Source organism: Lactuca serriola, chromosome 1 (assembly GCF_051521515.1).
Source record: "Lactuca serriola cultivar US96UC23 chromosome 1, Lser_US96UC23_V15, whole genome shotgun sequence".
In the NCBI taxonomy this organism is placed as follows: Eukaryota; Viridiplantae; Streptophyta; class Magnoliopsida; order Asterales; family Asteraceae; genus Lactuca; species Lactuca serriola.
This window is the reverse complement of record NC_136408.1, coordinates 121,311,350-121,383,438: the sequence shown is the minus strand read 5'-3', so window position 1 is coordinate 121,383,438 and position 72,089 is coordinate 121,311,350. Positions and strand designations below refer to the sequence as shown.

General features: G+C 37.3%; 1 pseudogene; it reads right to left on the bottom strand.

Annotated features, from left to right (window-relative positions):
- Positions 1 to 53,784: 53,784 nt before the first annotated feature.
- Positions 53,785 to 56,360, bottom strand: LOC145060947 (uncharacterized; annotated as a pseudogene).
- Positions 56,361 to 72,089: the final 15,729 nt, after the last annotated feature.

Sequence of the window (72,089 nt, the reverse complement as noted above, 5' to 3'; positions counted from 1 at the left end):
ATACGTCCATGTTCATACGTACCAGTTACATTACTAGTAAGCTACCATAGGGGTAGTTTAGGAAGATACTATTACTAGAACCATGAAACATACAATGAGTCAGTTCATACATGAGTCAATACATACTATGATGAGAATCAAACATGAAACAGAGTGAGGAGAAACAAACAATAGACACTATGACGAGAAACAAACATACAGACTAGACAGAGAAAGAACGCACGATACAACTAGCACACATATACATTACATATACATTAACACAGTTATGTGAGCCATTAAACAGGGCATGGCACTACCTGCCATGACTGTTTTTGTTTCAGAATCTCCTTCATTGGGGAGCGTATGAGTTTGTGTATAGATCTATACTGGATTGACTATCCTACACCTTGCTGCTCGCTACAGTGGGACTTGCAAGTCTACGGGTGCGAAACGTCATTTTTACGACATCTTACATTGTCATTTTACTATTGAGTCGGTAGCAAGATACAGGCCGATCACATGTTACCTTAAAAATTACAATTACTTAAGGTACTTAGTACAACAATAGTTACTTAGTACAACACTACAGTACTATAATATTTCCCCATTGTATTCACTTCGTGATCATGCACACGATGCACGGTGATGTAGAAACTGTATTTTTGGTTAATGATAGTCAGATTTGGGAAAATACACACTCTTACAAGAGACACACACATGGATACTAGATGCCTTGGTAGAAGGATACAGTTAGTAGGAAACATAGGGTTTTCTAGGATGTTTGTTTACATACAAATACTTACAGTTCATTCGTACAAATACTTATATTTCAAATACATACAAGTACTTACATACAAAATAAGACACTAAAATGCTTATGATCTCACCAGCTTTAAAACTGATACTCTCTTTCAAAATAACTTGTATCCTCAGGTCAATAGTAGAAAGGTGCATATGCAAGGATTTGAGAAGATGGAGTTCGATCAAGACTCATCTTTCATTTTGATTTATACATTAGTGTCTATTAGACATATCATAACACACTTGTATTAAAATTATATTATCAATGCAATGGATGATGTTGTTGCTTGTTTACTACTTTTCATTGTTGTGATACAGTACATGACGTCCTCCATCCCAGAATGTTTCCTCCGTGCAATGGTTTTGGGGTGTGACAGATTGGTATCAGAGCATTGTTTATAGTGAATTGAGTATATCAACCCATAAAAGATATACTAACTATAAATAAATTGGGATTAAAATACTCTGACCAAGAGTTTATAGTTTAAATAATAAAATATTTAATTAAGTATACGTGCCTGCATTCATACTAAAATTAGTGACACTAGGACAATACAAAAGAATTACGATTGTTGGGCAACACAGGTGGACTTAGAGACATATAGTCAAAACTGGGAAGATATAGCCTGATCAACTATATTATCCGAAGGTTGACTAACAAGTGCCTAAGTGTAGTTGTGTGGTTGCAACATGTCTAAAATCTTACCAACAATACCACAATGAGAACAGTAGAACATAACATTAAACTTAAAATACTATAGGGGTATTTGGTGTTACTATATGTACTTTATACTTGAGAACTAAAATGGGATCTTCATTACTAAGTTGATAGTTGCTAAGTGGATACACTAAGGCTATATGTAACTAGGATGTTATAGACTGAGAATCTGTGAAAATTTTGCTTTACCCCTATTCTTTGTGAATTTGGAGTTAAGGTCAATTATTCGAAGGCTTATCCTGTTGTGATTACATATAACTGGTATGCACTTCACAAATAGTGATGTAACTAATGAAGATGTTCTAAATAATTATCTAGATAGTTCGTCTAATAATTATTTTCTTACCCCAATTCTCGCATAGATAACATGGCTGGACTCCATCCCCACGGCAACCAGTATCTACCGAATGAAGTCATTGCTGGATGGTTTGGAGAAGAACCAGAGAATGATCATCCGATCCCTTAGAATGATCAGCATGGTGAGGACCTTTCGGATGATGCTAACTCCGAACCTGAGGTTGAGAACCTACCCCAGGCAGCTCCCTTTCCAGATCCTGACCCTCGTCCGGCTTTTCATGGCCCGACGCCTCCATAGGTGGAATGCTTGGAAACATGGAGCCAAGGACAAGATCATCCCATGCCATTTAATGGTGACCAAAGCTTTTATGACCTGAGCAATGGGGGATCAGCAGACAGAATCTTGCCAATCTTGGTCCGTAGAGTGGCCCGAAATGAGATTCAAGGCAGAACAGCCCTACATTAGATCACAGAAGTTGTCGCCAATGCGAGAATGCATACCCTCCGCACCATTCGTCTAGAAGATGCTCGTGAGAGATCTGAAAGAGACCATGAAGTCCTGCTTCAAGCACTGACTGAATCACGAGCCGAAGTCATAGAACTCCGTGTATGCCAGAGAGTGTACGAAAGGCGCCTACTTGATGTGGAACGTCAACTGGCTGAACTGAGAGTTCACCAGAGGGATGACCGTCGCCAGTAATAGATGTTTTACTTTATTTCCTTGTTAAAAGGAATTGTTTTTCTGTCTATGCCCGATGTGGCATTTTATATGAAACTATCTTGTACTGTAAGTACTTTTGGTTAGGTCCTTATGCTGTCAAGAACTATCTTCTCTGGATATGATGTAAGACCTACTACAAGGTCATTTTCCCAAACTTTTACATCATGAATATCAAAGATATTGACAGTTGGCTAACTCCGGTGTCATTCTTTATTCAAGAACTCTTATCATACTTTCATAGGGGTCTATCTGAAACATGCCTTAGTCAAATTATTGGACTATAGCAATTTAGCTCCGGAGACATTTCCGAGTCTCTTTTAGTGGTTGGACCATGTTATTCACCAACCAACGATACCTCGGCTTGAACGACAAGCGTCTTGAGACCATTTCATGAACTCACTTCCACTCATTGCTAGGACTGCATCATGGGGATGTAGGTCAAACCTTCGCGAACATACTTCCAATCCGTACTAGAAGTGCATCATAGGGATGTAGGTCAACCTTTCGAGAACATATTCTTACTCTTTACTTGAACAATCGAAGTACATCGAGAGTCAACCTAAATCGCTCACAAAATCCTTATCTTTCGTATTACAGAATCATGTCGTCATCCGGAAACAGTCAATCGAACAATGAAACCTCCGCTTTTCTTATGGACGCCGCTACTTTTCAAACCGCAGTTACAGCTGCTGTGATGGCTTCCGTGACAGTTGTCCTTGCACATCGAAGCGAAATCAATGCTGATAAAGGGGTTGAAAATCCCGATCGTAGTATCAACCCAGAAAGTCATCAAGCAGTAACAGTCGTAGGCTCGCAAAGCCGAAAAGCAGAGAACAAGAAACGGAAGCGCCAAGCCCAGAAAGAACGCAAGAGATCCCAAAAACTTGCCATGCAACAATAACAAGTGGAAACCCCTGCCATCCCCATACCGAGCAGGCCATACGATGGAAAACTCCCGAAGTGTGATAAGTGTAGTTTCCATCATCATGGGGCTTGCCATGTGATGCAATGTCGCAATTGCCTAAACAAAGGGCACCATGCTCGTAACTGTGGAGCACCCGTACGGCCCATCACTCAAGTCCCTGTCATCGGGACCAACCCTACACACAGAAGTAGTGATAAAGCCGAACGCTTTAGGAAGAAATTTCCAAGGTGGAGTAATGAGGAAGGCACTCGTGTCCACATAACACTGGCTAAACACCTCACTTCCACCACCAATGTTGGTGCTATGCAGATATGTCACCAATGCGGTGAAATTGGACACCTCAAGAAGGATTGCCCGATAGCGAAGAACTCGAGTACTGATGGGTAGATTCTCAGGATCACAACTGCAGGAGAAACTACTCCGGACCCACGTTAATGTAATTAAGGCGTTTCATTGTAACAGACTTATAAACCGTTTTAATTTAGTGTAACTCGAGTGTTACCTTTTGAGGGAGCCCGTCAGTTAAGGGACCCCTATACTGCGTATACTTGTCTTTTGTAGTATACCTTGTTCGCAGCAATAGGATTATAGTAAGTCTAAAGTACTGTAACTCGGTTGATGGTTGCACGATTATGTTTTGTCTGTAACGCCCTTATGATCAAATCTAATGTCTTTATTCCCAAGTGAGTCTGATATTGTCATTCAGCTAGATTCAATTCGATCCACACAATACCAATTCCGTGCGTACATCTCTTTATCATTGAACGTCTTTTTAGCGAAACCGTCATTTCAGAACACCGAAGTACTCATACCTGGAGTACCCCATAGTCCTTTTCTCTTCCGAAGATATCCCCGAAGTACCACTCGTGCAGTACGTCAAGTTCAATCCAAGGATTCATACAGTTGATCTATCACTGAGGAATGTATACATAAGGGTAATATATAATCAAGGTTCTACAGGTTTAGAATTGATGATTCCACTTTAACTTCTTTGTCCTCGATGGGATGTGAGCTTAAAGAAGAATCAGTTATTCGACTACCTTTTTAATCTTAATTATATACGACTCGTATACACAAGATTGTGATTGTGAAACCATGTATGAATTCTTATATGAACTTCAGGACGGAGAATAGCCCAAGCTTATGAGTAATCGCATCGTCATGTGAACAAACTTAGAACTCAGTACGACTTTTGTGAACAGATCGCCCTTCAGTCTAAACACCTATGGAGATAACAGCCCGGACAACTTAGAGAACTACACAGAAATAGAATTAGAAGACTAGGCTTCTCACCCTAGAGAACTCTGATCTTATTCTTCCAGCGATCGACGGATTGCATCGTATGTTCCTCGGCTATCGAGGACTCCGTCCAGATTTTTCCATTAGAAATCGTTGTCTCTGCCCCGCATAGATGAATTGGTGGAGCAAACGCAAGGAAAGAATTACTTTCAGAAATGGACCTGAGATCCGAATATCACCAGTTTAAGTGTGAGGGAAGGATGTCCGGAAGACTACCTTCCGAACTCGATGCGGACACTTCGAGTCCGTAGTGATACCCTTCGTATAGGACCAATATGCCTGAAGCATTCACGAGTTTAATGAATAGAGTTCGTCTTTCTTACTTGGATCAGTTCGTCATTCTCCATGTAACGACTTACTTATCTACCCTCGTAGTAAGAAGGAATCCATGGAAAAATTACTCTCAGAGGAACTTTCACGAAGTTCTCTAAGCACGAGTTTTGAAATTGAAGAGTCAAATTTCTAGGACACACTATTAATGATGTGGGAAATTTTGAGTACTCTTCCAATATGTCAAAACCGTTGAAGATTTTTCGAGACCAGAGACGCCGACAGACATTCGCCAAATTCTAGGTCTTACAGGCCTACTGTCATAGTTCATCCATAACTCCTCGCAAATCACAGAAAGCCGTACGACTTTGACCCAGCAGGGGGTGGCCCTTGACTGGGAAGTTAAACAAGAAAAAGAAACCTTGGAGATTCCAAGTGAAAGACCAAGTTGTTTAGGAAAACTCACTATTAGGAATGGCCTAATGCGCTTCACTTCACGTGGAAAGCTAAATCCAAGTTAGTCAGGACCCCCGAGATTCTTACCAGAATCGGTCCTATACCTCACAGACTAAACCTACTCCGCGAACTCAGTAACGTACATTTTACTCTTCGCGTCTCGATCTTGAAACCGTACCTTTCCATTAGGACTCTCGTAAGCCCACTCGACGAGATCGAGATTAACGAGATCCTCGCCTTCGTACTAGAACCGTAGTGACCCTCGACCGAGTGGTCAAGCGGATGAAGCAGCGCCGCCTCCCTATAAGTGAAGGTTCTTTGGGATACCAACCGAGGACCCGATTTCACTTAGGAGCGCGAGAACTAATCAATTAAGAAGTTTCCCACCTCTCGAATCGATCATTTATACCTACTTCCTTACCTAGATTCTAATTTCGGGACGAAATTCCCTTTAACAGGGGGATGATGTGACAACCCGAAAATTTCTATCTTACATTCTTCATTTCTTATCAAATTTAAACTTGTTTTTACTATTTTCTAGCACTGTTTGGAGTCAAATAGAGTGTTTAAAGCCTAGTATAAGCAGGGTAGGAGTCGTGGGATAAGTATTGTGGGTGTATCGCCTTGAAATTGAGCCAATCACACCAACACAAGCTGTGTGAGGCCGCACACAAGGGTGTGCGGCCACACACCCATCCCAACCGCACACTCCCCTATATATTCAAGACTTAGACATTTTTGAACACATTCTATACTTCTTCAAGGCTAAGACCCGAAATCCTCTCAAGTATCATCCAAATCTCCTAGAGGATCTTCATAAAAGGTAGCATCTTTAACCAAGAACACCAAGAACACCAAGAACACCATGTTTTCAGGCAGCATACGCCTTCTGGCAGCACACCTGGCCGCACACACGTGCTGGCAGCACACCTGGCCGCACATATGGCCGCACACACACATATAGTGTGTATTTTGGCCACACACCTTTTTGTATAGCCTTATAACCCTTTATACAATCATATATGGATGTAACACTTCAATATAAGTGTTTACTAGTCCCTAAGGTGGTCCCAATTCGTTAATTAGTTATTCATAACACTAATTATATTCATATATGTGCCAATATATGCTAAATAGGATTCGTGTGTGTACTCAAGTCACCACTTGATACTTAGCAACTGATCCAACATTTTCATCACGACCACTCACTACAGGTGAGTTCATACCCCCTTAATCTATCTTTTAAATGTTTTTAAATGCTTTTATGGGGGGGGGATGCAAGTTGAATCATGCTAGTTATTACATCAATCACATGTGATTAATAACTAGCATAAAAATGTATTTACTACACTTTGAGCTGTTTTACCAAACAGATTATTTCAAATAGCTTTCCAAAACGTTTTTACTTGTTTAAAACTCTTTATCAAACTGTCTTACTTACTGAATGTTTCTTGGCAAAACTCTGTTAAAATAGTGTTTCAAAACAAAGGTTTTCCTTATACTTATATATGTTCTTATATACTGCTTTCAAACCATCTAACAAACTGACATCAAGTCATCTTTCTTAGTAGTTTAAACTCTTTAAAGATATTACAAAACTTACTTTATGCTTTTATATTATAAATTGCATGCCTATATATGTATAGTTATATAAGAAATGTTTAAAGGACTTAGGAAGGCTATCCGCTTTATTTCCTTTTCCTTGATTTGGATGTGGTCTGGTGAGTATCAGGTATCCGTCCGAAGGTCGTTTAAATATTAGTTATGTATCATGTGTACATATATAGTCATAAAGGTTCTCCTGATTCATTCAGTACCCTTGGGTAGCAAGGGTATACGTCCATGTTCATACGTACCAGTTACATTACTAGTAAGCTACCATAGGGGTAGTTTAGGAAGATACTATTACTAGAACCATGAAACATACAATGAGTCAGTTCATACATGAGTCAATACATACTATGATGAGAATCAAACATGAAACAGAGTGAGGAGAAACAAACAATAGACACTATGACGAGAAACAAACATACAGGCTAGACAAAGAAAGAACGCACGATACAGCTAGCACACATATACATTACATATACATTAACACAGTTATGTGAGCCATTAAACAGGGCATGGCACTACCTACCATGACTGTTTTTGTTTCAGAATCTCCTTCATTGGGGAGCGTATGAGTTTGTGTATAGATCTATACTGGATTGACTATCCTACACCTTGCTGCTCGCTACAGTGGGACTTGCAAGTCTACGGGTGCCAAACGTCATTTTTACGACATCTTACATTGTCGTTTTACTATTGAGTCGGTAGCAAGATACAGGACGATCACATGTTACCTTAAAAATTACAATTGCTTAAGGTACTTAGTACAACAGTAGTTACTTAGTACAACACTACAGTACTATAATATTTCCCCATTGTATTCACTTTGTGATCATGCACACGATGCACGGTGATGTAGAAACTGTATTTTTGGTTAATGATAGTCAGATTTGGGAAAATACACACTCTTACAAGAGACACACACATGGATACTAGATGCCTTGGTAGAAGGATACAGTTAGTAGGAAACATAGGGTTTTCTAGGATGTTCGTTTACATACAAATACTTACAGTTCATTCGTACAAATACTTACATTTCAAATACATACAAGTACTTACATACAAAATAAGACACTAAAATGCTTATGATCTCACCTGCTTTGAAGCTGATACTCTCTTTCAAAATAACTTGTATCCTCAGGTCAACAGTAGAAAGGTGCAGATGCAAGGATTAGAGAAGATGGAGTTCGATCAAGACTCATCTTTCATTTTGATTTATACATTAGTGTCTATTAGACATATCAGAACACACTTGTATTAAAATTGTATTATCAATGCAATGGATGATGTTGTTGCTTGTTTACTACTTTTTATTGTTGTGATACAGTACATGACGTCCTCCGCCCCAGAACGTTTCCGCCGTTCAATGGTTTTGGGGTGTGATAGAATGTGAATCACCCCATCAATCAACTTTTTACTAGTAAAACATCTGAATCTAAGCTTAAAACTCATAGTGTTCTTAGTTATCTTCATGTGTTCTTCATCCTTTGAAAGAGTGCGGCCGCACACCTTCATATGGTGGCCGCACACCTTCATATGGTGGCCACACATCTTCATATGACCTAAGAACACCTCAAAAATCAACATTTTGGACACAAACTAGGAGTGTACGGCCGCACACCCCCACTGTACGGCCGCACACTCATGTGTGCAACCGCACACACACATTTATTGTACATTTTGACCATATACTCCCTTGTGTAGTCATATACCACTCATATACAACCTTATATGGTTGTAATACTTCATAATAAGTGTTTACTAGTCCCTAAAAAGGTCCCACTACAATAAATAGTTATTACAAACACTAATTTCACCCATATATATATATATATATGTCATTATATGGTTAATAGGATCCGTTGGTGCTCAAGTTCGCAATTAACACTCAACCTCCTAAACTGATCCTACCATCGCATCACTCACTACAGGTGATTTCATACCCCTTAATCAACCTTTTAAATGTTTTTATACGTTTTATGGGGGGATACAAGTTGAACCAAACAAGCTATAGTACTAATCATATGTGATATATAACTTGTTATCAAAAAGGATTTTCTATATTTTCAAATTACCATACCAATAAAGTTGTTTTAAATGTTTATTAAACTTATTTCATGTTTAAATGTTCTAAAAACTATTTTCTAATGCTTTCAAAATGGTTTTCATTTTTAAATCATATCTACAGCAATATATTTATATAAGTAATGATTGAAGGACTTAGAACTAATAGCTCGCCTTATTTCTTGTTCTTGTCTGATTATGGACTTAGGGTATTCTGCTATCTGTCCGACTGTCATTGAATTCTTAGTTATATATCATATATATTTGTGTTGGATGTAAAAGTATTCGCTTCACTTCAACACCTTTGTGTATCAAAGACATTCAACTAACATCTATATTTAACTATAATAGGTATAGTTAAAGGTTTCAACTCATTACTATTGCTCTATGATACTCACTATGGTCAGTACAGTTACGAGTCTATACGTACTAAACATTATACGAAGAGAACACTAAACACTATACTAAGAGAGCACTAAACACTATATGAAGAGAACACTAAACACTGGACAAAGAGAACACTATATACTACATGAAGAGAATACTATATACTATATGAGAGAATATACTAAAATAGAATGTGAAGCACTAGTTCTCGATATGACACATCGCTATATGATCGTCGTGTAATCAGGGCCTCCTGGAGGGAGAGCGAACACTATGTGTATAGATCTATACGGGACGGACACTCCCACATCCCGACTGCTAGCTACATTCCAATCCGACTAGGCCCAGGGATGACAAAACATCACTACGCTACATGTGACCTGGAGGGTCAACTGTTATACTACTGTCACTCAGCATGGTTACATACAAATTCACATTCAAACCTTAATTAACATATTAAGAATTAAAGGAAAAACAGACTTCCGAGGGTGTGTACACATTTAATACTATCTAGGAAAACTCTTACATTTTTAAAGAATCAAACTTACAAATACCCGAGTCTTGGTGAAGGACTACTATTGCTGGAAAATATAGGATTTTCTAGGGTTCACACTATTTTCAAAAACTTGATAACAATTGTTGTATTACTTGGTTTTAAACACTTTTTATACAAGAAATGACACTAAATACTTATGAACTCACCAGGTTTATGATGATACTCGTTTTCAAAATAACTTGTATTCTCAGGTTATCAGTAGGCAGGTACACATGCAACTTTTGAGAAGATAGAGTATATATATATATATACAAGACTCATAGTTCATTTTGATTATACTTTTGGTGTCTATTGTACAGAACACACTTGTATGACAATTACTATACTAATGAAATGGATATTGTTTCTTGTCTTTACTATTATGCATTGTTATGATATTGTACATGACGTCCTCCACCCCAGAACGTATTCCGCTGTTCTTGGTTTTGGGGTGTGACATGATCCCTTGCCGACACCAGAACTGCCATCTGGTCTACAACGTAGCATCACTATCCTTGAAGACATTGTTGGTTTTGAGCATTCTAACACTCCTAAGTGTACATACAACCCTAAATACCTTGGATCTATGTTTTCTCTATTATACACGCAAATATCAATTACCAAGTTATTTATCCTAACTAGCATATTATGAAATACAAGTAATATAAAATCTAGTAGCATTACATACCTCTTTGTTGGTGCTTGATTCAATGGAGCTCAAAAGCTTAGTGCCCCAAGTGTGACACCTCAAATGGTTCACACAACATCATATGCACTTGTAATAACTTAGAGAGAAATCATCACTTCATGAAATCGGTTTGCCCTCCACACCTAGACTTAGTGGCCGATTTTGACAAGAATGATATGTTTGTATAGTGTGGCACAATTAGGGTAAACCCTAATTTTCATGGATTTCCATTTTCTTGGATCCATGGGTTCAAATATACCATGGAACATCCTATGGGTTTTAGCCCAACTTGATAATCCATGGAGCAATAGCCCATTATACAAGTATGGATGATTTACGCAATCAACCCACATATTTAATTAGTTTTCTTTTGATCACTTAATTAATTCTTGATCAATACTAATTAAATAATCTTATTAATATATTATAACTTATAATATATTAATAAACCTTAAGTGTTATTTCTCTCAATTTAGTCTATCCAAATGCATGATGCCATGCAACCCAAATGGACCATGTCGGGTCGAGTCAAGTATATATTAATTATAGTTATGGACTTAGACACTAATCTAACAATCTCCCACTTGGATAAGTGTAACACCCAAAATCAGAAAGGTCAAGAAAGCAAAGAAAACCTAGGTTAAAGGGTCAACTCGTCGAGTCCAGGGAGGAACACGACGAGTCGGAGCGGCATCCAGGGGATCAATTAAAAAACCGACTCGGCGAGTCGGCAAAGGGGACTCGGCGAGTCTGGTCTGAACGAGGAAAACCCTAAATCCGGGACTTGGAGCATATTTAAACATCTCATTCTCTTCCTTAGGGTTCCTTTACGCCTCTTCTCATCCAGAGCATCGAAACCTAGCCAGCCACCATATCCGTTTTTGAGCAAAGATCTAGCCTTCGTGTTGTGATTGAAGCTTGGAAGAGAAGGAAGTTCATAGTGGTGCAAGAGGAAGCTTTGGATCCAGTGTTGGTGTGAATTTTCAAAGCATTTGAAGTTAAGAAGTCATTACCTTCACTCCTTTGCTCATAGTTTCCTTTTTGACATGAGATTTGGGGCTTTTATGCCATGTCCTAGAGCCAATTGGAGTTAGAAGTCCATATCTGAAGTTGCTACTTCATATCTAAGTGTATTCTGGCCTAGAGAGTCAAAAAGTATCAGTATTAGGTGTGTAAGTGAAGCATGGTTGTCTTAAACCTGAGTATGGAGTGTTTTGGGCCTAAATCTCCTTAGCTACATGTAAGGTTTGCAACTTTACGTGAGGAATAGGCCTTGGAAGAGTGGATCTACAGTTTGGAGTCCCTGCATGACTCAAAAATCCTCTGAATGCATGAAGGACTGAATAGACTCGGCGAGTCCTTCGAGTGGACTCGACGAGTAGTATGAAGATTGGGAGGAACTCGGCAAGTTGGAAGAACAACTCGGCGAGTCTGTTGAAGTTTGCCTTGGACTCGGCGTGTCAGGTTGCGAAACCCCGAACCCTTCAAGTTAAGACTCGAATCAGTGAGTCGACTGGAGACTCAGTGAGTTGGACAGGACAGGACTCGGAAATCGATGGACTCGGCGAGTCACGGGTTGACTCGGCGAGTCATGTTGCGAATGATAGGACTCTGACCATATGAACTCGGCGAGTCAGTAGGAAGACTCGGCGAGTAGGGTTGACCTGGAAGGTTGAATTTGACCAGGACTTCGACTTTGACCAGAGTTGACTTAGTTGACTTTCGGGGGACAGTTTGACTAAGTGTTGCATTAGTATTGGTAGCTCGGGGAGCTAGTGGAGCAAGAGTTCAGAGAGTTGATAGGTAGTAGCTAGAGGGGTTATCAGCAAGTTCAGCAAGTATAGGTGAGTTTCGCTTTGTGTGAATGGGTCTAAGGCCACAATGTCGGCCCATGTAGTTATAAGTAGAAGACCCGGGGGTTAACCCTAGGCATAGTATGCTAGCATGATATTCAGGACGAGGTCCAAGGGTAGCGGGCGGGTGCCTAAGGAATGGTTTATATGATAGTTAATACTTGTTGTCTGTGTGATACTTGTATGTGCCTGGTAGGGAGGTGAGTGCGGGCGAGGTCCCGTATCTTACCAATAGCAGAGTGTGGACGGTGTTCCACATCTCATTAGCAGCAGAACAGGGGCGAGGCCCAAGTTAGGGAAAGAGTGAAGGTGGGCTGGGCTCATATCTCACTATTAGTAGGAGCATGAACGGGGTTCCATGACTCATTAGTAGTAGGACAACGGCGAGGCCCAAGATAGGCGAGGCCTCAGGACATGATTTATTAGTATATGTTAGCTTATGTGTTGTTATATGCTTATGTGCTATTATATGTTAGCGGGCGGGGCCCAGTGACAGGCGAGGCCTAAGTGAAATAGATCTGTATCGAAGCGGGGCTCGAAGCCAGGCGGGGCCTGGAGTGGCGAGACCGTTGTAGCGGGCGAGGCCCGAAGTAGCGGGTGTGGCCCGGTATATGTTGTATGTGTTCATGCAGGGTATATGGTAGGTTGGGGAACTCACTAAGCTTCGTGCTTACGGTTTTTAGTTTTGGTTTCAGGTACTTCTGGTAGTGGAGGGAAGAGCTTGGGGTGATCGCATGGCACACACCATAGATTAAACAGCCTGGGAATGTTTTACTCTGATAATGAACATATGTGTTGGAAATTAATACTCTGATTATGTTATGGATTGATAATTATGTTTTAAGTAATGTTTTATAAAATAAATTTATAGTCTTGAATTTTGGGACGTTACAAGTTGGTATTAGAGCTTTGGTGTGAGGGATTTGGACGTACTATCGGGTGTGTCTGAACTCAAACTAAGGAATTGGTATAGAAGCTTTCAAAATGAAAAGACAGTTTTGTAAAAAGAGTTTTAGAAATGAAACATTTTTAGAAAAGAGAAAAGGGGTGTGGTGCATGCAATCAGCCGAGCTCAAGTAAGTACCCCAAATACCCATACAAGTTATGTTATGATTATCATTTAATAGAACAACATGCTAGATTAGGACTAAGGATCTGGGGAGGATGCCTTATGTGCCTTTTGTATGTGCTTTTGAGCTGCATGATAGTGCTGGTTAGACAATAGTAGGATAGCCTGTTTAGGTTATGCCTGAGTTTATGAGTTTGTGTTTCATGCTAGTACAGATTCTTGATATGAGATTATGATTGCTTGAGTATGTTATGGTTAGATTTTCCCTTGTCTTAATGCTGCTTGCTTTGTGCATTGTGGGATTCTGAGTGATGGGAGTTAGCCATTAGGTGAATACGGCACGTCACATGTGATCAGGGTTGAATAATCTCAGAGTGCTGGATTTGGCCCTATTGCGCAGCTCTCGTTTGAGTCTAACCGTTGTAGGGACGAGTCTTTTACTCGAAGGATTATCTGAGCCTCGTCACATGTGATGGTATTCAGGTGATGGCTAATTGGCATCATAAGGAGGCCTTCAACAACTGAGGACTGGTTTGAGTTGAGTCAGAGGTTTCCCTACGGCAAGCCTAGGATAAGGTAGTGCTGGGAGCAGTAGTAGTGGAAAAAGGGACCTGGTGGAGTTGAAGCAGTTCTTGAGGAAAGTACGGATAGATGTGGAAGGTACTATGGGCCCATACTACTGAAAGCAGAGGATCCATACTCAATTCAGGAAAGGCCAAGACAAGACCGGGAACCTGGTAGTGCGTGTGTTAGGTCTCGTAGCAGTGATCAGTATTCTGATAGTGGTTGTGTTATATTTTTAGCATGGTGACATTGCGAGAGAGACCAATGGGCGGATCAGGTGCTGGAGAGGGATCAGGCTCGGGTTCAGAAGCCGAGCAGCTCGAGGAGCGGATGAGGGAGTTGATATCAGCGGAGGTTACGCGCAGCATACTAGACCAAACTCCTGTGATATTTGGCACGGTCAAGGAGGGTATACTGGAGATTTTGGATGAGAGGCGGGGAGCCTTCCATACCAAGATGATGGCTTTGATGGGAGTGCGTACTTTGACATTCCGAGAGTTCAAGGCTTGCGGGGCACCAAATTATCATGGGGCTAGGGACCCCATTGCTAGCAGCAGGTGGTTGGCTGATGTTGCCAACGCGTTCCGTACGAGCCGGTGTCCCGAGGGGGACAAGGTTAGACCTGCCTCCTGTCTATTGAAGGACATAGCGAGGGATTGGTGGGAAGAGATTGGTCATGCTTTTGGTGATGATGTCGCGTTGGACGCGATGACATGGAGTGATTTTTCAGCCAGGTTCAAGGCTGAGTTTTCACCGATTATTGAGGTGCAGCAGTTGGTACGGGGAGTTTCAGGATTTGACATAGACTACTGAGACTGTGGTGGAGATCACCGCCAAGTTCAGGAAGAGGGGCCTTCTTGTTCCGCAGTATGTCGCGGATGAGGAGATGAAGAAGGCCTGATATCACGAGATGTTGAGGGATGACATCAGGCAGTTTGTCAACAGGTCCAGCTGCAAAACGTTGGAGGATATGATCGCTCGGACTAGAGAGAGGGAAATTGATTTAGAGTAGATCCGGAAGAGGAAGTTGGATGAGGTTCAGGTAGCCACAGGTTCGGGAAAAAGGCCCAAGGGATCGGATTCGAGATCGAGGGATTATCAGGACCGCGACCAGTGCGGGAAGTGTGGCAGGACGCACGGGGGTGCATGCAGGAATGGTAGTGGTGGTGAGTCTGGCTACTTCAAGTGCGGTCGGACTCGTCATTTTAGCAGGGATTGTACTGTTACCACCACACAGGGATCAAAATTGATATGTTTTCACTGCAATCAGCAGGGCCACAAGAAGGCCCAGTGCCCCAGTTTGCTTCCGGCAGGACGGGTGATGGCACCTGCCCCTGCAACTTTGAGGATCACAGACGGACGTCAGGGCCGTGCAGAGGTGCCTGCGGTAGAAGGCAGGGCTTTTCAGATGACTACCTTGGAGACGCAACCAGCGTCGGACATTGCAGGTATGCGACTTCCGTTTCAGTTCTTTTATTTGTGCATGATTATATTGTTATGGTTCTGCATCATTATCGGTATGAGTATTTTATTTTGTGCGGCTTGCTAGTGATCGAGTTAGATACCATCTGCATACCTTGGATATCTAGATAGTAGTTAGAGGATCTGCCCTATCGGAGAAGCTCACTTAGGATGCAGTAACCGTACCATGCCTGGGAGGGACTTGGTATGTATCGCTAGTTCGGAGCCGTATAGCTTTAGAAATGGACTGGTTAGATCCCTAGATATGGTAAGCTTGGGGTTCCTCAACAGATTGATTATGGAATGGTAGCAAGGATTGGGATTTCTTTTCGAGCATTGAGCAACGAGGTGTAAGCAGGATCGAAGTGGCGGAGAAATCTTTTGAGTGTGCAAGGGTAAGAGCACGCAAATCCAGAATGAGTATGTGGTCTCTAAGGAGGAAAGGGGAGTGGCACAACGTTTGATGGATTGAGGAGTTCAGGGTTGGGAGTTTGAGAAACTCCCCATCAGTTAGTACGTGAAATGGTGATGGTTAGTTCGTGGTTGGGAATTCAGGTTGGACGATCGTATGTAAGACTCGAGTGAGTCAGAATGGAGATCTTGAGGACAGATAGCATGGGATGCTTTCATTTTAGTAGACAGTAGCAGAGGTAGCATGTAGAGCATGGTAGAGTGGCGGGAGAGCCATAACTTTCTCCAGCAGCAGTCAGTGGTGGAAGGATGTTATAAGACTACGGGGCAGTCGTAGCATTCACTAGCAGTCAGAGATGGAAGGTGTTGTAAGACTACGGGTAAGCCGTAGCATTCCATAGTAGCTTCGTTAGCGAAGATGGGGCGAGGCCCTTATCTCCTAGTGATCAGATAGGGATCAAGAATGGGTGATGAATGAGAATGGTAGGGAGCTTGCCTGTATAGCCCTAGAGAGGTGAGACCTTGGGAGAGGCCGCTCCAAGATGTAGTTGGGTAAGACCCGTGGGCGAGGCCCCTATGAGAGTAGTAGTATAGGGGAGACCTGAGAGCAGGGTTGCTCAGTAGTATGGTTGGGTGAGACCCGTGGGCGAGGCTCATGCGAGTGTGGTTAGACAAGTGAGACTAAAAGGATAGAGGCGGGTGGGACCCGTGGGCGAGTCCCATGAGTTTTAGTATCACAGGTGCGACCTGGTAAGGACCTTAGTGTCAAGATAGGGGGTCGAGGATCCCAGAATTATAGTGACAGAATGGCAGAATAGATCGAGCAGTTATAGGTAGTCGAAGTTTCTTCGAAATTCGCTGGGAGCGACTAGGAGTTGTGTTGGGATTAGCGACCGGTGGGAGCCGGTAATCCAGATATTGATAGATCAGTAGGGGCCAGGGTGGTCTTGGTTCATCCAAAAGGCAGATAAGGAATAGCAGAAATTTTCAGTCAGTAGCAGTGCTGGTAAGCAATCTATGGTGGAATTCAGTTAGTTGATCGTGGGGTGCTCGAAACCAAATTATAGTAGAGAGAAATGCCCAGTGGATACTGGCGGTAATGACCCGTACTGGAAGTAGAGGGAGTAATGGATTTGGTGAAGGATAGGACCTTCACGGTGAAAGGGGAAGTAGTTAGTCATGGAACGTTGTCTCGGGGAGTTCCAGAAGGGTTGACAGTTGGGTAAGTTGTATTCCCAGAATGTTCAAGGTCAGGATTGACCCGAGATTATTATCCGTAAGGATTATGTCATCCAAGTGACCGGGCGGAAGGCCAGCAGAGGTAGTCTGCAAGGGTTAGGGTGTTAGTTTTCCCATACAGAGAGTTGGAGGTAGTTCGCAGGACAGCTAGCCATAGCAAACTTCGAGGATGAAGTTTAGTTTAAGTGGGGGAGAGTTGTAACACCCAAAATTAGAAAGGTTAAGAAAGGAAATAAAACATAGGTCAAAGGGTTAACTCGTCGAGTCCAGGGAGGAACTCGACGAGTCGGAGCGGGATCCGGGGGATCAATTAAGTAACCGACTCGGCTAGTCGGCAAAAGGGACTCAGCGAGTCTGGTCTGAATAAGGAAAACCCTAAATCCGAGACTTGGAGCCTATTTAAACGTCTCATTCTCTTCCTTAGGGTTCCTTTACACCTCTTTTCATCCAGAACATCGAACCCTAGCCACCATATCCGTTTTTGAGCAAAGATCTAGCCTTGGTGTTGTGATTTGAAGCTTGGAAGAGAAGGAAGTTCATAGTGGTGCAAGAGGAAGCCTTGGATCCAGTGTTGGTGTGACTTTTCAGAGCATTTGAAGGTAAGAAGTCATTACCTTCACTCCTTTGCTCATAGTTTCCTTTTTGACATGAGATTTGGGGCTTTTATGCCATGTCCTAGAGCCAATTGGAGTTAGAAGTCCATATCTGAAGTTGCTACTTCATATCTAAGTGTATTCTGGCCTAGAGAGTCAAAAAGTATCAGTATTAGGTGTGTAAGTGAAGCATGGTTGTCTTAAACCTGAATATGGAGTGTTTTGGGCCTAAATCTCCTTAGCTACATGTAAGGTTTGCAACTTTACGTGAGGAATAGGCCTTCGAAGAGTGGATCTACAGTTTGGAGTCCCTGCATGACTCAAAAATCCTCTGAATGCATGAAGGACTGAATAGACTCGGCGAGTCCTTCGACTGGATTTGGCGAGTAGTATGAAGATTGGGAGGAACTCGGCGAGTTGGAAGAACAACTCGGTGAGTCTGTTGAAGTTTGCCTTGGAATCGGCAAGTCAGGTCGCGAAACCCTGAACCCTTCGAGTTAAGACTTGAATCAGTGACTCAAGTGGAGACTCAGTGAGTTGGACAGGACAGGACTCGGAAATCGGTGGACTCGGCGAGTAATGGGTTGACTCAGCGAGTCGAGTCGCGAATGGAAGGACTCTGAGCATATGAACTCGGTGAGTTAGTAAGCAGACTCGACGAGTAAGGTTGACCTGGAAGGTTGACTTTGACCAGGACTTCGACTTTGACCAGAGTTGACTTAGTTGACTTTCGGGGGACAGTTTGACTAAGTGTTGCATTGGTATTGGTAGCTCGGGGAGCTAGTGGAGCAGGAGTTCAGAGAGTTTCCGGGCAGCAACTAGAGGGGTTATTAGCAAGTTCAGCAAGTGTAGGTGAGTTTCCCTTTGTGTGAATGGGTCTAAGGCCACAATGCCGACCCATGTAGTTATGAGTAGAAGACCCGGGGGTTAGCCCTAGGCACATTATGCTAGTATGATATTCGGAACGAGGTCCAAGGGTAGCGGGCGGGTGCCCAAGGAATGGTGTATATGATAGTTAATAATTGTTGTTTGTGTGATACTTGTATGTGCCTAGTAGGGAGGTGAGTGTAGGCGGGGTCCGTATCTCACCAATAGCAGAGTGTGGACGGTGTTCCACATCTCATTAGCAGCAGAACAGGGGTGAGGCCCAAGTTTGGGAAAAAGTGAGGGTGGGTTGGACCCGTATCTCACTATCAGTAGGAGCATGGACGGGGTTCCATGACTCATTAGTAGCAGGACAAGGGCGAGGCCCAAGATAGACGAGGCCTCAGGATATGATTTATTACTATATGTTAGCTTATGGGTTGTTATATGCTTATGTGCTATTATATGTTAGCGGGCGCGCCAGTGATAGGCGAGGCCTAAGTGAAACAGATCTGTATCCGAGCGGGGCTTGCAGGCGGAGCCTGGAGCGGCGAGGCTGTTGTAGCGGGCGAGGCCCGAAGTAGCGGGCGTGGCCCAGTATATGTTGTATGTGTTCATGCAGGGTATGTGGTAGGTTGGGGAACTCACTAAGCTTCATGCTTACGGTTTTCAGTTTTGGTTTCAGGTACTTCCGGTAGCGGAGGGAAGAGCTCGGGGTGACCGCATGGCACACACCATAGATTAAACAGCCTGGGAATGTTTTACTCTGATAATGAACATATGTTTTGGAAATTAATACTCTGATTATGTTATGGATTGATAATTATGTTTTAAGTAATGTTTTATAAAAGAAATTTATAGTCTTGAATTTTGGGACGTTACAATAAGTCTAATAACTATTATTGCAAGTACGCCTTCACAACTCGACCAACAATCGTAGCTCTTAAAAGTTGCTGCCGAACTCTAAAAAGATCAATGACGTGTCCATTAGATAAGTGATCATACATTCCTCCATTCTAGATATCATATAGACTGAGACATGGATTATAATCATTCTCTCTGTCCATTTTTTGTTTCCCGATTTCTGATTTATGATGACCGACTAATTGAACAAATCAAATTAGTCTAGGCTTGGCCAAGCACTTAGGGGTGCCATCAATAAATCATCGAGGGGCCCACAGATATCGCTTTTATCCCATTAAGGGTAAAAGGAATGGATAAACTTCGAATCATATGCTTGTACTGACTACTTGTTGAATCATACACAAAGGCACGTTGTATAACATCAAGTTACCAATGCGTTTTCGTGCAATCAGTGTATAACCAACTCGTAGTCAACAACTCATATCTCTAGGTTTAAAGAATATAAGATATTATCGTCTCACAATTAACTCGTGATAAAATCCATGAAGTGATTCCAAATGAGCGTGGGTTGAATCCAATACTCATAACTTATGAGCACTCATGAATGTTGTAGCAACCATTGTTATGTCTAATGCACCTTATAAAAATCTTACAAGCCAGATTCATGACAGTCTTGATTCATATCTACTTCCAATATATGACCAACTGTGGATGGTTTGAATAACTTAGTCATTCAGGAAGAATGACCTAGTTATCCTGGAAGTCAAAACATGCAAAGTGAAACACGAAAATCATACTAATCCTGTATGGCCTCAACACTTTCAGTGTAAATAAAACATATTTTATCTAAGCACCATATGGATTACTCATTATTCATGTTTCGATTAATCAACTTAATACTTGAATTAAAACAGTAGTGATGCCATGCTCCAAGCATGCACACTATGTTTGTCTAAACAATAGCTATGCCATACTCCAAGTATGCACACTATGTTTACATATGGTCTTCTCTTTGTGAAATAGATCAATTGAAAATATTTCAATGATGTTTGTTTCACAATTCCAATCCTTATTGTAAATGTAAGAATACAAAACTCTTGTCATCTACTATAATATGTTAGATTCTAAACTTATATGCAATGATTCCCTTGTAATGACTATGCACAAAAGTCACAAAGACTTGGCAACAGACATTACAGAGTTTTCCAATGGAAAGCAATTCCATGGAAATGAAATCTCAAATTCAAAGTACATTCCTTTGAACATCCTTCTTTGCATTAAGTTTTCTAATCTTACACAGATTCAAAGAATAACTTCCACCTATGGAAACAATTCCACATTACCATTTTGACTATCACTTCTGAACAAGAGTTTCCTCTTTTCAAAATATCTCAATATGGTCCTAACCATATACTTCCAATTGTCCTCGACAATTGCTTAATCATTTTAGTCATATCCGGTTCTATTCCTTTATTCCCTCCTAATGTCCTAGGCATTTGGAAAATTTAGAATGCATAAATATTATAGCACATGTAATCAAACCTATACCCAAAGCATATGGGACATGATTCATGCTATAAAATTTTTATTTGCCTTGTTCTCACAATTCAAACTATGAAAAGGTATGTCGTAATCATGATTGAATTTTGAGAACGCAAAATATATAGAATTTCCTTATGTTGAACCATTCCAACAAAAAATTCATATATATCCTTGACTAAAGTTGATTAAAATCTCAATCTAAGCTTGTAGAATTTGAATGAAGTATAAAAGCCTCTCCTATAATTATAGGAAAACAACTTTTCAAACCCGAATTGAAACTTCTGTTTTCTATAATTAACATTGCTAACTTGCAACACTTAACATAATAATCATACTCCCACTAACATGATGATTATTAGCATAACAGTTATGCTCCCACTAGCGCTGACATGTATCCAGAAATCAGCTGGACTTCTTGAAATCAATACATTATTGACTTTCTTACCAAAGTTCAGATTTCTGAAACGAGATGCTTTGATAAGACTTTATCAAAACATACACCTTTCCTTTGATTGCTCAGATGTTTGTCTAGACCTTTTGCAATTCTCACTAGTTAGTGTGTTGGTTAACCACACACGCTCCACTAACTATATGAGAATGCAAGTATCACAACTGCTATCTACTTAAAATCTTCTTAGTGAAAGCGTTTCCTCACCATCATTTTCATGAATCAAAGAGAAACCTTATGAAACTTAGATTTTTATGGTGTATATGTTCCTATCCATGTGAATTTGTCAAAACCATAATTAAAAGACAAGGTTAGTGACATATCCAAACTCAAATGGACTGAACTTGTTCAATCTCATTTTCTTGTCACCCATCATCACAAGGGCCTACCATTGCTTCCAGGTTGTTATGCAAACAACTGAGAACTCATAGAACTCACAAGCATAGTCGCCTTTAACTGGAATGGCACAGAAACAAGAATAAGTCAACACAATAGGTTATAAACCTCAAGTCATGTGCTAGTGAAGAAATTCAAGTTTTATTCTTGATTAGTTCTTGAGACTTTCAAGACCTTTAAGACTCCCACTGTCCTCTTGACATATAAGACTCTCTTGCCAAATATCCAAGAGATTGTGCAGATTCTTTATCAAGACAAACACTTCACACAATTGGCCTAAGTTGGTCTTTGTTTTATCCAAAACATCACAACTTACCAATTTCAAATGTACAAGAGTAGAAAACCTTTTACTCATACATTTGACTAGTGTTAATAAACCTTCTTTAAGATGTGTCACTCAAGTTACAATCTTGGAGTATGACTCTAATAATTGTTTTTGGAACGAAGTGTGATTTATCTTTTGATTTAACCATTTCAACAATTCATGATTCCTCTCCTTAGCCAAACAAATGAACTAAGGTGTCCTTAAAGGATCAATTGTGATATGGTTTCATAATCACTAAGATAATCATAAAACAAGATACTCAAGCACTCTCCCATATCTTCATAATGGAGAAACTTTTATCTTCCTGCCTTATTTGATTCTTCTTATCCGTTTTGTCATACATTGAAACCTTTCTAATGTTTTAGAATTACACTTAAACTTGTAAGCATAACCATATTTACTAAACCTTAGTAAATCATGATGAATAGTCTTTGTGGTGGACCTGATCAGCGCACACCCAAGTGTACCCAATCCCTTTGTCCTTCACCTGAGTCACATATACATGTGAACCAGGAATTAGTCTTAATTTCCCAAAGATGAAAAATTCTCATTCATCATACAATACAAGTTGCATGATTTCCAAGTTTCTATCCAACTGAAACCTTAGGTGATGAGAATCTTTCCTTATTTGGTAAATTATGACATTGCCACAAATGAAAGAATCAAATCCATTTACCAATATTGCTTATCAATGGAAACATATAAACAACAATTTTTTTTCACAAATGCTATTGTAAGGATACTAAAAAAAATAAATAAAAACAAAAATTTTCTTTTATTTTAAAATTTGTGGAAAAACTTATCCTTACAATTGAAATACATATGAAAACTTGTTGTTATCTATTCCTAAGCAATATTTCATAACTCTTATGCAGTTCCTAAAAATTATGATTGTCGAACCATACGATTAGAATCAGCACACTCTTTCTTTAAGCTTCCTTTGATTCTTCCAAAACATCAAAATGCAATTACATTGCATTATGTATTAAGAGTCTCCAAGCAGGATCTTAATAGAGTTAGATAATGGGCTTTACCTAAAGTAGAGTCAAACATTTAACTTTACTATCCTTATGGACTTTTAGGTAAATTTAGCAACTTCGCAACTAATGCCGCTTCCTTTGGCAAAAGAAACATATGGACTATTTGGAAATGGTAGACAAGGCTATCACAGATTTAGCCTTTCTCTTTACCAATGGGTCAAATGACTTGACCATGGTTGATCCTTTTCCATTGGGAAGAGAAAGCTTTTCTGAACTTCTAATATTACCATTGTCAATGTCCATGGAAATTTGGGAAGTTGATCTTCCAATCTAATTAGCTTTACCAATGCCCCAAATCATTGTTGATTCAACATAATCAAGCAAATAGGTAAGATCATTAAGGGTTATGTTGTGATCTGTCATTAGGGAGTGACTGAAGAAGCAAGTCGACAGCCAGCTACCTCGAGATTTCGACACCGGACTCTCCCGGCTTGTCAATATGTGACTTAACCTCTAAGATGTAAGCACATATAGACTTTTCTTGCCAATAGGGATTGAGTGACTTAGAACTTATCAAGTCTTGAACCTTGTGAGATAGGGAGAATAATAGGAGGAGGTGGAGGAAGTGAAGCATGATTTTCAAGTCCCATTAATGCACAACAAAGAGATTGATCTTTCACCTTGATTGCCATTTGGGATATCATCTTCATTAGGAAAGTTTGTTCCTAAGGATTTGGGAAGACCATATATGTCTTAACAAGACATCTATAAAGGGAGTAATTCAAGTTTAGTTGATTTAAATTCTTTAACATAACACCCAATATGAAATATTAAGGCTAGGATCCAACAACCTATTTATAACCGGAAGAGGGATGCCGTAATCCAAATTATAAAATAGTTGAAGGTAGGTCAATGATGATTTACTAATTTCCACCATGAAAAACGAAGTATAATTAAGTTTTAATTGGATTTGAAACTCTTAGATCCTTTGGGATACATTGAACTTTCAATGGCATGTTTGAATCTTGATTGTGTCCTCTTAAGTTTGTGACTGGGATGCCGAGGATCACAAACAAGGTGTGAATAACCATGCAAATTGACTTGGTACCCTTAACTTTATCACCTAATCGATGTGCCGGTTAACCACACACACTCCACCGATCTATAATAAAGTCAAGTTACCCTTTGCCACTCTTTCTAGTCCTTATTAGTGTGTCGTTTAACCACACACGCTCCACTAACGACTTGGTAAGGTACAAAGTGTAATTTCATGGGTTAGCACCTATTTCACATTTTTCTAAGTAACTAAGATTGGGAATTTATAAGTGTTTAGTTACTTAGTATTTATCATTATACTTTTAATGAAGGGGGAATTATAGTCCTTTCCTACCCGTTCGACTAACGAACCTCCACCAGTCAAGGAAGCGGTGGGTAAGAGTGGACACCCATTAAACTGCCATTTTATAGGCAGTAACCTTATACCCCCTTATAGACCAGCTTCGTGAATGAGGCCTACTAATGGTAAGATAGACTTTATCTTATACATATCTATATAATTAAATTGTAATAATAGTATAAGGGTTGAATTTGAAACTTTTAAAATTCTAAGGTTTTAATTTGGAATTAAAGTATTAGAGTATCAGATGTTACAAATTCCAAAACTTTACGGCAAGTTTTGAAACCATTTCAAGATTCTTCAATTCATGACTCTTCAATTCATAACTTATGAGTTTAATGGTTCATTAAAATGAAGACTCTTCATTTTATGTAACCTCTCATTCTTTAATGACAATTTTAAAGAACTGTCTCTTATGAAGTCCATAAAGAAAACATTTATGAGAAGAAACCTTTCATTTTGTAACCTATGGCATATTTATGAGTTTTAAGATTCATAAATGTCACCTTTTATGCAACTTGAGGACAAGTAAAAAAACACATTTTATGAACTAACTCTAGATTAATTTGGATTGAAAACAACTAAAACAAATTTTTTTTTCATTAATCTAAACTAACTCATAAATCAAGGAAACATAAAACTCTTGGTAATCCATAATTTGAGGAGAGGTTATGGACTCCATACAATTTCATTGAGATCAAGAATTATACTAACAGACAATTTGCACATAATTCCTATGATCTACCAAAACTCATAAGCATGAACATTCATAATCAACATTTTTCAAGAATTACATAAACACATATAAAACTTGAAACTTTGATTATAGCATTGAAATTGGTTTAGCATAATCATTACCACATAAAAAATAGGATTTATAAGTCCAAAACAGTCAAAGGTAATGATTCTAAACCAATTTCAGCACCAAAACTCGAAGATACGCTGTTTGGGGTTCCAACTCGTCGAGTGCATGAACTAGCTCTGCGAGTTGGATGAGTTTGCAGTTGGACTCTCTAGTCCCTTTATGGACTCGTCGAGTCCCCTGCCCAGACAGCACAAATCTTCATTTTTTCAGCAATTTAAGCAAGTATAACAAGAAAACAAGCCTAGGCTCTGATACCACTGTTGAGTTTTAAGCATTCTAACACTCCTAAGTGTACATGCAACCCTAAATGCCTTGGATCTATGTTTTCTCTATTATACATGCAAATATCAATTTCCAAGGTATTTATCCTAACTAGCATATTATGAAATGCAAGTAATATAAAATCTAGTACAATTACATACCTCTTTGCTGGTGCTTGATTCCATGGAGCTCAAGAGCCTAGTGCCCCATGTGTGACACCTCAAATGGTTCAAACAACATCATATGCACTTGGAATAACTTAGAGAGAAATCATCACTTCTTGAAATCGGCTTGCCCTCCACACATAGACTTAGTGGCCAATTTTGACAAGAATGACATGTTTGTATAGTGTGACACAATTAGGGTAAACCCTAATTTTCATGGATTTCCATTTTCTTGGATCCATGGGTTCAAATACACCATGGAGCATCCATGAAGCATCCATGGAGCATCCTATGGAGTTTAGCCCAACTTGATAATCCATGGAGCATTAGCCCACTATACAAGTATGGAGGATTTACACAATCAACTCATATATTTAATTAGTCTTCTTTTGATCACTTAATTAATTCTTGATCAATACTAATTAAATAATCTTATTAATATATTATAACTTATAATATATTAATAAACCTTAAGTGTTATTTCTCTCATTTTAGTCTATCTAAATGCATGATGCCATGCAACCCAAATGGACCATGCCGGGTCGGTTCAAGTATATACCAATTATAGTTATGGACTTAGACATTTATCCAACAGACATAACATCCCAATCTTCATAATACACATCATAACTCGAGGGATCTCACATACTACAAGTTTCCTAATCTCATCTCAGCCTTCCTTGATTCGAGTACGGATCCTCTGCTTTCAGTAGTACAGGCCCATACTACCTTCCACATCTATCCTTACTTTCCTCAATAACTGCTTTAACTCTACTAAGTCCCTTCAACCACTACTGTTGTTCTCATGCTAATCTCATCCTAGGCTTACCCTAAGGAGAATCTCTGTCTCACCCGAGCCTCAACTGTTGAAGGACTTCCCATCAATGTCAACTAGCTACCTCATGAACATAGCCACCTGCAACAGAGATCAAATAATCCTTCAAGTAAAAGATTCGTCCTTAGAACGGTTAGACTAAAACAAGAGTTGCAATAGGGCTAATTCCATCACTCTGAGATTATCCAGCCTATGCCATATGTGACTTAGCATGTTCACTTACTAGCTAACTAACATCACCAGAAATCCCACATAGCACAAAGCAAGCAGCATTCGGACAATGGAAAACTAACCACATAACCTAATCAAACTGTTCTATCCTGTACTCAGGAATCTGTACTAGCATGCAATTCATAAAGCCCATACACAACTATCAGGCATAACTTAAACAGGCTATCGCACCCCTGGCTGATCAATTCTAGCATGCAAGTCTACTGGCTCATAAAAGCATACAAGTCATCTCTTCCTAGATCCTTAGCTCTAATCTAGCATGATGTTCTACATAAACTGATAATCATAACATAGCATAAACTTGTATGGGTAATTTGGGAGTACTTACTTGAGCTCGACTGATTGCATGCACCACACCCTTTTCTCTTTTCAAAGTGCTTTTCTTTCTAAAATTTCTTTTCAACTTTTTCTAAAACTCTTTTGTTTCCTCAAAATCATTCTTACAAAAATTGGTTTTCTTTTTAAAAACTTCTATACCAATCCTCAGTTTGATTTCAGACATACCCGAAAGCATGCCTGAATCCCTCAAACCAAGGCTCTAATACCAACTTGTAACATCCTAAAAACACAATCTGACAATTTCATTTTAATTTAATAATAAAACCATAAATAACTTCTTCTCATAAAAATCATAAGTCATGTATCAAGTCTCATATCAAAATATATCAGAGTAATAACATCCCACGCTAAACAAATGGTGTGTGCACTACAATCTTCCCGAACTCCTCATTTGAAAACTGAAGTACCTAAAAACTGTAAGCACGAAGCTTAGTGAGTCTCCCCATACTACCACATACCATACACATAATCACATAACTTGGGCCTATCCCACTGCATCGGGACCGCTCCAGCATCGGACCGTAATCCGGAACACATATAAACATATCAACAATGCAGATAACATAAACACAATATATAACTCTGGGACTACTCCCAACTGCATTGGGACGAATCCCGACATCAGCTTACCCGACATTGGGCTCACCCTGACATCTGACCGCATCAGGCATCGGGCTCACATCGACACATATACAACATAACATATATCATAAACACATATTGTAATCACATAATCTGCATCGGGCTTGCCCCGACATCGGACTGGAGTCCGAAACATACAACATATAACATATGAACTAGCATGCGTCGGGCTTGCCCCGAAACACATAACACATGGCATAACAGCTAACATACATCGGGCTCGCCCCGGTATCAGGCTTATGCTAGAACAACTAACACATAACATGCAAGAATCACAAAGACATCAAGCATACATATACTCTTCTCGGGACCTCCCCGGCATCAGACCGTAGTCCTGAACTACTAACATCTAAACGGGCCCGCATTATGGGCTTAGACCCATTCCTATTGGAAGAGGACTCACCTCACACTGCTGATGTCCTGTTGACAAAACTATAGCTCCTGGATGATAGAATCTCGATTTGTCAATATCAAAATAACACCCAATTAACAATTGGGTTCCACTACATAATTATGAATACATACTTTGGATAATTACTACATTACCCCCAAGCTTGGCTTACCCGAGCCCAAGGTCCAATTCATAGGCCCAAAGTCAACTTAGGGATCAAGGCCCAACATATGGCCCAACTTTCCAAATTGGGCCCAAACCTCTACATGGACTTCCCTTAAGGCCCAATTGATCAGTCCAATCGAATCATGTCTCATTCTAAGGGCCCAATATCATAAAGCCAACTAGGCCCAAACTATACCCCATCTATGGCCCAAATTTCCAAATTGGGCCCAAAGCCTCCTATGGGCCTTACCTTAAAGCCCATTAAATTGTTCTAGTCCATTTGCTTGTTCTTGGATGGCCCGACACAAAGCCCATGTGAAATTAGGGTTTCACATAAAATGATAACCAGGGTTAAGTGTTTCTTACTTAACCCATTAAGGACTTAATCCATTAAGTCCTTTACTCTACTAGATAAGTGATATGGAGTGATTTGGGCTTAGTACACAATCTAATCCCAATGGCCCAAAGGTGGGTCCAATAATTCTAAGGCCCAAATGCAGATAATTAGGGTTTTCCAAACCCTAATTAGGTTTTCACACAACCATTGCCCAATAGGCCCAAAAATGAATCTTTAGGCCCATTAGGGTTTTTCTAAGTGCATTCGGCTTTGCTAGAGGGGCATCACCAACTACCACCTCAGGTAGTGGTGGTGAATGGTAGCTCATGACGGTGGCCACTGCCTCATGGTGGTAGTTTGGTTGATTTTTATTATTCCAAATTCAAATTACATTTTACAAAGCTAAATCACAATTTACCACACACACACACACACACTAAACTAATCACACACACACACAGCCACACCGTGGTGGTCGGAGGCGGCTGTCACAACTAGGAATTTGAAGCCTTGTAAGCATTAAACAAAGATAACAAATGTAAACCAACAATGGGAAAGCATGTAAGATGCTTATTCATTAACAACAAAATCTCAATCAAACACATCATACATGCACTGCAAATAGCCAATAAACAATTGGAAGCCCTAAAAAAATCCTTGTTTGAGTCCATTTTTGGACTAGGATTTCCTTATTGGGCCCAATGGACCAATAAGCTTCCAATTGGACTATCTTGGGCTTAGAACTCTTGAATGGGCTCTAATTGGACCCACTTTCATTTATTTTAACAGTTTGGGCCATTTTGGGCCTAGAATGAAATAAAATACCTTAATGGACCTCATTGGGCCATAACTAACCTAATTAGCCTTAATGGGCCATAAAAATCATTTCTTGATTTATTTTGGGCCAATAGTTATCTAAATTATCTATGATTTGGACTTAGGCATTTAAGGGCCCAATTCTTTTCTGTTCCCTCTCCATATCTCGGCCCAAGCCCAAATGAAAGGAGGAGTTGACTTCTCATGGCCACCTCATTTTTACATAATGGTCTTCCATGCAACTTATCCCATGTCTCCATGCACACATCACCCCAAGACCTCTCTCTTCTCCTCTCTCTTTCTCTCGGCCGAAACAACACCAACACACACACTTCACTCAAAAATCTCTCAAAGAAATTCTCTCCATTCCTCTGCAAAATTTCGAGATCTAGGGAGCTTTCAAGGAAATTATCCCACAAATTCTTCATCTAAGGTAAGATCATGCTTGGATCTATGATCTAGATTCTTTGTTGTATCAAAAATCTCTTCCTAACCCATGCAAAATCATGATCACTCTCTTAGGAACCCTCTATGTTCGAAATCAACAAAGGAGGGCTTGCTAGGGCCGAAAGTAACATCAAACTCCTCCCAACATTCTTCAAAACCGAAATCACAACTCAAGGTGAGTTTCATACCCCTTCCTTTTCTGTTTTTATGAGTTTTATGGGGGAGAATACAAGAAAATGTATAGATCTATGTGTAAATGTATGCTATGTGTGATTTGATGCATGTATGTGTGTGTTATCATGTGTTTTGGGATGAATATGTTATCAAAAAGTGTGTAAAAACCAAGATCTAAGACATGAGAAAGGAAATAAACATAACTTAAGCTATTGTACACTAATCAAGTCAAGAAAAGTAGTTTATAAGGTTAGGATGAACATACTTGAACATGAAACCCATTTTTGTGCCAAAATTGTCAAAAATGCAAACTTGGGGTAAAAATCAACAAGTCACGGTTTCTGGAAGGTTAAAAGGGGCCAAAACAGTTACCATATATATTTTCCAGATTTTTAGAAATTTATAAGGACTTAAAATGTAAAATTTTAACCTAATGGGCTAATTTTGGGCTTTTCGGCCCAATAAGCCTCAAAATGCGAAAATTTTACAAGTTGAAGGGCTGGAAATGAAATTTTCTGTAAAACAGGGAGTAATTAGCATAATACAATGTTTATAAGGTTCAAAAATGCTTTTCATTATCAAAAAGGACTAAAAATGCAAACTTTTTAGATTTTGTGCCAAAACTGTAAAAGTTGTGAAAAATGGATCCTTAACCGAGAATGACTATTCTAGAGGGGCTGAAGCTGTCAACTAAATAAACTTTGGGTTAAAATCGTGTTTTCATCAAATAAATTATACAAAAGTGTCAAGAAAAGTGTTTTAAGGACTAAAAATGAAATTCTTTTATATAAAAGAACCAAAAGTGTTATTTTTATAAAAGGAAGAGTAATGAAAAGGGTCAAACCTAATGGGCTGATTTTGGGCTTTTCGGCCCAATAAGCCTCAAAATGCGAAAATTTTACAAGTTGAAGGGCTGGAAATGAAATTTTCTGTAAAACAGGGAGTAATTAGCATAATAGAATGTTTATAAGGTTCAAAAATGCTTTTGATTATCAAAAAGGACTAAAAATGCAAACTTTTTAGATTTTGAGCCAAAACTATAAGAGTTGTGAAAAATGGATCCTTAACCGAGAATGACTATTCTAGAGGGGCTGAAGCTGTCAACTAAATAAACTTTGGGTTAAAATCGTGTTTTCATCAAATAAATTATACAAAAGTGTCAAGAAAAGTGTTTTAAGGACTAAAAATGAAATTCTTTTATATAAAAGAACCAAAAGTGTTATTTTTATAAAAGGAAGAGTAATGAAAAGGGTCAAACTTTACTTACAAACAAATCAAATCAAGATACAAGATCCGCGACTACCGACGACATGGAAAACAAATACACTCTCAATAACACATATCGTTACAAAACGAATTGATTCGGTCTCGAATCAATAACAACACAAAATCGTTAAACCAAAGTAATTCGTTAACCACGCGATAATTACAATGACTCAATATACAAACTTTGGGTTTGAAAGCTTCAAATCATGCTTGTTGGGCCTTGCTAGCCCATCAACATGATCTTTGGGCCCAAAGGGATTATGCTTACGTGATATTGGGCCTTCTATGACCCAATTCCACGTAAAAGGACTTTCAATAGCTCTAACGTGTTATTGGGCCCTAATGGCCCATTAGTACAGCTAGTGAGGTCGAGAAGTCAAATGCGATTTGGGCCAAGTGTCTTTCGCATTCCCGATAGCCTTGAATAACTCCTGGAAATAAAGGGGGCTTCGTACCCTCCTTTTTCCTCAGTTGTTGGGCTTATGAGAAATCAAGTAAACAGATTCATGGCGTTAATCAGGAGAAATCAGGGTGGTTGGATTAAGTGAGTAGTACGGACGATGCCTTAAGGATCGTTCGTAATCTGTAGTTATAAACTAGTCATTTCTTTAAATGCATGATTGTAACGACTCACAAACCCTAATTAATCCAATGTCACCTGGGTAATCAAAACATTCGTCGTATCGGTATAACAATAAACAAGTCATGTAATTTACGTATTAGGGAAAACATCGGGTTTTCCCGGGAAGTTCAACATTGTCACTTGTGTGACGTATACAAAGTTCAACCATTAAACATGCTTTGAAAATCAACAAGCATATTTACGGATCTTCACACTTTTTATAAACAACATTTTTTTCAGAAAATATCGGATTTTCTGGGTTTTTCAAACTTCACCAAATCATTTTACCATAACATTACTTATGAACTCACCAACATTTCATATGTTGACGTTTTCCAAAATAACTTGTATTCTCAGGTAACAGGTAAGCCGAAGAATAAGTATCAAGAAATGTCATGGTGTTTTGCTTAAATTATCTGTCAGACAGTTTATGTTATGGATTTGTAATGTCTAAAACAATGTTCTGAATGTAAACAATATCACTTGTAATATTCCAATGCATGGTGATGAATTATGTTATGATTCATGTATATTCATTGTGATGGTATTCAATTTGAGTCACAAGAGCCCTCAGACGTTTCCGCCGTCCGGTTTGGGGGTGTGACAAGTTGGTATCAGAGATCTGTTTATAGTGAACTAGCATATCTAACCACACATTGATATGCAACTATAAACCAAAAAGAGGGACTAACACAACTCTGAACAAAACAAGTAAAACATAACAATAAAAACACCCTTGCTTGTATTAGGAAAAAAGAACATAATATCAAACCAAACAAGATAATGCTAGTATCTCAGTTAAGCCAGGACTGTTCTTAGTCGTATCAAGGAGTGGATGTAGCCTGATCAACTATATTTCCTCCAAGGTACAACTATCACATGTCCTGAGGAAATCATGATAGCTAGGGAACCTAAAAACATACCCCTTTATCCCCAAGAAGAGAACACCAATTCAGTATATTTAACAACTAAAGCGGCATAGGTATGATATAAGCATAATTATACACTCTCGCAGGCAACATGGCTGGTTTCCACCACCCTAGGGATCCTTATTTCCCAGACCATGGGAATAACGGATGGTTGGACGAAGAGCCTGAAGAAGAGCCCGAGGAAGACCCCGAGGAAGAATCTGACAGGGAACTGGAGGCAGAAGTCGAGGGTGAACCTGCCGAACCAGTAGAAAAACAGGAGGAGGAAGAAGATGAAGGAAGCCTCGAGGAGGAAGCCACCGACAACGAAGGGGGTGATTCGGACGTGGAGTCCGAAGTCATCAACCCCCCTTATCCTTTTAGAGTGCCCGCTTACTGGGTGGGCCCCACTGGTCCTACGCCCCCCTGGGGTATTGATCTTTGGAGATGGAGCAGGCAGCAGGGACAGCAACGCCCATTCGGAATGTCACGCAAGTTCTTTGACCTGAGGGATGGAGGACCGGCTGATCAAGCCCTTCCGGTCACGGTGAGATGATTACGGAACATAGGCGACCTAGCTCAGAGTACCGCCGACCAGGTATGTCAGATGTGGACTAGGGTCGAGCGTGCAGAGCAGGAGACACGAGACGTCCTTCGAGAGTTCCACATGACGCAGGTGAGGTAGGAGTCCCGACTCCAGGACGTAGAACGACAGGTGGCTCGTCTTCAGGGAGCATCCACTTCCTCAGCACCACCCCCGGGCACATCTCACCGCGACTAGGGTTAGCCGTATCAGTCTTTAGTACTATGTCATTAGGATCTATGTTATGTACCCCGACTCTATGTTTAAGTGACTACACTACTCATAGAGTCGTTATGCTGTCAAACTAGTACCGCTTATGTATGCTCTTTCGAGCAAAATTTTCATGTATCAAATGCGGATAATATTAGAAAAAAAAATTTATATGTTTTACTTTGACGTTGTAATCTGCTATGTGTTACGAATCCATGATTGTGTGCCAAGTTGTGAAAGTACCAAAGTTCGTGCTACACACCTAGCTCATAGGATCACACTCTCACAAAAAGCACAGATACTCAACATCTTTCTGTTCCATGGCAGAAAGATGCCTCGACAACCAACCCACGGAAACCTTGAGCCAAACTCGCCCGAGTTCAACTCTGTTGCTTTTCAGGCAGCGGTATCGGCTGCAGTCACCGTGGCTATGGCACAAATTCACCAAGGGAACAATAGAGGAGTCAACGGACCAGGGGCTGGAAGTTCGAACAACGGGATGAATCAAGGACCTACCAAGACATGCACCTACAAGGACTTCACCAACGCCAAACCACGAACCTTCAACGGCATGGGAGGAATAATTACCCTGAAATGATGGATTGAGAAGGTGGAATCGGTGTTCGAGATATGTGAATACCCTGAGGAGATGAAGGTAAAATTTTCCGCATGCACTCTTGTTGACCAAGCGCTCACTTGGTGGAACGGACATGTGGAAGCCATAACACTCCCCATAGCCAACTCCATGCCATGGGCAGAGATGAAAGAAATGCTGATGGCCGAATACTGCCCTCGTGGGGAAATTCAGAAAATGGAACAAGAGTTGTGGAATCTCACCGTCCGCAACGCGGATATAGATGCATACATATCAAGGTTTAGTGAACTATCTCTGTTGTGCCCTGGCATGATCACCTCAGAAGGTAAGAAGATCGAGCGATTCATCTGGGGACTAACCTCCCCGATCCAAGGAAACGTGATAGCTGCAAATCCCGAAACTTTCGACAGTGCCAAGAGATTGGCCAAGAAGCTGTATGACCATAACAACAAGAAGGGTGAGAAGCCAGTGGAGACTGAAGTTAAGAAGGAAAGTGACAACAAAAAGGGAAAGAACAGTAAGAGGAAAGGACGTCAAGGCTCCGAATCATCCAAGAAACAGCAAACGGTGGCAGTTAATGCTGCAACCACACAAGTTCCATCCACACCACATGCTCCAGCCTCAGCTACTCCAAGTGCTCCTAGACCTTATTCCGGTAACCTTCCCAAGTGCAACAAGTGCGGTCTCTATTACAATGGAGAATGCAGAGAGATGCAGTGCACCAGTTGCAATCGGAAGGGGCACACGGCAAAGTAGTGTAGGAATTACCCTCCTCAGAACCAACAACAGGGAAACAACAACAACAATAACCGCAACAACAACAACACCGAAAATGGAGGAAACAATGTAGGACCAACTCACACCTGCTATGGATGTGGACAGACTGGGCATTTCCATCAAAATTTCCCCAACAACAACAATCCCGGAAATGGAGGAACAGGAAGGGTGCTGTCATGGGTCAGGGAGAAGCGATTCAGGATCCCGCTGTTGTTACTGGTACGTTCCTCCTAAACCACACTTATGCATGCATCCTATTTGATACCGGAGCAGAACGAAGTTTTGTGAGCAATAAGTAAAACAACAACCCCAGAAGATCAATGAAACCTTTACGGTGGAAATGGCCAATGGGAAAACCGAATCCACTGGGGAAGTCTACATCGGATGTACCCTAACTCTAAATCAACACGCCTTCCGAATAGACTTAATGCCTGTTTCCATTAGGAGTTTTGATGTGATTATTGGCATGGAATGGTTAAGCCCCCACCATGCTAAAATTATGTGTCACGAGAAGGCCGTTCTCCTTCACCTTCCAAATCATGAAACCCTAGTTATTTACGGAGACAAACCTAGCACGAACCTTCGTCTCATCTTGTGCGTCCAGGCACAGAAGCATCTGCGAAAGAACGATTTGATGTTCCTGGCGCATATTGTGGATAAAACCAAGGAATAGGTTAACGTTCGAGACATTCCTGTAGCACGTGAATTTCTAGAAATATTTCCTGAAGATCTTCCTAGAGTACCCCCAGAGAGACAAGTTGAATTCCGAATTGATCTTGTTCCAGGAGCTACTCCCATCGCTAAATCGCCTTACCGATTAGCTCCTGTTGAGATGCAGGAATTGTCCAGCCAACTCAGTGAACTCCTGGGCAAAGGATTCATCCGACCCAGCTTCTCGCCATGGGGAGCTACAGTCCTCTTTGTCAAGAAGAAAGACAGATCTTTTAGGATGTGCATAGATCACAGGGAACTAAACAAGCTCACTATCAAAAATCATTATCCACTCCCACGAATTGACGATCTATTTGACCAGATCCAAGGAGCCAGTTACTTCTCTAAGATAGATCTACGATCTGGGTACCATCAACTCAAGGTACGGGAAGAGGATATTCCCAAAACCGCTTTTCGAACTCGTTACGGACATTATGAATTTGTCGTAATGCCCTTCGGTCTAACGAATGCCCCTGCCGCATTCATGGACCTAATGAATCGAATCTGCCGACCATTCCTCGACAACTTTGTTATTGTTTTCATTAATGACATTCTAGTCTATTCCCGAAGCGAAGAAGAGCATGGCCAACATCTCCGACAAATCCTGGAAACCCTGCAAACTGAGAAGCTATACGCAAAACTCTCCAAGTGTGAGTTCTGGCTCCATAGCGTGAACTTTTTGGGTCATGTTGTTAGTCAGGAAGGAATACATGTGGATCCTTCTAAGGTCAAAGCCATCAAAGGATGGGCAGTCCCGACAACACCCACAGAAATTCGCCAATTCTTAGGACTAGCAGGTTACTATAGGAGCTTCATTCAAAACTTCTATAAGATCGCCAAGCCAGTTACCTCGCTTACACAAAAGGGCGTACCATTCAAATGGACGGAAAAACAAGAAGTTGCATTCCGAACTCTAAAGCGAGCACTCTGTAGTGCCCCGGTACTATCACTATCAGAGGGAACGGAAGATTTCGTAGTCTACTGTGACGCTTCAAATCAGGGTTTAGGTTGCATTCTCATGCAGCGTGGAAAGGTGATAGCTTACGCGTCCCGGCAACTCAAGACACACAAAGTGAATTACACAACCCACGATCTAGAGTTGGGAGCAGTGGTCTTTGCCCTGAAGATTTGGAGGCATTACCTTTATGGTACGAAGTGCACCATCTTCACAGACCACAAGAGTCTCCAGCACATCTTGAATCAAAAAGAGCTGAATATGAGGCAACGAAGATGGGTTGAAATATTAAACGATTATGAGTGTGAAATCAAGTACCACCCAAGCAAGGCCAATGTGGTAGCTGATGCCTTGAGCTGGAAAGAGTACTCTAATCGTCGTGTGAAAACTCTCTCAATAACCATCCAATCCCACCTAACCACTTAGATCAGGGCAGCCCAGTCAGATGCTATGAAGGCGAAAGACAGAACGAGCAAAGCATTACGCGGAATGGAGAAGAATCTCGAGGTGAAAGAGGGCGGAGTATACTATTTCATGAACCGTATTTGGGTCCCTAAACTTGGAGGATTTAGGGAGGTAGTCATGAGTGAAGCTCACAAGACACGATACTCCATCCATCCGGGTTCGGACAAAATGTACTAGGATATTAAACAACATTATTGGTGGCCTAACATGAAGGCTGAAATTGCCACCTATGTCAGCAAATGCCTTACTTGCGCCAAGGTAAAGGTGGAATACCAGAAGCCCTCGGGGTTATTACAGCAACCAGTAATTCCCGAGTGGAAATGGGAAGGGATTTCTATGGACTTTGAGACCAAGCTACCCAATACATCAGATGGATTGGACACTATATGGGTAATAGTTGACCGAATGACGAAATCCGTTCATTTCCTGCCAATAAAAGAATCCTACAAGATGGAGAGACTGACAAGAATATACATTCGAGAAATCGTGAGGCTTCACGGACTACCAGTGTCTATCATCTCAGATAGAGATAGTAGGTTCACTTCACGTTTTTGGAAATCACTTCAGAAAGCACTGGGAACCCATCTCGACATGAGCACTGCTTATCACCCACAAATGGATGGTCAAAGAAAACGAAGCATTCAGACACTCGAAGACATGCTTCGCGCATGCGTGATAGACTTTAGGAAGTCCTGGGATACCCACTTAACCTTAGTTGAATTCTCGTATAACAACAGTTACCATTCGAGCATCAAAGACGCTCCTTTCGAAGCGCTATATGGAGGTAAGTGTAGATCACCGTTGTGTTGGGCTGAGGTGGGCGACACCCAGCTAGCGAGGGAACTAGCATCAGACAAGACGTTAACGGGACCGGAGATCATACGTGAAACCACGGAAAAGATAGTTCAAATCAGAGCTCGACTACATGCATCGCGCAACCGACAAAAGAGCTACGCTGATAGACAGCGAATGCCCTTAGAGTTTTAGGTCGGGGATCGAGTGCTGTTAAAAGTTTCTCCCTAGAAAGGGGTCATTCGTTTTGGAAAACGGGGAAAACTGAACCCACGATACATTGGACCTTTCGAGATTCTTGCCCGAATTGGTCCAGTGGCATACAGACTATAGCTACCCGCTGAGCTCAGTAGTGTACACCCCGTGTTCCATGTTTCCAATCTAAAGAAGTGTCTATCCAATGAAACTCTCATCATTCCCCTTGATGAAATTGAAATCAACGAGAATCTCTTGTTTGTTGAAGAACCAGTCGAAATCATGGACAGAGAGGTGAAGCGTACTAAGCAAAGTCGCATCCCGATCGTGAAACTACGGTGGAACGCGAAGCGTGGGCCAGAATTCATGTGGGAACGCGCAGATCAAATGAAGCAAAAGTACCCTCATCTATTCAAACATTCTCAAATCAGGCTTTCAAAAGAATTTCGGGACGAAATTCCCTCTAACGGGGGGATGATGTCACAACTAGGAATTTGAAGCCTTGTAAGCATTGAACAAAGATAACAAATGTAAACCAACAATGGGAAAGCATGTAAGATGCTTATTCATTAACAACAAAATCTCAATCAAACACATCATACTTGAACTGCAAATAGCCAACAAACAATTGGAAACCCTAAAAAAAATCCTTGTTTGAGTCCATTTTTGGACTATGATTTCCTTATTAGGCCCAATGGACAAATAAGCTTCCAATTGGACTATCTTGGGCTTAGGACTCTTGAATGGGCTCTAATTGGACCCACTTTCATTTATTTTAACATTTTGGGCCATTTTGGGCCTAGAATGAAATAAAATACCTTAATGGACCTCATTGGACCATAACTAACCTAATTAGCCCTAATGGGCCATAAAAATCATTTCTTGATTTATTTTGGGCCAATAGTTATCTAAATTATCTATGATTTGGACTTAGGCATTTAAGGGCCCAATTCTTTCCTTTTCCCTCTCCAAATCTCGACCCAAGCCCAAATGAAAGGAGGAGTTGACTTCTCATGGCCACCTCATTTTTACATAATGGTCTTCTATGCAACTTATCCCATGTCTCCATGCACACATCACCTTAAGACCTCTCTCTTCTCCTCTCTCTTTCTCTCGGCCGAAACAACACCAACACACACACTTCACTCAAAAATCTCTCAAAGAAACTCTCTCCATTCCTCTGCAAAATTTTCGAGATCTAGGGAGCTTTCAAGGAAATTATCCCACAAATTCTTCATCTAAGGTAAGATCATGCTTGGATCTATGATCTAGATTCATTGTTTTATCAAAAAAACTCTTCCTAACCCATGCAAAATCATGATCACTCTCTTAGAAACCCTCTAAGTTCGAAATCAACAAAGGAGGGCTTACTAGGGCCGAAAGTAACATCAAACTCCTCCCAACATTCTTAAAAACCGAAATCACAACTCAAGGTGAGTTTCATACCCCTTCCTTTTTGGTTTTTATGAGTTTTATGGGGGAGAATACAAGAAAATGTGTAGATCTATGTGTAAATGTATGCTATGTGTGATTTGATGCATGTATGTGTGTGTTATCATGTGTTTTGGGATGAATATGTTATCAAAAAGTGTGTAAAACTCGAGATCTAAGACATGAGAAAGGAAATAAACATAACTTAAGCTATTATACACTAATCAAGTCAAGAAAAATAGTTTATAAGGTTAGGATAAACATACTTGCACATGAGACTCATTTTTGGGCCTAAATTGTCAAAAATGCAAACTTGTGGTAAAAATCAACAAGTCACGGTTTCTGGAAGGTTAAAAGGGGCCAAAACAGTTTCCTTAGATATTTTCATGATTTTTACAAATTTCTAAGGACTTCAAATGTAAACTTTTAACCTAATGGGCTAAGTTCGGGCTTTTCGGCCCAATAAGTCTCAAAATGCAAAAATTTTACAAGTTGAAGGGCTGGAAATGAAATTTTCTATAAAACAGAGAGTAATTAGCATAATAGAATGTTTATATGGTTCAAAAATGCTTTTCATTATCAAAAAGGACTAAAAATGAAAAATTTTTAGATTTTGTGCCAAAACTGTAAAAGTTGTGAAAATGGATCCTTAACCGAGAATGACTATTCTAGAGGGGCTGAAGCTGTCAACTAAATAAAATTTGGGTTAAAATCGTGTTTTCATCAAATAAATTATACAAAAGTGTCAAGAAAAGTGTTTTAAGGACTAAAAATGAAATTCTTTTATATAAAAGAACCAAAAGTGTTATTTTTATAAAAGGAAGAGTAATGAAAAGGGTCAAACCTAATGGGCTAATTTTGGGCTTTTCGGCCCAATAAGCCTCAAAATGCGAAAATTTTACAAGTTGAAGGGCTGGAAATGAAATTTTCTGTAAAACAAGGAGTAATTAGCATAATAGAATGTTTATAAGGTTCAAAAGTGCTTTTCATTATCAAAAAGGACTAAAAATGCAAACTTTTTAGATTTTGTGCCAAAACTGTAAAAGTTGTGAAAAATGGATCCTTAACTGAGAATGACTATTCTATAGGGGCTGAAGCTGTCAACTAAATAAACTTTGGGTTAAAATCGTGTTTTCATCAAATAAATTATACAAAAGTGTCAAGAAAAGTGTTTTAAGGACTAAAAATGAAATTCTTTTATATAAAAGAACCAAAAGTGTTGTTTTTATAAAAGGAAGAGTAATGAAAAGGGTCAAACCTAATGGGCTAATTTTGGGCTTTTCGGCCCAATAAGCCTCAAAATGCGAAAATTTTACAAGTTGAAGGGATGGAAATGAAATTTTCTGTAAAACAAGGAGTAATTAGCATAATAGAATGTTTATAAGGTTCAAAAGTGCTTTTCATTATCAAAAAGGACTAAAAATGCAAACTTTTTAGATTTTGTGCCAAAACTGTAAAAGTTGTGAAAAATGGATCCTTAACCGAGAATGACTATTCTAGAGGGGTTGAAGCTGTCAACTAAATAAACTTTGGGTTAAAATCGTGTTTTCATCAAATAAATTATACAAAAGTGTCAAGAAAAGTGTTTTAAGGACTAAAAATGAAATTCTTTTATATAAAAGAACCAAAAGTGTTATTTTTATAAAAGGAAGAGTAATGAAAAGGGTCAAACTTTACTTACAAACAAATCAAATCAAGATACAAGATTCGCGACTACCGACGAAATGGAAAACACATACACTCTCAATAACACATATCGTTACAAAACGAATTGATTTGGTCTCGAATCAATAACAACACAAAATCGTTAAACCAAAGTAATTCGTTAATCACGTGATAATTACAATGAGTCAATATACAAACTTTGGGCTTGAAAGTTTCAAATCATGCTTGTTGGGCCTTGCTAGCCCATCAACATGATCTTTGGGCCCAAAGGGATTATGCTTACGTGATATTGGGCCTTCTATGACCCAATTCCATGTAAAAGGACTTTCAATAGCTCTAACGTGTTATTGGGCCCTAATGGCCCATTAGTAGTGCTAGTGAGGTCGAGAAGTCAAATGCGATTTGGGCCAAGTGTCTTTCGCATTCCCGATAGCCTTGAATAACTCCTGGAAATAAAGGGGGCTTCGTACCCTCCTTTTTCCTCAGTTGTTGGGCTTATGAGAAATCAAGTAAACAGATTCATGGCGTTAATCAGGAGAAATCAGGGTGGTTGGATTAAGTGAGTAGTACGGACGACGCCTTAAGGATCGTTCGTAATCTGTAGTTATAAACTAGTCATTTCTTTAAATGCGTGATTGTAACGACTCACAAAACCTAATTAATCCAATGTCACCTGGGTAATCAAAACATTCGTCGTATCGGTATAACAATAAACAAGTCATGTAATTTACGTATTGGGGAAAACATCAGGTTTTCCCGGGAAGTTCAACATTGTCACTTGTGTGACGTATACAAAGTTCAACCATTAAACATGCTTTGAAAATCAACAAGCATATTTACGGATGTTCACACTTTTTATAAACAAACATTTTTTTTTCAGAAAATATCGAATTTTCTGGGTTTTTCAAACTTCACCAAATCATTTTACCATAACATTACTTATGAACTCACCAACATTTCATATGTTGACGTTTTCCAAAATAACTTGTATTCTTAGGTAACAGGTAAGCCGAAGAATAAGTATCAATAAATGTCATGGTGTTTTGCTTAAATTATCTGTCAGACAGTTTATGTTGAGGATTTGTAATGTCTAAAACAATGTTCTGAATGTAAACAATATCACTTGTAATATTCCAATGCATGGTGATGAATTATGTTATGATTCATGTATATTCATTGTGATGGTATTCAATTTGAGTCACAAGAGCCTTCGGACGTTTCCGCCGTCCGATTTGGGGGTGTGACAGCGGCAGCCACCACCTAACGGTGGTGGTGATGGATTTTCCTGCTAAACAACACCTTCTACAATACAACACACACACCTACACAATTTCTATTCGCTCAAAAGGTCCAGCCACCCTCCCTTGGTGTCTCACGGTGGCGGCAACAGCACTAGGAAAGCAGCAACAGCGGCGGTTGTGATGTTAGCCACCATCTTAAGGTGGTGGCGGTGGTCTTCTTTGGTCTCAGCCGATAAACGGACTCACACACTCGCAATCACGAGCTGGACACCAAACTACGGCCATCTCAACCATCTAGGTGGCAGGTAATGACCGGAATCACCGAAACGATGAGCCAAGGCCACCGGTCAATCTCCTGTCAACGTGAACGACACCAATCACAAAAGAATGAAGAGAAGGGAGTAGATAGGTGGCGAGATTCATATCGAGAACTTCCGATCCACACCTGACATGCATAATGGCGAACAGATCACGGTTCATCGGAGGAGAGCAACGACAGTCGGCTATCGGCTTCATTGCGTTGCATTTCGCCGCTGGCAGCAGCTTCGCCGACGATGTGGTTGTGGAGGACTCCGGCTTCAACGACGAGGAGGCAGTTGGCGATGAAGAGGGTTCGCATCGTGTGGCGGCTAAAGGAAAGAATAGGTTTAGGGTTTTGGGTGATACCACGAGAGGGAAGGGTGGTATCGGGTTTAATCTCGTGTCCATTCTAAATTTATGTCATTAAACAAGTTTGGTCCCTCCCCTATAGAATCTTTTTCAAATTAAGTCCAATATTTACCGTTTAAACCTGGATCCCATAAATTTCTTTCATAATAGATCCTTAAATTGCTAATCAGCCCCTAAGCCTTCAAATCCTTTCAATTTAAGTCCCAATAATTTCCACGGAGCCCCTGTCTTCATAAATATTTACAAAACTAATCTGAAATTGACACTTTTAACCCCCGACTTCTAAAATTGTTCATAAATCAGTCCGGGGCTTAGATTTACTAATTTATTTAAATAAACGGGGCATTACAAAAATTTTAAGAAAATGTCGTCTTACAAACAATGTGGTTATGTTCGACAAATATAATATTTAGTTTTCTTTTTAGTGTATATATATAAGAGTTTTCTGAATGTTGATAGAAAAATGGTTATGTTTTTCTACATTTCGTCATTTATAAATTTATATATTATATTCGAAAAATATAATATTTAGTTTTTTTTTTAGTATATATATATATATATATATATATATATATATATATATATATATATATATATATATATATATATATGCAATTTTCGCTGCAATTGGGAATAAATTTCACATTTAAATAAAGGTAAAGGACACCGTTGAGTTTGATATTTATGACTTTCTTGATTTGTTTACTACTATATGTTGGTGCGGTATTGCTTACAAACATTGATCATACAAATTGTAGAAAATGAAGGCAATCGTCATCGTTATATTTGTTTCTAAACACTATTAATGCATAACGAATAAAGCAAAACATAAGCTAAAGTCAAAATTAACATATTCAAGAAAACAATTTGTTTCTTACTTTGTACGTAGGCTGCTTAGAAGTAAATAGTCAAATTAACATGTAAAAGGTATGTGCAATTGCTGAGAAAGAGTGGATAGCTTTTTCCATGACAAAGGTTGGTTCATTGAATTCGTTCCTTTTTTATTTATTTATCAAGTTCAATATCATTTTTACTTTGATAGTCCGACTTTTCTTATTTTTAACTATCATGAAAATTCCAATTATTACATACCATTTGCAATTGTTTAATCTAATTCTGGTTGGTCTAGCTTTTTTACTTTTTTCATCATAAAAAGAAGAAATGTTATATATATATATATATATATATATATATATATATATATATATATATATATATATATATATATATATATATATATATATATATATATATATTTCATTCTTATCAATTTACACGAGTTTCAAAAGTTGCGCATTCTTTGGTTGATTTTGGTTATTGTAATTGAAAATCCTAATAAATAAAATACTTTCTGTCATATAACATTTCTGTCATATAACATGCTCTTTTGATTTCGTCATATGTTATTTTGGAGTTATTTTCAATTAATTATTTTCATATGACATTTTGTGGTTGTTTTCATTTTTATTAATTTTTATATAATAATTAATCAAATATATTAATTTCAATAAATATAATAATAAATGCATATCAATTTCAAATTTCTAAATTTCTGAATTAAAACCCCATTAGTTTTCTTAGTTTATTTATCTAAATTATTTGTTTAAATTTAAAATAGAAAAATACTTTAATTTTAATAATTCAATATTTTTTAATTTTTTCTTATAAATTCAAATTTCTTAAATATTTAGAATTTTATATTTAATTTTTTAAAAATAACCAATGTAATACATGAGTCTTACACCTAGTTATAAATTATAAATGAATGAGTTTTGGATATTTGAAACTAGGTGTGAGACTCATGTACTGATAGTTTCGCTTTTATTACTTCTTTTTGTAGTTTAATTTTAGTTAGAATCATCTCATTTTAGTTAATCTTCATGCATATTTTCTCTTTTTATTATTTTACTCCTTTACCGAGTGTTTTCCAGTCTTTTGAGCTTATTTTGTAGGATTTACTGAAGACTATTTGCTACGGGAGGTATGGAAGGAGTACAGGACAATTGGAGGCTTGTGGATTGCTTTTGGACTTGAAGTCGTGCGATTGAGCTTGGTGTCAGCATAAACAAGAAATTAAGTTAGACTTAATTTTTGGGCGAGAATGATGATGAGGCGACGCGGACTTGAGCTATGGAAGTTTAAAGGAACGTTATTGGAGGCTTTGGAATAGCACAACTGGGCTCTCAAGAGTTATGCATGTGGGCTAAAGTGCGAATGAAAAGATTGGGTTGGAATGTATTTTAAATGGGTCATGTCCCACGATCAGTGAGACCCACGCGGTCTGCGTGGTTCCATATGCGGTTCGAGTGAATTTTGCTGAAGTGAAACCGGGTTTTAACTTGTTGACTCTATTTTTGAAAGGTTGGTGGGTAGCTTTTGGGAGCTTTTTGAATCCGAAAATGAGTCCATTTTGCTGGAGATTTGAAGCATTCTGGACATTACCACTTGGAAGAACATCTCATTTTTGCTCTCAAGAAGGCCTTTGAAGAATTTGGTGATTTAGAAAATTGGTGTCATCTCTTTCCATTCTTGGCTCGATTTCCACTTGGTTGATTTGGGTTTAATCCCATGGGTTATTGGTAGTTTTGAAGACTATTATTACCTTGTGTTTGAAATTTATGGAAATCTTTTCGAGTTAAACTTGTTGTTATGTTTATTTATCTTTGATCATGAGCTTGGATGAATGAACATATATTTTTGTTGATCAATTTCTTAGTTAAGTAATGGACTTTGCGGTTGGTAAGCAAAAAATGGTTTATATGTTTATTTTCATTTCATCTAAACCATAGGAATGTTTCGTCCATAATGATAATGTAAGCATTTGATTATCTTATGGATTTGGTAACTCTTAGACCTCAAAGCTAATTGATGTTCACAAGATTATATGCTTCATTGATTTTGTAACTTTAATTAAGGGAATATGTTAGAGCTCCTCTAACCATTTTAATATCTAAGAAGAGTTGAGGTAATTTGTTCTTATGAATTGCTATAGCCAAACTAAACCAATTCACAAGTATTGTTCCATTTAGTCTAATGATAAGTCAACCATGTCATCCATGTGGTGTATCCAAAAATCAACCAATTTCACTTTATTGAATTTAATCAAATCTTTTACTTGTTTACTTGTCGTATTTACATTTTAGCTAGTTTTAATTTTGTCAAACAATTAAAAAGAATTAAACCACCCATTTTACTTTTATTTTTGTTTTACAAGTACTTGAACAAGTGATTTACATAGAGATTTAAATTGAACCAATCTCCCTGGATATGATCCATTTACCACTATACACTATTCAATGTGTAATCTTTAGGGTATTAATTTTGTTGGCCTCGACAACCACCAAATTTTGGCGCCGTTGTCGGGGATTGGTTTATTTTTATTCAGTTTGTTTCTGTATGCCCAAATCTCAACGTACATGTGACTTGATTTACAACCCAAAAATTGAAAAAGAAGCAAGGCGTTTGGCGAAGGAAAAGCAAGTTGAATGTGGTCAAACTTCCAACCCTCACAGGGACCCGGAGGATGAAAACGCTTAATCAAGTGACACGGAACCCGATTCTAGCCCCGACCCTCGCCAAGAAATTCCCGAAACACCACCCCTACAACAAAATCAACCCATTATTGAACCAATTGCAATGGCGGACAAAGGAGAAGTTCCCGAAAGAACTTTTAGGCAAATGATGGAAACCGATGTTACACATACTCCAACCGGTATCAATTGCCCGGTTTTCGAAGGAGGTTCGGAATTAAAGTCAAGTTTAGTCCATCACTTCCTAACTTTTTATGGATTAGAGAATGAAGACCCCCATAAGCACTTGAAGATTTTCCACATTATTTGCACTAGTATGAAGCCACAATGGTCAACCGATGACCAAATCAAGCTAAGGGCATTACCCTTTTCATTGGTCGATAGAGCGAAAGATTGGTTATTCTATCTTCCCCCGGGTTCAATCAACTCATGGACCGACATGGCAAGAGCTTTTCTTGACAAGTTCTATCCCGCTTCAATAGTATCAAGTCTTAGAAAAGAGATTTGTGGAATCCGCCATGGTCAAAATGAGACTTTTCATGATTATTGGGAGAGGTTCAGTAACTTGTGTCACACCTCCGAACCAGACAGCGGAGACGTCCGAGGGCTCGTGTGACTTAAATTGAATATCATCACAGTGAATATACATGAATCATAACATAAACATCACCATGCATCAATACATTACAACTGACATTGTTCACATCAAATACATTGTTTTAACATTTCAAATCCATAGCATAAATTGTATGATAGTTTTCAAAAGCATAACACCCTAACATACTTGGTATTACTCCTCAGCTTACTTGTTACCTAAGAATACAAGTTATTTTGAAAATGGTCAACATATGGAATGTTGGTGAGTTCATAAGTAGGTTTGATATGAAAATGTTTTCTGTAGTTTGTAACCCAGAAAATCCGATATTTTCTGAAAGGACAATTGTTTATATAAACTAGATTAAAACTCGCGTTAAACACAAGGAGCATATAAAAAAACATTGAATTGTAAACTTATATTACATCATATGAAGCATGATAATTAAAAGTAGATTACCATAGCTATTTTAAATTCATTAACATACATTACAATAGCTATTTTAATTTCATAACAATTAAAACAATAAATAAAAAAAACTAATAAATCATAGAATAATATAAAATATTAAAATAGTTCATTACAATAAAAACAACTATGTTCGAATGCAAATTAAAGTATATATAATCAGTAATATCGACTTGGCATACTCACTGTATCAAAATCAGAATGGATTGAAAAAACTTGTTGAGAATGATGTGCTGGAACCACATACTCAATCGTATTTCCTCTAAAGAAATATAGGGTATTGTTTCTATAATCCCACCATTCATGTGCACTTTCATTGTAAGTACTATCATCTACTTTAACCCACTGATTGTGAATGAAAATCCAAATAACCCACGAACTATCTCCACTTATAGAGAGATATCCTAATTTTCCATGAAACTTGATTAGTCTCGATGCATACGGTTTTAATTCATTAATAGTAGAAGGTGCAAATATGAGTATATGTTCTTCTGAATAAATATCAAATCGCAATATGGTATCATTAGATAATAAGAAGTATACGACACCACCACTTGTAACTGCCTCATCAGAGACAGGATAAACAGATGATGGTAACCAGATATTTTGAAACTCCCTCCATTGCCATGTTGTAGATGAAAACAATTCTATGTTGTAGTAATCATAGTCCACTTTTTCCATAGGCATATCACTACAAATAAAATAACATATAAGTAAATCATAAAGTAAATTAATAACATAAAATGTACTACATATAAACTCTTACGATGGCTTTGTGTATGAAAATCGAATGACCTTGAAATGTAACGGGTTCGAACTGATAACTACCAAAGCAAACTTTGTTGCAGTGTATTCAGAGGTCGGAAACGGTATCCATTTGGCATCTGAAGTCGTTGGTTTGATAACAAATAAAATCTTTGAAATGTATTCATCTGGATCATATGATTCAAAAAGAAGGAGTCCACACAATGATGATGCTAAAATAGTACAAGTATGTGGTAGCCAATTAATGTCATGATTGTTGCTACCAAAAGACGGAAGAAACTGACGCTCTATATTTCTCCATGGTTTTTTTTGTTGAACGATAATTCCACAAACCACATTATTTCTACGGTTGTAGTTATGAAGAACATAGTTGTTGTATGTTAGATTTCCATAATATGTATTTGTACAACGTACAGTAGCAAATGTTTGTAATGATGTTCGTGAAAGAATTTCAATAATTAGTTCAGAAGTCAATAACGATAACTGCAAAAGAAAGAAATAATAAGATAATAATATTAGAAAAACTTAAAATTTAATATTTGATGACATACGATTTTAATTGATAATAAGTATACTTTTTGTAATGTTGAATACGATTTTAATTAATAATAAGTATACTGTTCGTATCATAAACGGAGGAGAAATATTAAAAAATATTAATAGTACAATAGATAAGCAAATATAAAAACGAAAGTGTAATATAAAAGATGCATAACATATAAGAAAATGTACCTTTGTGAGATATTGTTTGTAATGTTGAATGTGATGATGGTTTTAGAGCATTGGATGAAGATGATGCATTCAATGGTATGTATATCAAAAAATCAAATGAAATATAAAGAGAAATGAGTTATACAAATTGAACATTATAAACATGCAAGCACTTCAAATATAAACAGAATGCTTAAATATGAATCTTACCGTTTGTGATGTCAGACAGTGGTGTTGTTGGGGAAGTGTTGCTGGGTGACACATTAGTAACAAACCTTGTAGGTTTTTTCTTTCCCGAAGCATTTGAAATGTCAGTGATTTCAATATGTTTGATAATTTTACGTTCTTAGTGATATATATATATATATATATATATATATATATATATATATATATATATATATATATATATATATAGTGATGATGATGATTTCTAACACTTTAAATAAGGGAACTGGATATTTGAAGGGTTTAAATTTGGTAAAAAAATAAATATTGCATATAATTAAATAAAGTAATGAAATATTAGTTGGGTTTAACTTAGGTAAAAAATAAAGTCTTCATATAATTATGGAGGGAATAAATGCAGTATACAAAAATTGATTTTGATTACATATTCCATGATTTTATTTTGTTACCATATGAAAACGATGCATATTTATGGAAATAAAATTTAAATTTGAATTTAACAAATAAAAGTAGGTGAAATATTAAATGTAATAAAAATATAAATATATCAATATATATATATATATATATATATATATATATATATATATATATATATATATATATATATATATATAATAAATTTATAAAATCAAATGATGAATGAAAGAAAAAAGAAAGAAAATATGCATTAAATCAAAAGAGTTCATTAACTTGAAATTGTCATAACCTCCAATTGTATCATTGTGTACACACCAAATAAAAACTCAATAGAATTTTAAAAACAACCAAAAGATCAATAAACAGAGAATTAAAAATGCGACACACAAAAGATTGAAAAGAAAATGTTTATAAGCATATCGAAGATGATATGTAAAATTTTGATGGGCGGCTTGATATAAGTCCAACTTTTCCAACTTTGGGATCTTCAAGGTATCCCGTACAACACAAGTTTTTGAAGAAGACCACTCCAAAGAGTCAGTGTTGGCATCAATCTCAATAGGGCGCTTCCCTGTACTCGATGATGGTGTTAAAACTTCAAGGTCAACAACATCAAGATTGTCATCATGCACATAATTAGTATTTTCCTGCAGAAAACGGAAAATAATAAATATCGATCAAGAAAAATATAAAACAAAACATACCATATTTGCATAAAGTCATGAAAAATGAAAGAAAAATATAATGAAGAGAGGGCACAGGGTTTGACTTTGGAAATATATGAGACAGTTACCAACCTTATTTGGCTTGTTAATAGGAGTACCATTATCATTTATATTATCATGTTGATGATTTGTTTACCGTTTTGAACTCATCATCGGTTAACTTATGCACAGTGTAAGCACGATAGTTGTTCTGCAGATTGAACATGGAAATCTGAACTTTGAAGACCAACTTCTTATTTAGAAGAATTTTGAACTCATCAGGTATCTGTTGTCGCCCTTGATCCTAATTTACATTATAAAATGGTTGGAAAAGTTAAAGAAGAAAAATCATATATGTCAATCATTTAAATAACGGAGATATTTTTTGAAACCTTAGCTATTTTGTCCATCAACCATTGGTTTCCACGATGAATAAGATCTTTTACATGACGCTCAAACAATACAAACGAAGAAGAGCCACTTTCATCTTGCACACGAACTACTATCCTAATCCTAAAAATTAGAACATAATACTTATATTTAGCTTGACATACACAATGAAATATATGAAAAATGTAAAATACATGCATAGTCAAAGAGATAATAATTACTTACTTTCCAAATACATCCGAGACAAATCCACAACCATCATAGTGAAAAGGGTCAGCATCAACATCATCATCATTTTTAGTAACTTTTTTAGAACAATCACGACAATAAAATGAATACCAACCATCATCCATATCAAAACCAATGATAGTAGCGATAATGGTTAAACCAACTTCCTGTTTCATATATAGGAAAAAAAAGGAATCATACTAAAATATTATTTCATATAAATTGTAGATATAAAATCAAGACAATAATAGAATGCGGAAACTGTTATATAAAAATGTTAAGTAAACCTCAGTAAAATCAGGAATTTCATCAATGTTTTTTATCTGAAAACGGAGGTAGTAATCCTCTGGATTAGCCACAACGGTATCTGAGTTAAGCTGGGATGTACGGCTAGAAGACTCAACATTCGTATCTAAAGCATTAAGACTACATAAACAAAAAAGTGAGGTTATTCAACAAAAGTAATGATTTAGTAAGATAAATGTGTTAAAAATGGTAAATAACATACTTTGATTTGAACTCCAAAATCTGAGGCATATCATCATTTATATGCAATCTAGACCCAAACAAACAATTACCAACTTGAGGCTGACCTGCAAGAAAAAAGTAAAATAATATTGTTAGTAATTACTTTGAAGTTGAAATGATAATTTGTTGTAAAAAACACTTACCACCCCAAATTTTGAGTTTGGCCAAACGTAGCAGGATAATAACAGGAGCAGTGTCATTATTATGTTGTGAAATGTAAGTATTCAGCTTCATTGCAAAACTGCCCCACAAAGTGACTGCAATTCTCGTACCACTAAATATGCATGGTGGTTATTAATGAAAGATAAATATAAACGGGGGAATGTGTAATAATAATACGAATGTGTACCTTAAATCTTGAGCAACCAGATTCATTAACCTTTTCTCTCTTCCATACTCAACAATGACTCGCATGGGATCAGTTGACACAACTTCACCTAGAAAATCTATGTGAAAAAATTTAATAAATTAGTAATAATAATCCAAATGTGTATTACATTAAAAATTGAAGTATAGAAATAAGTTAAACTAACAACATAACATACCAAATGCAACACAAGTGTCAAAGTTCCTGGCTAGCAAATCTGGGAAAGAGATAAAATGATAAGGATCTACTGTATCAACAAAATCATTAGATACACGAACTTTTGTGGTTTTGTAGAAATTGATTTTATGTTTATGAGGGATAAGCATGTATTCGCTTTCATTGCTAGCCATAGCGAAGTTACTGATCTCCCGGACAGCTCCTTCATCGAATAGGGATTCAAATACAAGAATAATTTTTTTTTATTGTTGCTTGAATTCTACTTCCCTGTAGGTGACAATGAAAGATAAAAAAGTGTAAAAAAAGTATAAAAAAAAGGAACAATAAGAGATTTCATTACATAGACTAAAGTTTATTATTAAAAATAATACAGTTGGTTATTAAAATTGTATGAATAGAAGTAAAAAAGCATAACAAAAATCGAATTTCATTTTTTTTGAATAGAGATAACATAAGAAATTGATAATCTAAAAAACAAATGGTGTAAAAACAGTACCTCCTGGTCAATTAAAATCATGTCCAGACTTGCGACCATATTAGGATTGTTTATATAGGTCGGCTTCCAAAGTATGACGACTTTAACACGTATGTTCCAAGACTCTTTAGATGCGTTGATTTCAGCAACCTTATCAAAGACGACCTGATCTGCATTGTTAGATGCCATGGAATACTATTATCTGCAATGGAAGGGGATAATTGGTTAGAGAGAATTTTGATTTGTAATGAAAAATCGTAGACAGTATATTTATAGGGAAAAATAAATTTGGTTAATGCTGATATCACATAAAGATTTTGGAATGTAATATCATTTCCATACTTAAGATATGTTTTAATTATGGTATGATATCCAAAATAATATCAATATACCATGTCAAATATAAGTACAAAAATAAATAAAATCATACCATATTTAAGATAATATTTACCATATAAAAAATTGTAAATTTGAAAAGCTTGTAGAATAAGGAAATTATATAATAAATATACAATGTTTTCATAAATATGGTATGATATCGAAAATAATATTAATATAAGATGTTTAATATATTTACAAAATATAGGAAAATATAAATTTGGTTAATGCTGATATGACATAAAGATTCTGGAATGTAATATCATTTCCATACTTAAAATATGTTTTATATATGGAAAGAGTAGCACCTGTGATGTTTTTGGTCGGATTATTGTTCTGATAATGACGGAATTAGACACAGAATTGAGCAGCTCCGACGGCGGACGACAGATTGAGACACAAAGTGTAGTTCGACGAACGAATAGTCGCTTTCAACTCCAGGGACGGCGGTTGCACGGTTGCAATCTCTGGTCGTGACACAGCACTCAGCAAAACAAATTGCTGTTTGGAGACACAACGGATATTCGTTTTTAAAAGATACAAAAGTCAGCTAGGGTTTTCTCGTTTGAAGTTTGGCGATGGTTTATGTTTTCCGGTTAGCTGTTTTTCCACCAAAGCATCATATTGGTGATATTTAATCTAGGTTTCGTATTTTCTGGAAGATTGAAATCGTAAATTAAATATTAGATTAGGATTTTGGTTTTCTAGAGTTTTTAGTTTCCTAAAATTATATATCCTAATCGTATTTGAATTGTAATTGATTTTTTTCAGCAATTTTATGGTTTTTGTATCTATACATAAAATGGTTATGATTCTTTCTTTATATCAATACAAAGTCTTATAAAAAATCTTATTAATAATTTAATTTTTTTATAAATATTTTTCTCGTGGTTGCCATAGGTTGTAAAAGATAAACATAACCGGTTTGGAACCAGAACCAGGAACCAGACCACCGATGTCGGTGCCAGTTCTATTTCCGGTACCGGATTTTGGTTATTTTTTAAAATAATCTTTTTTCAAAGTAACATTTTTTATAGATGAGTTTATTTGATAATTTTGTGGCTTATCATGGATAAATAAATGAGAGTATTTTGATAAATAAGTTAATTTGAATTACAAAACATGATACAAGTTTAATAAATATACATATTTGGTTTTTATGGCATATGCTAATATTTGGTTCTCGTGGCATATGCTACTGTGATTGCGAATTTGCTATATGTATATTTTATTTTACAAAAACAAAAAGTGATGATCGAATAAGAAAAAATATAATAAACATGAAAATATAATACAAATTAATAAAAAGTTAATAAATTTTTATTACAGTTGTCATCATCTAAAAGAGGTAGAAGGATAGGCAAGAAGTATGAGGGATTTTAATTTCTCTAATTTTTATTAATAAACTATTATGTAGGATTTGGTTTATAGAATGTTTTAAGGAATTGGATTTGTCAAAAGAATTAAAATTTAAACAAAGCAAAATCTGTCAAAAAAAATAACGTTTGAATTTTTTTTATTTAAAAAGAAATGATAAGGGCATTTTGGTCTTTTTGCAAAAACAGAAGAGTTAATTGAATTTTAAAACCAATGTCAACATTTTCATTGAATTTTAAATCAATTATAATACACCACAAGAATAAAAAAAATACCACTTTCTATGAATTTGACCTAACCATTGAAATAATAATCGCTTATTTTTCCCTCCCTTAGCCCATCCACAGTTGAGATTTCCAATTCTTTTAACTTGTCATCCTTTGTTCTCAACACTCTTAGCAACACAACCTAAGAAGTTATTTCCATTCCAATGGAATAAATTTCCATTCCGTTCCTTAATTCCACTTTCTTTGACTCCAATATCAGAAGCATGTACACCACTTTGAATCAACCTTCTTGCATGTGCTATAGCAATCTCGGCTTCACCTTCATTCAATATGCTTTCTTCTTCATCCTTCTTTTCTTCCATATCTCACCTAAAAATATAATTATTTTTTTTAGAATTCATAAAATTTATAAGGTTAGATCAAATATCAAATATGCATACCCTGCAATGTCTATGAGAAGAAGAGTAGGTTTAGTGGAAGAAGAAGACTTCTCAACACCTACAAGCTCATATAGGGTATGTCGAACAACACTTGCATGAGCTTTAGTCTATCATTATTAATTACTTCATTACTCTTTATTATTATAACAAATATAATTAATAGATAAATAAGGTTAATAAAAAAGTCAGAATTAAATTACCTTATTGTTGTAAAGCTCTTTAGAAGACCAAGTCATTATAAGTTCATGCATGCTATATTGCACAGTCAGCATAGACATGACATCATCTCCATATAAATCTGCAAGGCGTTTAAAAAGAGTGTTTCCTAATCCCTTTTTTTCAGCTTCAACACTTCGAATTGTTGGAGGAAGTTGTAAATGATCCCCTAAAAGTAAGCACCTTGAACCCTAAAAAAACAAAATCCTTTTTACTTCAATCATCCAATATGTTGCCAATAAATAAAAAAAGGTTTTGTTTTATTACCTTGAAAAGAGCAATCCAACAAGCAATCTCTAGGCCTGAGCAGCTTCATCAATAATGACTAAATCAAATGAAATTCCATCTAATTTTCTTGATGATGAGCCTGTGAGAGTTGCTAGGATGACATATGAATTTTTAATTACATTTGTCACAACAAGTTGTTGCCTTTTTCCTTCTTCTTTTGAAAGAATCCTAAGTTTTTATGGATTTCCCTCTTTGTGTTTTTATCTTTAGCTTTCAACAATTTACTATTTAATACCTTCATTTCTTTTCGGATGTCATTGGCAAGAGAACTGGTATCCCCAAAGTAACACCTAACTATAATTAAAATCATTTAAAATACATTTTTTTATTAAATTAGTGATGATACTTAAAATTTATATTCCATACATGTGCATCAAGCGCACTATCTAAGACTTGAGGCAGTGACCTTACAGGATGAACCACTCTTACTAACTTTACTCTAATCATGAAATTAAAAATTGGGATAGAATCAATTAGAATTTTTTTTTAAAACAAATAAATTACAATTAGCTAGTGATACAAAAAATCTATTGTGGTTGATGAATGATAACATAGAGTAGCAATCAGATTTCCTTTTTTTTTTTTTTTTAAAAATCCATTGTTCTACTGAGATAAAACAATTATTAACAAATTCGACAATTATAGTGTGAGAGGCATGGTGACACAGTAACAAAGGCAAATGATTTTTACACTCCAGTCACATAATAATGAGATAAAGAGATCTAGAGAGCAGATTAAGCACGTTATGAGGTAGAAAAAGTAGCTAAAATTGTGAGGTACTTACTATCGGAGAGGGGCAAGACCGCAAGAGGCGCAGGAGTAGAGACTTAACCAAAAGACAAAATTGTCATAAAAAAGATGTAGTCAACATACCTTCATTGAACTCCTAGACTTTGTGAGGAGGTCTAAAAAGCAATGGCCTATGGTACAAACCATAACTACAACCCTGTCATGTTAACATTTGGAGCCCAAGGGAGGAGATTAGTGTATGAGTTAGCAAACAAAAATTTAGTATTTTTATCTTGATATTTTTTTGTATTATTAGTTAACTTGATTTTGGAACACAGCACACGCACACATAGAGAGCACACACAAGACAAACAACAGTCATGCAGAGCAAGAAGTAGGGACAGATACCAGAGAAGCAGACTTATTTGAATCCTACACCCAAATTCTGTATTTGGTTCTGTATCTAAATCCCACACCCAAAAGAGAAAATTGATGAGACAATATAATAAAATGTAGAAACTACATACAAATACGTACATGAAAGATTAGACTGCAGTGATGATGTGAGCAACTGTACTCCATAGTGTTCCTGAATCCAAGGAAATTAATCTATCCAGAGTTATGATTTGTTTGATTGAAAATGGATTTGGAAAAACACAAAAGGGTGTTTGACTTTGGATTAACCTGTTCTTATTGTGTTGTTGTGATCATTGGTGACATAAACTCCATGGATGAGTTCTTGTTCAACTGTTACGTATATGATATATATCAAAATCAAAATCAACATGGAGTAAAACAGAAGCCCAAACACAAAATGAGGAGAAGAAATTGAAGATCAAACGGAGCAAACCAGTGAGCTTTAAAGAAGATAACCCCAACATGGGAGTTTATGATGCCCATGCCCAGGTGTCGGCTTAACATCATTCTGTTCTTGTACCACTTCTTCATCAGATGCTTTTGCTAATGCATTTCCAAACCTGTAGATTACATGACACATCTTTTCTTTTAAAAAAAACATGTCTTTCATATATCTATACATAAAATAAGAACTTGCCTTTCTATAGAATCGACAATTTACTCCAACGAATTACTAAGGGATGCCAACAATATAAGTTTGTTGTTATCACGAATTAAAGACTCCTGAAACAAGAGATATCTTATCTTATTATAATCTTCTACAAAACAATAACTTAAATTTTTAAAAGGAATAATAAGACAGATCACAGACCTGTTTGATTGGCCTTAGTTTCATGAGAAGAGCACTGATTTCCAATTCAAACCCATCAGATTCAGCATCAGCAATATGGTTATCTTCATTGGCATGACCATGAGCAAGTGAAGTTCGTTTCTTGAATGAAATTGGTCATTTAGCGTAGATATCAACAAAAGGTGGAAATGGAAATAATTTGAAGAAATACCTGTAGGATTTCTTGAAATTATAATTACTAGTAAATTATGCCAAAAATAGAGATTATGGAGAAAGTGAGAAAAAGCAAAACCTGGATAATAAGGCCGAGGCCAAGAAGGAGACTGAAATTCACCAGAATAGTGGGGATCTTCGAGGTTCAGTAACCAAACAAACTCATCTACCTTTTTCGAAATATCTGGTAAACCAAGAGCTTCGCTCATCCAATTGATGCCTGCATCAATATTCTTCTTGAGAAAATCGACATCTTTCTTTACAACTTGTACAAAATGCCCAAAGCTTCTCCCAAATAGAGAAAAGAACATTCTTATAGGTTTTCATAAACTTCCGGTGAATTTGGGTGGAGAGTTGATGGGGAATCGGGAACGAAGGGTGGAAAAGAAACGGATGGTCGAAAATCGTTGATGGTCAACGCGGTGCCCCTCAGGAATTCCTGGGGTTACGCATAGGATCGATTCCATTTCATTTTTTAGTAGAACGCATAGGATCGATTCCATGTATAGATGAAATCAATGGGGTTATGCATATTGACAAAAGGAAGGGGTTAGGGTTCATATCTATTGAGTTTCAAGGGAGCTGTTTGTGTTGATTGTTTAGAGAGAAAACATAAGAATGAAATTAGGAATGAATCGTAAGAAGGAAGTTTTATTCGGGAGGCGCGTGTATTTTTTTGGTCAGGATGATGTCAGCAAAATGATCCTAAGGTGGAGACTAAAGAAGGGAAATGCAATCAAGGGTTGATGTTTCTTCATTGAAGAATTTAAGGTTTTGTTTTAGTAATATTTAGAGAAGTGTGAAGATCCGTAAATATATGGGTGATGATTTCAAAATGTTTATAAATGATAAGCTTTGTATTAAAAGTACCAGTGAAAAATGTTGATCTCCCCCGGAAAACCCGATGTTTTCCGATAACAAAATATCATATAACTGTTCGAATTGTTATTCCATCACAACGAATGATTCTGATTTGCCTTGATTACTCGAATAGTATTGGATTTATATATGTGAGTCATTACAACCATGCATGATAATGACTAGTTCGACTGTCTTGGCACTCTGGCGAACGCCGGAATTGATCTTAAGATTTTGTCACCCTAGACTGCTCGAGTCTGACAGTAGCGAACAGCTGAGGTGTGAGGGATTCATCCCCGTATAGATATATACACAAACTCTCGCTCTCCCTCCAGGAGACTTTGAGTATAACTACAGACTACGACCTTCATTCGTTGGTGCCGCCCGTTATTACTCACTTAATCCCAAATGAATTTGATTACTATTGATTATCGACCTATATTTGTTTACTTGAATTGATGGTAGGCCTAATAAATGAGAAGAAGAGGATTAAAAGGTCCTACTAATCCCACGAATTATTTATAGCTATTGGGTATACGAAGGGCACGATGACCGATTTCACAATTGATTTATTTAGACCTTACTAGTAATGCTAATGGGCCATTAAGGCCCAATAACACGTAAAAGCCATTGAGGGTCCCTTGAATATGAAATTGGGTCATAGAAGGCCCAATAACATTTATTATTATCCTTTGGGACCAAAAGTCATGTTAATGGGTCACAAAGGCCCAACAAGCATGATTGGAACTTTCATGCCCAAAGATTTGAATACTTAATTGTTTTAGGTATTGCATAGTTGTCGAAAAGATAGATTTTTAGATTCGTAACGATAGGAGATCGGTTGTTATTTAGGATTATATGTATATTCGTCTTTCTATTTTCGTGAGTTGTAATTTGGCGTTTTTGACTCAATATTTTAAAGATAAAATAGTTGACTCAAAACTATTGTTTTGAACCATTTAAGCCCTTCGTTAGGAAAAATGACAATTTTAGTCCTTTTTTTAAAAACACTTATTTTTACTGTTTTGACTCTTTTAATCCTTGAGAAAACCGTGAATAGCAATTTTTCAAGCCAACTTTTGTTTGTTTGACAAATATAGCCCAAAAATGAGTTTTATGTTGCAATATGTATATTTTAATGTTAGAGGGTAATTGTTCTTGACTTGTTTTAGTGTAGTATATCTTAGATCATGTTTATCTTCCTCTTAGAGTCATAGATCTCGAAATTTCTATTCTTTTAGTTACACATTTACCATATAAACACATGAAATCACACATAACATACACATACACATAGATCTACACATTTTACTTGTATTCTCCTTCATAAAACATATGAAAACGAAAAGAGAGAGGTTCAAACTCACCTTAGGTTTGTGGGTTCGGTTTTTGAAGAAGAATAGAGAAGATGAGGTTGTTTTTGGCTTGAATGCTTTTTTAGAGGAAGTATTTAAGCTTTGATGGTCCTAGAAGACATGATCACAAAATGAAGCCATATGAAGGAATGTTCTTAGCTTAAAAATAGAAATAAAAACTTATGTATGACAACAACTTACCAAGAATTGGTGATGTAAGTGAAAATTCTCTTGATGCCATTCTAAATTTTCGAGATTCTTGAGGAAGGTAAGGAGATGTTCTTGAAGATTTAGAGAGAGTTTGAAGTGTTCTGTGTGTGTTTGTGTGTTGATTCTCGGCCGAGAGTAATAGGGAGAAGAAGAGAGAGAGTCGAGGTGACCATTATAGATGCATGTTGGTCCATGCATGGAAGTATGTGGTGTATTAGTGACGTGGCAACCTTAAAAGTCAACTCTTCCCGTTTTCTTTTGTAGTTGGGCCGAATTCTTGGACTTAGGAGGAAGCAAGTAGTTTATCCTGGGCCATTGCTTGATTTTGTTCGAAACCAAGAGCCCATTAAGTAGGTTTTCGGCCCATTGGGCCTTTAAAGTAATTCACGACCCAATATTCATCAAAGTATGAGTTTTATGGCCCATTAGGGCTATTTAGTTTTGTGATGGCCCAATAAGGACCATTCGAGATAAACTAGTCCATTCTAGGCTTTTGAGGCCCAAAAAGTTAAGTTTCATGCAATTGGGTCCAATTAGGGTCAATTTAAGAGTTCTAAGCCCCAAATTGTCAAATTGGAAGCTTATTGGCCCATTAGGTCCAATAAGAAAATCCTAGTCCAAAATGGACTTAAATCGAGATTTCTAGGGTTTCAAATTCTTTGTTGACTATTTGAAGTGGTTGTATAGAGTGTTTGATGGAAATTTTGTTGTTATTGAATAATCATCAGACATGCTTTCACATTTTTTGTTCACAAATGTTATCATTGTTGTTGTTACAAAGCATCAAAATTCCTAGTTGTGACATCATCCCCCCGTTAGTGGGAATTTCTGCTTCATCTGGTGTTCGTGTTCCCATGTGAATTCTGGCCCACGCTTGGCTTTCCACCGTACCTCCACAATCGGAATGCGACTTTGCTTAGTACATTTCACCTCCCTGTCTATGATTTCGACTGGTTCTTCGACGAATAGGAGATTCTCGTTACGACTAAATCGATATACAAAATACTTGCGAAAGATGAAACCCAAGAACTCTGATTTCAAAGAGGTCCATGAATGTACCACATGTTTATGTGTATGGTGCGGAACAAACGACTGAGAGTGAATCAATAGATTTATGGACTCAACCAAAATCAATGAGTTTATCATATCAAGCTAAGGAAATGGGCTCAACTCTAGAATGAACAGTAAGATCATTATTTTGGGCTTGAAAGTTAGATCATGAACATTAACGATGAACATTTAAAGTTTGGGCTCGGTATTTTTAGATCAAAAGAACAATAACGAAATTTATTTTAGGCTTGATCAAAAAAAAATTATTGGATCATCAATGGGTTTTTCAAAGAAAATTTGATCCAATGAGTCAAATGATCACAAATCAAAAACACAACGCACGGATTCAATGAAATTAAGAGAGATCATAGAGAAAGACTCACCAAAATTGATCAAATTGCGACAAAATTTGCCAAACCGAGAATCGTTCATCAAAAATCACCTTGATCTTGAAGACCCGCTCTGATACCAATTCTAGTGACAAAGAACATGGTTTGGCATGCGGAATTAAAGCTTACACAATTGAACATGGTGATTTGGGTGTTTAAGAGATGTATTGAATATGTATGGTGTTACACAAAAAGGATCTTGATCTAGACTGTATAAATAACACACACTTACACACTCATTTTTATATCTCTCAAGCACACTTCTACAAGTGGTCTAAACCCACTTATATAGAAGTGTTTACATGTCTCTCTCTCACTCTCTATCACACATGAGTCACAATGGCTAATACTCCACATACAAGTGGGTTTTACAAAAATCAAACATTACAAAGTCATTCATGGAAAACTTTGTACCCCAACAAAACTCTCACTCTCCTTACAGGAGACTTTGATTATAACTACAGACTACGACCGACACTCGTTGGTGCCTCCCGTTATTACTCATTTAATCCCTAATGAATTTGATTACTATTGATTATCGACCGGTATTGATTTACTTGAATTGATGGTAGGCCTAATAAATGAGGAGAAGAGGATTACAAGGTCCTACTAATCCCACGTATTATTTATGGCTATTGGGTATACAAAGGGCATGATGGCCAATTTCGCATTTGATTTATTTGGACCTTACTAGCAATGCTAATGGGCCACTAAGGCCCAATAGCACATAAAAACCATTGAGGGTCCCTGGAATATGAAATTGGGTCATAGAAGGCCCAATAACATTTATTATTATACTTTGGGCCCAAAAGTCATGTTAATGGGTCACAAAGGCCCAACAAGCATGATTGGAACTTTCATGCCCAAAGATTTGAATGCTTAATTGTTTTAGGTATTGCATAGTTGTCGGAAAGATTGATTTTTAGATTCGTAACGACACGAGATCGGTTGTTATTTAGGATTATATGTATATTCGTCTTTCTATTTTCGTGAGTTGTAATTTGGCGTTTTTGACTCAATATTTTAAAGATAAAATAGTTGACTCAAAACTATTGTTTTGAACCATTTAAGCCCTTCGTTAGGAAAAATGTCAATTTTAGTCCTTTTTTTAAAAGAAGACATTTTAAGCCCTTAAAACCATTTTCTTGACACTTTTGACCCATAGACTTGTTCAAGTGATATTTTTATCTCAACACTTATTCTTTGGCAGTTTCAGCACTTCCAGAAAGTGTTTTTCGGTTAAAGCCCTAACTTTTTGCAACTTTCACAATTTTGGCCCAAAATCCAAAAACATTACATTTTTGATCCTTGTTTGGAAAAATATCATTTTAATCCCCTGAATTTATTTTTTTTTACTCTTTTTCCCCTTGTTTCGAGAATTTTACCATTTCAACCCCTTGAAAAATTGTATTTTTCGCAATTTTTGAGTTAATGGGCCGAAAAGCCCAAAATTTGGCCCAATAAGCCATAAATTTTATTTCTAACCTTTAAAAGAGTATGATGTTCATAAAAACACTTATTTTTACTGTTTTGACTCTTTTAATCCTTGAGAAAACCGTGAATAGCAATTTTTCAAGCCAACTTTTGTTTGTTTGACAAATATAGCCCAAAAATGAGTTTTATGTTGCAATATGTATATTTTAATCTTAGAGGGTAATTGTTCTTGACTTGTTTTAGTGTAGTATATCTTAGATCATGTTTATCTTCCTCTTAGAGTCATAGATCTCGAAATTTCTATTCTTTTTGTTACACATTTACCACATAAACACATGAAATCACACATAACATACACATACACATAGATCTACACATTTTACTTGTATTCTCCTTCATAAAACATATGAAAACGAAAATAGAGGGGTTCGAACTCACCTTAGGTTTGTGGGTTCGGTTTTGAAGAAAAACAGAGAAGATGAGGTTGTTTTTGGCTTGAATGCTTTCTTAGAGGAAGTATTTAAGCTTTGATGGTCCTAGAAGACATGATCACAAAATGAAGCCATATTAAGGAGTGTTCTTAGCTTAAAGATAGAAATAAAAACTTGTGTATGACAACAACTTACCAAAAGTGAAAATTCTCTTGATGCCATTCTAAATTTTCGAGATTCTTGAGGAAGGTAAGGAGATGTTCTTGAAGATTTAGAGAGAGTTTGAAGTGTTCTGTGTGTGTTTGTGTGTTGATTCTCGGCCGAGAGTAATAGGGAGAAGAAGAGAGAGAGTCGAGGTGACCATTATAGATGCATGTTGGTCCATGCATGGAAGTATGTGGTGTATTAGTGACGTGGCAACCTTAAAAGTCAACTCTTCCCGTTTTCTTTTGTAGTTGGGCCGAATTCTTGGACTTAGGAGGAAGCAAGTAGTTTATCTTGGGCCATTGCTTGATTTTGTTCGAAACCAAGAGCCCATTAAGTAGGTTTTCGGCCCATTAGGCCTTTAGAGGAATTCACGGCCCAATATTCATCAAAGTGTGAGTTTTATGGCCCATTAGGGCTATTTAGTTTTGTTATGGCCCAATAAGGCCCATTCGAGATAAACTAGTCCATTCTAGGCTTTTGAGGCTCAAAATGTTAAGTTTCATGCAATTGGGTCCAATTATGGTCAATTTAAGAGTTCTAAGCCCCAAATTGTCAAATTGGAAGCTTATTGGCCCATTAGGTCCAATAAGAAAATCCTAGTCCAAAATGGACTTAAATCAGGATTTCTAGGGTTTCAAATTCTTTGTTGACTATTTGAAGTGCTTGTATAGAGTGTTTGATGGAAATTTTGTTGTTATTGAATAATCATCAGACATGCTTTCATATTTTTCGTTCACAAATGTTATCATTGTTGTTGTTACAAAGCATCAAAATTCCTAGTTGTGACATCATCCCCCCGTTAGAGGGAATTTCTACTTCATCTGGTGTTCGTGTTCCCATGTGAATTCTGGCCCATGCTTGGCTTTCCACCGTACTTCCACAATCGGAATGCGACTTTGCTTAGTACGTTTCACCTCCCTGTCTATGATTTCGACTGGTTCCTCGACAAATAGGAGATTCTCGTTACGACTAAATCGATAAACAAAATACTTGCGAAAGATGAAACCCAAGAACTCTGATTTCAAAGAGGTCCATGAATGTACCACATGTTTATGCGTATGGTGCGGAACAAACGACTGAGAGTGAATCAATAGATTTATGGACTCAACCAAAATCAATGAGTTTATCATATCAAGCTAAGGAAATGGGCTCAACTCTAGAATGAACAATAAGATCATTATTTTGGGCTTGAAAGTTAGATCATGAACATTAACGACGAACATTTAAAGTTTGGGCTCGGTATTTTTAGATCAAAAGAACAATAACGAAATTTACTGTAGGCTTGATCAAAAAAAAATTATTGGATCATCAATTAGTTTTTCAAAGAAAATTTGATCCAATGAGTCAAATGATCACAAATCAAAAACACAACGCACGGATTCAATGAAATTAAGAGAGATCATAGAGAGAGACTCACCAAAATTGATCAAATTGCGAAAAAATTTGCCAAACCGAGAATCGTTCATCAAAAATCACCTTGATCTTGAAGACCCGCTCTGATACCAATTCTAGTGACAAAGAACATGGTTTGGCATGCGGAATTAAAGCTTACACAATTGAGCATGGTGATTTGGGTGTTTAAGAGATGTATTGAATATGTATGGTGTTACACAAAAAGGATCTTGATCTAGACTGTATAAATAACACACACTTACACACTCATTTTTACATCTCTCAAGCACACTTCTACAAGTGGTCTAAACCCACTTATATAGAAGTGTTTACATGTCTCTCTCTCACTCTCTATCACACATGAGTCACAATGGCTAATACTCCACATACAAGTGGGTTTTACAAAAATCAAACATTACAAAGTCATTCATGGAAAACTTTGTACCCCAACAAAACTCTCACTCTCCCTACAGGAGACTTTGATTATAACTACAGACTACGACCGACACTGGTTGGTGCCTCCCGTTATTACTCATTTAATCCCTAATGAATTTGATTACTATTGATTATCGACCGGTATTGATTTACTTGAATTGATGGTAGGCCTAATAAACGAGGAGAAGAGGATTACAAGGTCCTACTAATCCCACGTATTATTTATGGCTATTGGGTATACGAAGGGCATGATGGCCAATTTCGCATTTGATTTATTTGGACCTTACTAGCAATGCTAATGGGCCACTAAGGCCCAATAGCACATAAAAACCATTGAGGGTCCCTGGAATATGAAATTGGGTCATAGAAGGCCCAATAACATTTATTATTATACTTTGGGCCCAAAAGTCATGTTAATGGGTCACAAAGGCCCAACAAGCATGATTGGAACTTTCATGCCCAAAGATTTGAATACTTAATTGTTTTAGGTATTGCATAGTTGTCGGAAAGATTGATTTTTAGATTCGTAACGACACGAGATCGGTTGTTATTTAGGATTATATGTATATTCGTCTTTCTATTTTCGTGAGTTGTAATTTGGCGTTTTTGACTCAATATTTTAAAGATAAAATAGTTGACTCAAAACTACTGTTTTGAACCATTTAAGCCCTTCGTTAGGAAAAATGTCAATTTTAGTCCTTTTTTTAAAAGAAGACATTTTAAGCCCTTAAAACCATTTTCTTGACACTTTTGACCCATAGACTTGTTCAAGTGATATTTTTATCTCAACACTTATTCTTTGGCAGTTTCAGCACTTCCAGAAAGTGTTTTTCGGTTAAAGCCCTAACTTTTTGCAACTTTCACAATTTTGGCCCAAAATCCAAAAACATTACATTTTTGATCCTTGTTTGGAAAAATATCATTTTAATCCCCTGAATTTATTTTTTTTTACTCTTTTTCCCCTTGTTTCGAGAATTTTACCATTTCAACCCCTTGAAAAATTGTATTTTTCGCAATTTTTGAGTTAATGGGCCGAAAAGCCCAAAATTTGGCCCAATAAGCCATAAATTTTATTTCTAACCTTTAAAAGAGTATGATGTTCATAAAAACACTTATTTTTACTGTTTTGACTCTTTTAATCCTTGAGAAAACCGTGAATAGCAATTTTTCAAGCCAACTTTTGTTTGTTTGACAAATATAGCCCAAAAATGAGTTTTATGTTGCAATATGTATATTTTAATCTTAGAGGGTAATTGTTCTTGACTTGTTTTAGTGTAGTATATCTTAGATCATGTTTATCTTCCTCTTAGAGTCATAGATCTCGAAATTTCTATTCTTTTTGTTACACATTTACCACATAAACACATGAAATCACACATAACATACACATACACATAGATCTACACATTTTACTTGTATTCTCCTTCATAAAACATATGAAAACGAAAATAGAGGGGTTCGAACTCACCTTAGGTTTGTGGGTTCGGTTTTGAAGAAAAACAGAGAAGATGAGGTTGTTTTTGGCTTGAATGCTTTCTTAGAGGAAGTATTTAAGCTTTGATGGTCCTAGAAGACATGATCACAAAATGAAGCCATATTAAGGAGTGTTCTTAGCTTAAAGATAGAAATAAAAACTTGTGTATGACAACAACTTACCAAAAGTGAAAATTCTCTTGATGCCATTCTAAATTTTCGAGATTCTTGAGGAAGGTAAGGAGATGTTCTTGAAGATTTAGAGAGAGTTTGAAGTGTTCTGTGTGTGTTTGTGTGTTGATTCTCGGCCGAGAGTAATAGGGAGAAGAAGAGAGAGAGTCGAGGTGACCATTATAGATGCATGTTGGTCCATGCATAGAAGTATGTGGTGTATTAGTGACGTGGCAACCTTAAAAGTCAACTCTTCCCGTTTTCTTTTGTAGTTGGGCCGAATTCTTGGACTTAGGAGGAAGCAAGTAGTTTATCTTGGGCCATTGCTTGATTTTGTTCGAAACCAAGAGCCCATTAAGTAGGTTTTCGGCCCATTAGGCCTTTAGAGGAATTCACGGCCCAATATTCATCAAAGTGTGAGTTTTATGGCCCATTAGGGCTATTTAGTTTTGTTATGGCCCAATAAGGCCCATTCGAGATAAACTAGTCCATTCTAGGCTTTTGAGGCTCAAAATGTTAAGTTTCATGCAATTGGGTCCAATTATGGTCAATTTAAGAGTTCTAAGCCCCAAATTGTCAAATTGGAAGCTTATTGGCCCATTAGGTCCAATAAGAAAATCCTAGTCCAAAATGGACTTAAATAAGGATTTCTAGGGTTTCAAATTCTTTGTTGACTATTTGAAGTGCTTGTATAGAGTGTTTGATGGAAATTTTGTTGTTATTGAATAATCATCAGACATGCTTTCATATTTTTCGTTCACAAATGTTATCATTGTTGTTGTTACAAAGCATCAAAATTCCTAGTTGTGACATCATCCCCCCGTTAGAGGGAATTTCTACTTCATCTGGTGTTCGTGTTCCCATGTGAATTCTGGCCCATGCTTGGCTTTCCACCGTACTTCCACAATCGGAATGCGACTTTGCTTAGTACGTTTCACCTCCCTGTCTATGATTTCGACTGGTTCTTCGACGAATAGGAGATTCTCGTTACGACTAAATCGATAAACAAAATACTTGCGAAAGATGAAACCCAAGAACTCTGATTTCAAAGAGGTCCATGAATGTACCACATGTTTATGCGTATGGTGCGGAACAAACGACTGAGAGTGAATCAATAGATTTATGGACTCAACCAAAATCAATGAGTTTATCATATCAAGCTAAGGAAATGGGCTCAACTCTAGAATGAACAATAAGATCATTATTTTGGGCTTGAAAGTTAGATCATGAACATTAACGACGAAGATTTAAAGTTTGGGCTCGGTATTTTTAGATCAAAAGAACAATAACGAAATTTACTGTAGGCTTGATCAAAAAAAAATTATTGGATCATCAATTAGTTTTTCAAAGAAAATTTGATCCAATGAGTCAAATGATCACAAATCAAAAACACAACGCACGGATTCAATGAAATTAAGAGAGATCATAGAGAGAGACTCACCAAAATTGATCAAATTGCGAAAAAATTTGCCAAACCGAGAATCGTTCATCAAAAATCACCTTGATCTTGAAGACCCGCTCTGATACCAATTCTAGTGACAAAGAACATGGTTTGGCATGCGGAATTAAAGCTTACACAATTGAGCATGGTGATTTGGGTGTTTAAGAGATGTATTGAATATGTATGGTGTTACACAAAAAGGATCTTGATCTAGACTGTATAAATAACACACACTTACACACTCATTTTTACATCTCTCAAGCACACTTCTACAAGTGGTCTAAACCCACTTATATAGAAGTGTTTACATGTCTCTCTCTCACTCTCTATCACACATGAGTCACAATGGCTAATACTCCACATACAAGTGGGTTTTACAAAAATCAAACATTACAAAGTCATTCATGGAAAACTTTGTACCCCAACAAAACTCTCACTCTCCCTACAGGAGACTTTGATTATAACTACAGACTACGACCGACACTGGTTGGTGCCTCCCGTTATTACTCATTTAATCCCTAATGAATTTGATTACTATTGATTATCGACCGGTATTGATTTACTTGAATTGATGGTAGGCCTAATAAACGAGGAGAAGAGGATTACAAGGTCCTACTAATCCCACGTATTATTTATGGCTATTGGGTATACGAAGGGCATGATGGCCAATTTCGCATTTGATTTATTTGGACCTTACTAGCAATGCTAATGGGCCACTAAGGCCCAATAGCACATAAAAACCATTGAGGGTCCCTGGAATATGAAATTGGGTCATAGAAGGCCCAATAACATTTATTATTATACTTTGGGCCCAAAAGTCATGTTAATGGGTCACAAAGGCCCAACAAGCATGATTGGAACTTTCATGCCCAAAGATTTGAATACTTAATTGTTTTAGGTATTGCATAGTTGTCGGAAAGATTGATTTTTAGATTCGTAACGACACGAGATCGGTTGTTATTTAGGATTATATGTATATTCGTCTTTCTATTTTCGTGAGTTGTAATTTGGCGTTTTTGACTCAATATTTTAAAGATAAAATAGTTGACTCAAAACTATTGTTTTGAACCATTTAAGCCCTTCGTTAGGAAAAATGTCAATTTTAGTCCTTTTTTTAAAAGAAGACATTTTAAGCCCTTAAAACCATTTTCTTGACACTTTTGACCCATAGACTTGTTCAAGTGATATTTTTATCTCAACACTTATTCTTTGGCAGTTTCAGCACTTCCAGAAAGTGTTTTTCGGTTAAAGCCCTAACTTTTTGCAACTTTCACAATTTTGGCCCAAAATCCAAAAACATTACATTTTTGATCCTTGTTTGGAAAAATATCATTTTAATCCCCTGAATTTATTTTTTTTTACTCTTTTTCCCCTTGTTTCGAGAATTTTACCATTTCAACCCCTTGAAAAATTGTATTTTTCGCAATTTTTGAGTTAATGGGCCGAAAAGCCCAAAATTTGGCCCAATAAGCCATAAATTTTATTTCTAACCTTTAAAAGAGTATGATGTTCATAAAAACACTTATTTTTACTGTTTTGACTCTTTTAATCCTTGAGAAAACCGTGAATAGCAATTTTTCAAGCCAACTTTTGTTTGTTTGACAAATATAGCCCAAAAATGAGTTTTATGTTGCAATATGTATATTTTAATCTTAGAGGGTAATTGTTCTTGACTTGTTTTAGTGTAGTATATCTTAGATCATGTTTATCTTCCTCTTAGAGTCATAGATCTCGAAATTTCTATTCTTTTTGTTACACATTTACCACATAAACACATGAAATCACACATAACATACACATACACATAGATCTACACATTTTACTTGTATTCTCCTTCATAAAACATATGAAAACGAAAATAGAGGGGTTCGAACTCACCTTAGGTTTGTGGGTTCGGTTTTGAAGAAAAACAGAGAAGATGAGGTTGTTTTTGGCTTGAATGCTTTCTTAGAGGAAGTATTTAAGCTTTGATGGTCCTAGAAGACATGATCACAAAATGAAGCCATATTAAGGAGTGTTCTTAGCTTAAAGATAGAAATAAAAACTTGTGTATGACAACAACTTACCAAAAGTGAAAATTCTCTTGATGCCATTCTAAATTTTCGAGATTCTTGAGGAAGGTAAGGAGATGTTCTTGAAGATTTAGAGAGAGTTTGAAGTGTTCTGTGTGTGTTTGTGTGTTGATTCTCGGCCGAGAGTAATAGGGAGAAGAAGAGAGAGAGTCGAGGTGACCATTATAGATGCATGTTGGTCCATGCATGGAAGTATGTGGTGTATTAGTGACGTGGCAACCTTAAAAGTCAACTCTTCCCGTTTTCTTTTGTAGTTGGGCCGAATTCTTGGACTTAGGAGGAAGCAAGTAGTTTATCTTGGGCCATTGCTTGATTTTGTTCGAAACCAAGAGCCCATTAAGTAGGTTTTCGGCCCATTAGGCCTTTAGAGGAATTCACGGCCCAATATTCATCAAAGTGTGAGTTTTATGGCCCATTAGGGCTATTTAGTTTTGTTATGGCCCAATAAGGCCCATTCGAGATAAACTAGTCCATTCTAGGCTTTTGAGGCTCAAAATGTTAAGTTTCATGCAATTGGGTCCAATTATGGTCAATTTAAGAGTTCTAAGCCCCAAATTGTCAAATTGGAAGCTTATTGGCCCATTAGGTCCAATAAGAAAATCCTAGTCCAAAATGGACTTAAATAAGGATTTCTAGGGTTTCAAATTCTTTGTTGACTATTTGAAGTGCTTGTATAGAGTGTTTGATGGAAATTTTGTTGTTATTGAATAATCATCAGACATGCTTTCATATTTTTCGTTCACAAATGTTATCATTGTTGTTGTTACAAAGCATCAAAATTCCTAGTTGTGACATCATCCCCCCGTTAGAGGGAATTTCTACTTCATCTGGTGTTCGTGTTCCCATGTGAATTCTGGCCCATGCTTGGCTTTCCACCGTACTTCCACAATCGGAATGCGACTTTGCTTAGTACGTTTCACCTCCCTGTCTATGATTTCGACTGGTTCTTCGACGAATAGGAGATTCTCGTTACGACTAAATCGATAAACAAAATACTTGCGAAAGATGAAACCCAAGAACTCTGATTTCAAAGAGGTCCAT